Consider the following 61136-nt stretch of genomic DNA (forward strand, 5'->3'; position numbering starts at 1 on the left):
GCGCTCGGAACTTTCTGAAGATATTAAACATAGTTATCAAATTTTATGTATATTTTATAAAAAAAGAAGTGTGCTAGTTTTCTTTATATGGCCTATCAAGCTCAGATGGTCAAATTGTGTTCCACGAGACGAAGCGATAATTTTACCGATTTCACGAACCGGAACGGCGCTCCGGTGCGCTCCGGTCCATTTCGAGCCCTGTTTTTGGCGTGTAAAACATAATTTATTTTTTCACACGAAAAAAATCGTACTCGATTGGATTCGAACCACGATTGTTCGGTTATCAGCCGAATGCACTGCCTTTACGCCACAGTATGATAATGCAATCGTGACGATTATACGGTATAATATTATATAGTTTAGAATTGTTCCGTTACCTAGGCAGCAAATTTATTATTATATCTACGAAGAATTGTTCCGTTGCCTAGGAAACGAATTTATTATTGTTGGCAAAAATAAAATAAAAAAAACGAGAAATAATTAAATAATTTATTTAGTGATATAAGTTAAAGTGTATAAATAAACCAGCGGCACTCCAATAAGCAGCCCTCCTTTATTCTAGTTTTTATTGATATGGGGTTATTAAAAAGTCTATTCTATCTTATAGCATACTTTATTATTTGATAGATCTGAAACATGACGTCTCGCTCATCATCTCGCGATCATAGCCGACCATAGTGACCATAGAATAAGGAGTAGGTATAGATTACTTTGCTTGGTGAAAAATATTCTTTCGCGTTGTGAATTGTACATACCTACTCCTTTTTATATGTGATTAGCTGTCAAAACTAAGGTTAATATTTTAAGTGTGATAGGTACGTTACTTTTGTTTGGTATTACATATTTAGTTTATCGTCGTTGCACAAAATAAACCTCCAATGTGCCATTTTTACGAAAATTGGTTTTTGATGCAAAAATATTTTACGATTTTTTCTGCATCGTTGACAAACCTCCAATGTGCTATCACTTTTTGGTTTAAAGTTATTTTCGAAAAACTAAACCTCTAATGTGATATTGTGTCTCGTATTTAAAAGTGCTAAAATCTCCGATGTGTTGACTCGTCACATCGGAGGTATTATTTGTGCACGCACTCGGCACATCGGAGCTAATGAGTTATACGCTAACAATGCGCCGGTAAACTATCAGTTGCTAAATCGTCGCTGTAGGATTGGTTCCCGAATAGACCAAATGTTCAGGAGACGAAAAACAAATTTCATAATCCTATATTTAAATACATGGAGATATTTAAATTTTTATTTTTGCAGCATATGAATGATGTATTCATTACCATTACAATGTAATTTAAAGAAAGGGATGGTTCTAGTCCAATTAGATACAAAAAAACATTCTCCATTAAAAGGTCGATTTCGACAAAAACGGATATACGGGAAACCAATCCTATAGCGACGAAATGTGTGTTTTTCGTTATATAAATAAGCTGTTATTCTAGATTATTAATAAAAAAATACTTTGGAGTAAGTTATTTTTATGATATACCTACATGTACTCATCAATTTCGTCGTCTTTCTTTTTGTTTTAATACATATTTAATTTGGACATTAAATGTAAAGAATCGTGCATAATGTCTACATACTGGACTTAAAATTGTTGAAGTGGAAAAGACAGAAGATATACCGAAGGAACGAAGAACGCTTATGCCGTTGTGGTCATTTTATGACCATACCTCAAAGTAATTAATATTCTTTACGTTGCGGAAATATTTCTGACGAATAGCGTAAAAGAAAGATTTGAATTCTTTAGGGCTATTAAATCATGGCCCGAGAAAAAGTCGTATGTCCAAGGTCTTGTATGCACTGTAACTATAAGAAAACGAAGGGTTACATCATCCTTGTGTAAGAAAAATAGGATGGGCACGACAATTACGTCCCAAACGAAAAGGGAGAAAAATACAAAGTATGTCAGATTCAAAATCACTATATAGAAAACAATACTCCAACAGTGTACATGAAGTACTTATCATTTTCCAAAAGACATCGACACGATAAATCTTTTTTTCGGTTTTTTTTAAATTTCCCGATATCTCGAGAATTCTCTTTTCGAAATCCCGAATCTCGAGATTGAGATTTTCTCGGGAAATACCCAACTTTACCTGTGACCTGTCGCAGCGATAAGAGGTTGTCGTTTGCGGCCAGCCATAAATCATTATACTTTACTTACACTAAGTAGACGTATGTGAGTCAAACCCTACCGCGACTAATAATTTTATTTTAAGATAAGTCGGATGTTCTAATTATTGTGAATTCTCTCAATGTGAAATTTAACAGACTTTATCACATATTATAATCATGACAATTCTAGGGATTAAGATTAAAAAATATTTTATGATGTTACGAAAAAATACGTAGGTAGCCATGATTGGTACATACTAATTAGGTATCAATATGTATCTATAGTCTAAGGTATCAATGTATTTATTATCTCAGTAATGCGGGATCGGCAATATTTTTTTATAAGCACAACAAAAATAAAAATAAAACTGTAAGTAGGTACATACCTAATATGAAAAAAATCACGGTTTTATATCTCTAATTGTGTCGCATTATCTAATCAGTGTAATCACTGTTTGGCGGTGGCCCTTTCGAGGGAAAGGCCCGTTTCAGACGGGACACCGGTGTCGCGCTCAATATAATATAGGAGGCCTTTGTATTCGAATAAAGGGGCCTTTGTATTATGTTTATGAACGCCGCAGAGCTAATGAGTCAACGCGTGTCCGGTACAATTTTCCGTTGGCCGCCACATTCTCAAGCCACCGATACACTTGTTTTTATTACCGCAGCCAGTTTTATGTTCTAATTTATAACGCGACAATATGCGTTGACACATTAGCTCTGGGGCGTCCATAAACATAATACAAAGCCCCCTTTATTCGAATACGAAGACCTCCTGTATTATATCGAGCGCGACACCGGTGTCCCGTCTGAAACGGGCCAACGTGACGTGTGAAAGCTTAACCTTGGACAGTCATCGAGTACATGAGTATCAAAGTGGGACCTAAACCATTTATGAAAATTTACAGAAGATTCGTGAACATGGTTGTAAGCTGTAAAGTGTCCGTTGTTCATATTACATACCTACTAACTTTAAACTCAAAAATCTACATGAAAACGACCGTTTTTGAAACTTTTGCATTTGCACTACCATAATCAATTAAAACATGAATTTAATGGGATTTGGCGTTTGTCCGCCTTTGATACCAAGCTATTCCTTATTTGATATATGTACATAACACATAAAATAATCGTAAATGTATATTTATTATATTTATTTATCGCTAAGGGGTTTTGGAGAACCACGAACATCAAGCGTAAACGCCAGTTTTGTCTATTTTCTGACACTTTCACTACGGTTTATAAACATTCACGAAATTTACCGGTTGAGTTGGCCATATTTATAAAGAACTCGACACTTCAGGATATCGAATGAATGTTAAAATTCGACATTAATTCATTACCACTCCCTTTTTTAAATAGCTTACTATCGATATATTTTGTGTCTTCATTGCTTACTACGAGTGACGTTCTTAGTAAGGATTGCAATACCGGTATTGCAAAATCGGTATTCCAGTATTTATCAAAACCAAAATAGCGGTTTTAAAAATCCAAAATACCGGAATTCTCGGTATTAAGAAAGCACACTCGTTTACGTTTTTTGAAAATGAATTATAAGTTATGTGCTGCTAAAATGCAAATATATTGAGTGCATCCATCCAACAGAGGTGAAAAAATAATAAAACAAAATATTTCATCACATATTATATTTATATTAGTAATTGTCGCGATGAATTATAATAATATTATTTCAAAAAAGAAAACATCCGTCACAAAAATGTTCAATTATTATTCTATAATTATTGATGACTGATAGGTTACGTTCTCACGTGGTTACGTACTCAAACCGTAAGCAGTGACGTCCCGTGAGTGTAGGCAGATCATGCATTTCATAGGAGCGGTATATTATAAAGGATGGCGAATGAAGGAACGAAAACAAATAATACAACTTTTGAGAGCAGTGGCGGTTTTCCGTGAAGCGGACGATGATTATCTTCATTAGAAAGTGTCAATATCTTAGTTTAAAAAAATAACCGAAATATAACAAATCCTAGACGAAATAACCATTTTTCTATTGTAACACCTACTTTACTGTAAATATTTTTACAAGGATGTCTCTATACCTGTCAGCGCCATTTACCTACATGTACCCATAACCACCATTGTTTGAGAGTGGGTTTTGTAGAAATTCTCAAAGTCTCATTAGTTGGTGTGTATGTCAAATAAATGAAATATTTTTGTTGTAAATATTTGTCTATTTATGGCTATAGGGGATGGCATTCTAAGTCTGCTTAATGACGATACTTTGCCCAGGGACTTCACTGATATTGCAATAATACTTAGTTTGCTTTATGGGTATAATGTTTCGAAATAACGGAAAATCACAACGAACAAATCACGTTGTTTCGTTACAAAGTTTTTAGGCGATCTTAATATAACATAAATTATGGATAATCAGAGTTTTGTACAATTCAATATGATCAGTGACACCTCTAGACAAAATGCCGCCCCATTTTTTATACCGTATTTATTATAACCCGTGCATGTGTCGTTACTGGTCACTATGGACGTCGAAATGCAACGTAAGTAAACTAGACATCGCGAACTTCACAAAAAATTACAGTCCTGTTAAACCTTTTATGTTACTAAATATACCTACAGTGACCTGAATTTTTTAACGGAAAGATATTTTCGTTATTACTAAGTTTAGGTAGCTATTTCTATATATACGAAACGGTTCCCCTCGATTTGCTGCCCTTCAAGTAACTGCCGCCTCCAAGCGACGGTCAATCTGCCTACCCCCACGGGACGTCACTGAATAGGATTCGGGTTTAGTATTTTAGGTTTCGATTTCCGACATATTCGATGTCTGTGGATATTGTTTGATATTACTAATACTATAATTAAACTATTGTAAATAATGCATTATATTTATAAGTACAAAGCAGTGATATCCTGAGGGGGTACAAAAACCATGCACTGCGTGTATGCGGGAAATAAAGGAAGTACAATTATATCATGTTTGACAGCATATTTCGAATAAATTAGTTTTTTTCGCTTGAGGTGCTAAAAAACGTAACCTACCTAAATCTTTAGTAATAGTGCGTATCAGATGCTTAAATACTGTTATTGTATTTATCTATTGAAGGTAGGTACGTAGGTATAAAAGGTATATAAAAAAACCTCGCACACTTAATTATCAAGCGCTCCGGTTCATAAACCTTTCTCTTTCGAGCACTGTAACCTACCTCATACTCACCACTATGTTGAATCTATTTGCTCATCAAATGAATACGTGTATTAATTAAGGCGCTAAATACCAAAAAAATAAAAAATTACATTTTTATAGAAAAATGTTCTACATACCAACGCCTTCAACTATAGTCTAAGTGCCTCAAGCAAGTCAAAACAGTAAAATAATTAAACCTGTCGACGTTGTATGTCCGTTGGCGTGTTTTATTTATAATGGTGTAAGTAGCACTGCAGTGGTCAACGGCATTCAATATAAAATAGCTGACAATGGAGTGTTGACACTTGCGAGTTCTTAATACTTAAAATTATAGAAGCTGCATGATTGCTTCACACTGTAAAATTACATTTCTCAAAAGGTCTGCTTCATGAAATTTTACTGCAATGACTCGGTATTTTGTAACTACAGGCAATACCTACTTCTTCTTGGTACTTAGAGCCTTATTTAATACACGTATTCAAATTTTCATTTGCTTCACCGGTTGGTTACCACTAATATTAGGTATCTATTATTGTGTTTTTAAGAATTCAATACAGTATTCGTTTTGCTTTAATCGGTTGTGGCCGCATGCGCGACAGTCTCGAAATAAATTTATTTATTTAATACATGAGCTACCTATATACTTTGTAACAATATTTATTAGGTTTTTGCAAACAAGTTCTAATCTACTTACCTACCTAATTTTCACGCATTTTAAAAATGATTTTAGACGAGGAAAAATCGATCGTATAACTAAGTGAAAAACTAATCTTGTTACTACGGATTTAACGATTTAGGAGGTGAGAAGTTTTACAACTATTTATTAATACACAAATTATATACTTAATATATTTAATACATTACATAAATTAATACCATTGGTTACCTTTTTATTTATATTTCCATACTCACATATTATTTTATTTGTGACAGAAGAGTACCGTATTTGTATTTAAGCTAAATAATGGTATAGCTACAAGGGTGTACCAAATGATTAAAACAAATCTTAATATATGGCTGTTTTGGTTATTAAACAATATTGAATATACTCAAGCTTTTGGCAAGTAGGTAAATATTTTTTATTGTTTTTTTGAAGGTGTGTACCTATATTATTGCAAAGAAGAAAATATGTAATAAACAATTCGCAACTCCAGTTAAATACTGTATTAATACATGCAATGTCATTTGGCAGGAAAGCCATTAATCATAATTAGTATACATAAAAGTAGTATAAGAAAAAGTCTGGATGTATAAATTAGTAGGTGCATAATTATTTTTATAGAAAGAAAACATGAATTCTTTTCAACTACATTTTCCACTGTCCTTTAAAACATAAACAAACGGGGATAGTTTAATATTTCTATTTTATTATGATATTATTTGACAATTAATACATATTTTTGGTTGTTTAGGCTTAGATGGCTTCTGGTGTCGTAACCTAGTTACAAGTATGTTATTATCGATTGAACAGTGTTCGAAAAGTACCTAATAAATAATAATACTGTATTAAGACTATTAAGTGAATTTTCGCGGAGAGTACTTGGGTTTAGAGTTCATAATAATTATAATCGTAGAAAGACGATTTCCGACTTATGACAGTATTTTACAGTGAGTTCGGTGTGTATACAGTGACGTTCCTAGGTATAGTGCCGTCCTTACTCATTAGAATACCATTCCCTTTCATTTTGAGTTTGAAATTGCCTCTAAAAAAGTACCTAGGTACTACCTTTACAATATGTATTTCAATGAGCTATAGAATACAATAACAGTTATGTTAACATTTAGGAATTTTAAGCTTCGATTATTTTTGAAAAACTAATGTGTAGATACTTTATAATGAAGTGACTTCAACGTTTTCCTGATGGAAAACCGTCACTGCTAGTATTTGTATTCGGTCCTTCGTTTGCCGCCCGTTATAATATGACGCCCCTATGCAACGTATGGCATGCCTACACCCGCGGGACGTCACTGCATATATTGCATGATGAGAGAGATTATTTTATACTTTATAGCCTGGATTACTGTTTTACAGTATGGATTTTGGACTAAATGGAAGTAAATACTACCTCAAATTAATAATGATAGAATGAGTAGATAACTGATAAGACCTATATTATACTGAACTAAAGTTTGCTATCCCACTCGCTTGAATTATTGACACAGAAATCCCGGGATTGAAAGCTTTGGAAACCTGGGATTTTAGAATAGTTTTTATATGAATTGTGGAAAAAATATCAATATTCTTCTTACATTCATAAAAAATAAGCATAGTTATTGAAAACCTTCGTATATGTAAAGATCTACCATCGTAAGTTGGCAGCCGGTCGAATTTGAAACTAAAATTGTCTATCGAGGTTAAATTTGTTACAAATACCATTTAATTTTACAACATGTTTCTCGAATTATGGATTGCATAATATTTGTAGAGAAATCTACTACCAATAAAAAAATATAAATTACCATTTTTTTGTTAGTTATGGTAATATTCTCAATGTCATACTAGCGCCCTCGCTGAAATGCCAATTTATGATGGTAGATCTATACCTACCACAGAACAGATTAATGAATAGAATTCCGATAAGCTATACTTATCCCAGTACACTACATTTTGACGCAGGGTTTTGAATGTGTGAGTGTTCTACGAAAATGAACCACACATTATTTACGTGCAGCAGTCAACCTACAATTACACCAATATTGAATGAGCGTCAGTGCATAAACTGAGAGCAGTTGGCAGAACGACGGACAAGTTTAGAATAGTATTTAAGTTTATCCCGTATTCTCCCACACTCGAGATCGGTTGCCTGTTATTCCACACTGGGGAATCCAATCCCGAGCTAAATTTTTGATTCCGGGATTTCGGGATTACAATTTGACGAACCCGGGATTGGCATTTTTTCGATAGTTAATATAATTTTTTTATATACACAAAAAACATTGATAAAATCGGTCAAAAATAAATGTAGTATAATTAAATTTATACTATTTAAGACATGTATTGTTAATATTGTGTACGTTCAATCTTGGAAACACATAGCTTTAATGGAATAAGTAAATAATATTTTAATATAAATAATAATTTGAGAGTAAAACAGTTTTATTTATTCACGAAAAGATAACAAATACAAGTTCAACTAAAATAAAAAATAACATATTGTGTTGGCATATAATATAAAAAAAATAAAGATTTAAATAATTAAAACATTATTCTAAATAATATGCCCGAAGTAATACCGAAGCATGAAGTGTTAGTTTTTTTAGTTTTTTCTGATGTTGTTACGATTGTGTAAAGCAGCAAAAAATGGCTATTTATTATCCGGCGATTCCGCCTGTGATCAGAGGGTCTCCAGAATAGCATTTTCTGGTAGAAACGTCCAACTAAATGTTTCTTGATTTATTTATTCTATTTCTCAAATTCGTATCACGGATGTTACCAGAATCGTACATATTATGTGGAATTAATTTGTGTTAAAGTATTTACAAATCTAAACGATTTTTATTTTTATAATATTTCGTCGAATCAATATTGTGTTTAGTGTTTACATTATATGAGGCTGCTGTTTCTGATAGTAAAGACTTAATGAATGGGTTAGCGAGATTAAAAATAGTAAAGTAAATCACGGTTTATGGCCTTTCCGCTTCAGTCAGCCAAAAATGAAACTGTCGTAAAATGTATGAGATCTCATGGTGGAATCACTTTGTTAATAGTGCGAAGCATTGTTTTTTCCCCATTTTTTCTGATTTTTATTAATGTGAAAATATAAAATGAATTGTGCAACGCATGGGTAATCAATCAAAATTCATTCAAACTCAGTTTATTTCTAATGTAGTTATATGTTATTAAAAGTATTTTTCTGTTATATTTTCTTTTTTATTTTATTTTCCATAAAATTTGATAAATGAAATCAATCCCGGTTTCGGGATTATGTTTACCAATCCCGGGATTCATAGGTATCGAAAATAGTTCGGGATCCCGGGATTGGAATCCCTACTCCACACCCGTTGGGTATTTCAGTTTCCATTATTTCTGAGTTCCCTGGTACCTACACACAGGTGCGGTAAGCATTGGTTTATTAATACCAGGGAACTACCATAGAGAGGCAACTACACAATAATGAATGATCAATCAAAAAGTACTACGAATTCTGACAATTCCTGTATATATTTTTTATATAAATTCACATGCGATTTCGGTACCGGACACTCTAGACCAGCGATTTCCAAGCTGGGAGGCGCGCCTCCCTGGGGAGCCGCAGACTAGGGCAAAAGCAGGCGCCATCAATACGATGAATTTGGAATGACTACTATTGTAAAGTAAATATATGGTAGAATTATCATTCGATAATTCATTGAAACCAAAAATTCAGAGTGAAACCCTTGTTCAATTTTAGTTGAATCGAAGTCAAGAATGTAATACTCTGTCAAACAAAGCAATGCAAGTAATGTTGCCATTCGTAACATCATTTTTTTGCGAAACGGGATAAACTGAATTATCTGCAATATAATAAACAAACATCCATCATATAACAAAGGAATAATATATAATAATTATATACCTACTTATAGAAATTTTTTTATTATTATTCTGTCAATTACGTTTTTTTTGTAATACATGTTTTATCATTTAAAAATGTGTGTATTATTTTATGAAATAAGAAGGGAGGTGGCAAAATAAGATTTTTTTAAAGGGGGACGTAGTAACATAAAGTTTGGGAAACCACTGCGTAGACAGTAAAAGAAAACGACAAAAATTACATTATTTAAATTTAAAAAAAAATACGAATCTGGTAATCTCGGGATAACAATCCGTAATAAAGGAAGGTAGGTAGTTATCTTGCCTATAATTATTATACTCCATAATAAATATACTCTCATTACTAAAATAAGGTTGGTACTATGTTTATCATTTACATTGGTAAATAATATCTTTTAACTGCATTCGTATGGGTAATATCTGCCAGATGCGGTCAACCTTAGAATAGTCCATGCACCTTTGCCGGATGTAAATTATATTTGCGGCACCTAATCAAAAGCGAATGTTTATAAAGTGATTTTCTCAATTTAAATCAAATTTCTCGATTTTGTATAAAATGACATAGTTTATAAAATTAACTTGTACTTACATAATATGTAATAATATTATTATATAATAACATGGCCCCCGCATTCTAACGGGCGTCTAGGCCAATTAAGGGCAGTGTGATGTTCTACAATAGTATTCCCCAAACGGTGTTCCGCGGAACCCCACGTTTCCACTTGGTAAAATGAAGAGTTTTTTTTTGTATTTTAAAATAAATTCACTTTAATTATTGAGTGGTCGGCACTCGTCATCATATTATGTGGCAGTGATTGCGACCCTCTTTTGTGGTAGTCAAGTAACATGCGACCCTTCGCCATATTGGATAAATAGCTATTTTTATTAGTCAGGAAACACATTAAAACAATAATTATTAAAAACATAAAATTCTACACGTGAATATCAATCATCACATCACATCAAGTTGCATCGCATAGCAACATATTTCAACGAATAATTCACAAGATTTTGAGAATGTAACATTCCATTGTCGTAATTAGATAGGAGGTTCGTAGCATAATTGGTTAATGTACAGTTTGCGCGATACTAGTATACGGGTTCAAATCCCGCCAAGAATCGTTTCAAAAATGATTTTCTCTAGTGGGTACCTATATATCTGAGAGGTTTTCAAGTTATGCATGTTCGATATTTTAAAATGTTAATATTTTACAAGCAAAATAGCGCCGCCTAATAGAACAAATTCGTGGTGTGTGTTTATCTCACTTAACTGCTCGACCTGCAATGACCGGGCCCCAAGGCTAGAGCCCTGTCAGCTCCCTCTTGCGGGGGCCATGCATACCACCCATAATTTTATATTCCGACATAGCGTCTTACTATCCTGTGTGGAGATATGGGGTAAATATAGCTCATAGAATATAGATAATATTTATATGGACGTTTCAATAACAATTTATTGACCCAGTACGTAACATGATAACAGCGCATGGTTCATTCATCTTACTATATATAAGGTTATTCTGGAAGGCGCATTTTATCTACTACATTATAATTTATTTTATAAATAAAGCTGGGAAATGAGAGCAATCGATATATTTGATAGTTTAGTTCAGTGGCGCACCCAGAGGGGGCCAAGGGGCCCTGGCACCCCCCAAACATAAAAATTATGAGAATGATTTTAAACATTGAAACTGAAAGCCAATAAACTATAAAAAATTATTACAAAAAAATGATTTGTAATTCTCCAGAACCCTTTTTAGAAAAAAATCTTAGATTTAAATTTCGAAACACTAATGTCGGGTTTTTTTAGAAACCCAATCTCTAATGGAACTGTCAAAAAATTCTCGGTGTCCACCCGAATTCCGGAGTGTTGTAGGTCATGGCTGGGGAGAGCTGACAGCAGTGATGCCAACCGTACCATAATTATAGTACAATACTATAATTTTAATTAAGTGAAAAATATAAAATACTATAATTTTACGCCAAATATACCAAAATACTATAATTTTAAAGGATTCAAGACGAAAAATGTTCCTGTACTATATATTTTTCAGAAATACTATAGTTTTTACGCCTTTGTACTATAATCAGCATAGAAAAATGTGGCAACACTGGCTGACAGGGCTCTAGCCTGGGGGCCCGGCATGTCGGGTTGACCAGATAAGTGAGATAAACACACATCATAAATTAGCTTTAATAGTAAAAAAAAAGTCCCCTGAAGCGCTATTATACTTCATGGCCATGAACATTTAAAATTATATAATTGTGCATTATATTTTCGATGTGTCGATACTCGACAGCTCCATTATTAAAGTAGATGTATTAAAAATCGCTAATAATTCGTATAAATATATATATAAGGGTTATATTATATATATTATTAAGAATTAAGGTTTATACATAACTGTAACCCTTAATTTGAACTAAAACACAATTTGGAAAAACGTTAATTTAGAGTTTCACACTACCTTTAAACTTATCGGTAGGTAGGGGACTGGCAGCACGAACATACACGAATTTGAGCGATTTTCGCCGTATTGCGAATTGGAGATAGTTGCCGATAACTGCTTTGTGTATGGAATACATTCCGTTAAATTTAGACCAATGGAAATAACAGAAATGTGCTAAGGTGATAATTGTTAAGAATAGACCCGGTGTCATAAAACCTAACTCGACACTACCCTGCCAGTTTTTTGACATGCATGACTCGTCAATCCTGTGTACATGGCCTTGCCATTTAAGGCAACCAATTTTGATGGACGGTAAGCTGTCCGGGCCACACGACTTACTGAACATTTGTCTCAAAGAAAGGAAAAAGAAAAACAAATATTAAATTCAAAAATATGGGTACTTAGGTACTTTCAATTAAAAACACTATTATAAGATTAGTAATCGTCGAATGATTTCAGTTTATTTCCTAGGTATTATTTATGTAAATTTATTATTATTTTTATCATTGAAATGTAGTTTGATAACTTCTCTTAAAGGTTAGATGCTTAGACTATAGAGACTATAGATGGTATTTTGAACATTTTTATTATATGCAATAATTTTAACGTAGACTTCATAACTTTGCACTCCGGCTCTAGGGTAAAAATGATTTACTTATATTCTAAAAATATTGTTTTTACATATATTATCTATTTATTTATTTTTTACTACATATATTGTTACAAGTAAATATCATTTGATCTAATTTTATCCGAAGTAATCGGGCAGAGGCGTATTAGTAGATATAGTAAAAAGTACAAACTTATAAAGCGTATACTTTATTTATTTATTTCTTATATATTCTTTATTTAACATATTGATTTTTCCGAAAAAAATACTATGTTTTAACATGTTATTCATATCTAATCAAGATTCACTTTAATTTAACAATACATACTGGATCATGGTGCAATGAACCGTGTAGGTACTTTTCATATACTTAGGTACCCACTTAATTTATAATCTGTGATTAAATGTGTGTCATGTTAAGTTAGATGTTACATTATATTATATGAATCAGTAATGGACACAATATGTATCTCCACACTTTTACACATTTTTACCTTGGAATGAATTGTATACCATTTATATTTATGAGAATGGTCCAGAATATTTTTTAGTCATCAGTGCAAAAAAAAAACGATACATACCTACATTGAATAAAACAGTGTCCGGAAACATGTACGTATGCAGTGCACCGTATCACACTTCACCGTGAAATGTTGTATCGGAAATATATGGCCGTATATTAAAGACTGTCCAACCTCTTTGGATCGTAAATACTGACATAAAATTCATGTCTAAATAAAACACGTTTATTGTCGGTTTACACTTTACAGAAAGCCAGCAGCAAACAATTTTTGAAAATAACCGACATACTGCACTATTTGTTAGGTTAGGTTAGTTTTTCATTCTTGAAATCATGAATTTTACCATAAACAGCTATGAAAATTGAATTAATGTTCATTTTAGATCTATTAAAATTGGAGACCGTATAGTATACGCCATACGGTCATCTCTTTCCAATAAGAAAGCTCACAGCGAACTGTGCCACGGTGAAATGTTTTACGTACAATTTACATGTAACGGAATAAAACATCTAATTTGCAATAAAAATATTTTTAGTGGTTTTACTATTCTTATATCATAGTCAGTTAAATTAATTAAACTGAATTAAAAAAAAAACTTGTATTTTATTATACTCAATATCAACTCTTATACATAACGAACTTTGACCAGTAATTAAAAACTAGATAATTTAATAAAATAGACCAGTTTCCTGTTCAAGTTTCAAATACTTAATTTGTTATGTTGATATTAATGCATATTTTATTAGGAAGGTAGGTACATATTTTTTTGGTAAACATGGTCATTCACTAGTGTTGTTAAAACATGTGTTGGCAAAAAATAACATTTCGTAATATTCATGGTCAGTATGTGAAACAAAAATTAAGAATTTATCAATGTGTAGGTAAATATAGTAGATACGCTGTTTTTTAAACTACAAACACAAATACCTAATACCTGGGAATATGTAGGTACTTATCATATTTTAACTATTGGTCAGTTTTACAAAAAAATATTATTTCTTCATATTTTCCTCATACTTACCACCTTTTGAGACAAATTATTAATTTATTTATTTGAAAAGTTAAAGATACAACCAATTGTTTTATACTTAAAGCAAAAATAAAATTAGTTGAATTTGAAGAATGATTTAATATGTTAAATCGATATCATCGATTTTAATTACAGTTTTTGGATGGCCTCAGATTTTATTTACATAGGTAATAAATTAAGTAAATAAACTTATTAACAAAAAAGTGTCCAATTAGTGAAAGTGTCGGATTATAGTGCATACATAGAAAATATGGTAAAAATTTAAACAGGTAGGTAGGTATTTCGTAAAAATAGTTTTTTTTGAGAAATTTGTACTAGTAAATTACGGTATATAATCAAAATCAAGTATTTACTGAATTGTACATAATATTATTAATAAACTAAGTTTATTAACTAAATATCAAACAGTAAAATCACTTGACACAACCAGGTGTTCAGTGAGGCAGATATTCCTGAATGGCTTCGGATTCCGGCTTTCCCGATGACCAAAAGCTTCAGTTTGTGTGTCCATTGGAGCACGGCATAATTGTGATGCGGCCTTGGGCACCTTCCTACCTAGTATATTAATTTCTTCGCGATGAACGTACGTTTTACGAAGAAGAAGTTTCCAAAATAAACCCGTCTCATCTGCGTTGTATACTTGTACGCGGCGAACTACTGAATTTGACAATCGAATACCGGCGAATTATAGAGCTTGATTTTGTGCTTTCAACCAGTAAAAATTTTTAAATTTTCTGTTGCATTATTATGCTCAATATGCTTAAGCTTGTATTTGATATGAAGTAAATACAAAACAAACATATATAGAATACCTATTGAAATGTCATTTTGACAATTAATTTTGATTTCCATAGTAACGCACGTATATATTAATAATTTAGTTGCTTCACCTTCTTACCAACCAATAATAGTCTTTTACTTACGAATTTTTCTGAAATAACTTTCCATATAAAACAGAATTAACTGAAAATGAATTCAATTATACTTAAAGATGGCTAAAAGTATTAAGAGAATGCATTGACATCGTGTTCTGATATATTCTAAAAGTTTCAAATGTCCAGCTAGTCGGGAAGTTAGGTAAAAACCGATTGCAAGATATGTACTGGACAAACAACCACCGGACAAACAAGAATACGAGCTAATAAAAACGTTGTAATAACGGCGGATTATAGTAATTGTCGGATAATCGAGCGGCGGATTACCGAGAGTGTACTGTACTTACATACTTTCAGTATAATAATTTATTTATTAATATAACAAAATTCAAAAACGTTGTATATAAAAAGTTCTTTTGATCTTGTAATTATTTCAGTTAAATCCAGTGATGAGTGAATAGACGAAAATAATAACGTTGCCGGAAAATCTCATTCATATCGCCGCACGTTGGAATAAGCCTAGTGCGTACCTGTTGGATCTCAGACTTTTATTTTCTTCCTTTTTTGAGTATGTCTCTTGAACCGTGACTTCTATATACATATTATGAATGTGTTTATATATATGCCTGAACGCGTGACAGGATATGTATAGTTAGCGACGGTAATCAACTTGTGAGGAGAATGTTGCTTGAAATGAATGCAAGGTATGCGTTCTCAATGTTACTACAGTCTGTTAATAAATACTCAGTACCTACGTACAGAGTTGTATCCAGGGCACGAAATAGACAATTTTCCCAATCGGAGTGCTTGATAAGTTGTTAAACAAAATATTATCAAAATGTGTTTATCAAAAATTTATATAGCTTAGACCAGCAGTAGAGAGCACATGGCTCTGGCCTGGGAGCCCGGCGTGATGGGTTAACCAGATAAGTGAGATAAAACATATGGTTATGCGATATAATTTTTGATTATTGTGTGTCAATACTCGACAACTCCATAATTCAAGTAGATGTTTTCAAAAATAAAAAAAATCGCTAAATAATTTTACCTCGAACACCATTTGGAAAATGCTTGCATAGTGTCACATTGCCTTTAACCTTAGCGATAGGTAGGGGGGGGGGGCACCAAAGACTCTAGTCTGGGGGCCTGTTTTAGGATGTGGGGGTCATGAGAGAGCATATGACACGCAGAAAAAAAATGTGCCATCTGTAAGCAGTGTTCAGTAATAACCTGTTTACAATAAGGAGATATTCTCAAAGAATTTACGAATCGGTGCGCCTAGTCCATTTCGAGCTCTGATTTAACAACTTATCAATGCCTACAAAGATATTAAAATATGTTGTTTATCCGAAGGGCATCTTGAAGTGTTTTTTTATGAAAATAATTGGCAAATTCCAACTTTATTATATAATTTGAATGTAAGTGGATGTGTCGGTTGTCTAACAGTATTGTGAAATCTCATAATTGTAATAATTTGGTAGTATTTAAAAAAAATGATATATGTAAGTAAACATAGTAAAAAAAGTCGCATGTGTAGCAATCTGATTTATTAAGTATGTATTTATTCAGTAACCTTTAATTTGTGCATGTGCAATAGGTATTACATACATTTATTTTTCTTATACATACATACATTGGAAGATGTAAAATATTTAGTTCTTGAAAAATATTATAATGTGATTTTACCGAGGCTTTGACTGCGACTCGCTGTCATATCGCTGAAATATAATATAATTATAATCTGTTTTAAAATTTTTATTACTCGTATTTTATCGTGTCCATTTTTTTTCGTTTGTATAGAATATTAGTTATTCTATGGCTACCTATTTAGTATTTTAATACAAACAGTGCAAATGAATCCCTCTAGTTATGGTCTCTAATCTCTATGCCCTATGGTGATGATCTCTAGTATTGGATTATTTTCACCATTATGTGAATTTTACAATGATTTTGCATACCTATATAAGTTTGAGGCTTCTTTCATACCCTTAACAAAATAACTGAAACAGATGTCAGTTTGTCATATTTCCCAGTTATGCAACAAACAAACCATGATATTATGACATTTGAAAATACTCTATGAAAGTTATTGTCAGGAGCGAATTCATATCAAACGTTTCGATGCGCCCTAATTATTTTAGAATTTATTAATTAAATACAGCAATATTTGATTTTAATTAATTTCGGACATTTTTAAGTGCCAATAAGTACCTAGGCAAAATTATCGGCACAATATACATAATATTACCTATATTTAGGATATTTTTACTAAGATCCCAGAATCTTCATACGTCATTCCAAGTCATGTCAGAATCCCGTAGCTCCACATTTGTAGATAGGCATTGCTTGGATCGATCTCTTATTTCCTCATTATACATAAAGTCAGGGCTTTTTTTTGAAAAATAAAGGTGGCGGAACGCACTTATTGTCAAACTTCTTAACTACTAAAGAAAATTATGTTCAAATATCCTTTATAAATATGTTATCCTTTATAAATATGTATAAATCATAATATTTTAGAACTGCTGATTTTTATAAATACTATAAGTCTAGAGTCTAGGTCCAGAAAAATCTCTCTCAAATTTGAAATTATTTTGTTGGATGTAGGTACAATCAACGTTGGATCAATAGTTATAGAATAATTGGAAATATTAATTCATCAAGACAATTCGATCTTGTTTTATTATTATTTAACTTTTGTTGGTTTCAGTCAATATAATATTTGCTTTTTGGCAGCATTAACCTTTTACACTAAATGTAATATACAATATACAATACAGTAGTAAGTAATGAAAAAATAACATAGTACATTAATTTTCAAAAAACATAAACGTGTATGCTTTGTTAATACTGGTATTTTGGATTTTTGAAACCGGTATTTCGGTATCGATAAATAATTGAATATCGGTATTGCAATCTCTACTAGATGCTCACCAAAAAAGCGTTCGGTGCGCTCACTACTGAGTAGGCCTCCTCCCACCCGCGCATTACCCTTCACATATGTAATAAGGGGCGCAAGGAGCACAAAATAATTATTATTATCAGCGTCTCTCATAACAAAGCAATAAAAATAATATTAAATTTCACGGGGCTTGTAATTAATATCGGACACGCAATAACTATACAAATAGTTCACTGTTCTTAAATAATGGCTTCTCGCCCGTCTATCGACGACGCTTCGAGGAGCGTGATTTTGATTTTGCTTGCCGTGTTCAATGAATGGACTACGTTGTATTTTCGTTAATTTGTATCGTTGAGAAGCCAAAAAACGGTGACTCATGGGGCAGGCGGGCACAATGCGTCGTCAAATCCAGTGTGCGCTGGCGTATTTGATCACGTTGTATTTTCGATGATTCACATAGAAAATGCGCGAGCGCCCTGCAAGCCTGCTTTAGTGGACTTTATGCCTAAGAGGTATATTCAACATTTTCGGTCAATAATTTCTGCAGAAAATCTTCGACACTAAACATTATACGCAACATAGTACAATTGATTGACCTTCAGTTCATTACCTTTTCAAGTTTAACTGAAGCTGTATTGAGCTAAATGAAAGTAACCTGAGCATGGTAATTAAAAAAACAAGTGCGCATTAACTTTTTATATTCTCAATCTTTATGACGTAATGTTCTGATGCTTCCGGTACTTATATTTTAATAATAATACTTAATCTTAATTAACAGTCGCGCTATTAATTGTTATCTGAAATAAAGCTACTACAACATAATGTTTACCTATATCCACTAACACTCTTGACTCTCATAGCATAGATATAGGGATTGCAATATCGGTATTTCAAAACCGGTATCCCAATATTTTTTGATACCAAAATACCGATTTTAAAAATCAGACAATATCTATATATTCGGTATTGAAAGTGGCAACAAAATCTATCAATTGTAATTTTTTGTTGGGTTAAAAGTAAAGAAATTGCCAAGTGTAAAAAGTGTAATAAACTAATAATTGCAATTTTTACAGGAGAGACAAAAAACCATTTTTTTGTAGAAAAATGGAAACTAAGATAATAATAATAATTGTCAAAATATATGTATTTTTTTTTATTGCATTTTCTTTTATAAAAAGTAGTATTGTTTGCTTTCGAGTTGGTAGTTGTTGAGAATTATTACTGTTTGTATTTTTTTTATTTTTCGGGATTTCGGCTTTCGGGATTTAGGTTTTCGGGATTTCGGCCATTCGGGATTTTGTCCCTGATTGTATATATATATATATATATATATAGCAAATTTAAACCGACTGATGTATCTATACGAATTTGTACAAATTACTACGTTTCGTGCAAGTTACCGGATACGTTTTGCGCGGACATGCTTACGGACATTAAATTATGTACCTATTCGTTCTAATAATGTTATACATCATTGATTTGTCCACAGTATGGTACCTTCCTATCTAGTTTTTTTTTATAAGTGTACATAAACTATTTTTTATAACTAGTTTGTCTTTATGACTAAGTATATAAAATGCAGTTTAATTACCACATCGGTATAATTTAAATAAATATTACCTGATCGGGAAATATTGTTAATAGTTTAGTATCTAAAAGTATGTTTTAAGTTACAATTTATATTGAATATCAACCTTGTATAGATTTTCTAGTATATATTATATATTATAATAATAGCGATTTGTATACTGTTATTTATATTACTGTAGAATCGCTGTACATTTTAGGACATGTCAGAAAGAAATTGACAGTGAAATTAGATAGTTTATTATTTCTATTGGAGTATCGCAGATAACATTTAAAGATCTTCCTGAACAAAGACGATTGAAAATATTTTACATACGTACCTAGGAGCTGAGTAGGTAACTTATTTTTTTGAATCAGTAATGTTTTCTGTTGTTCTGTAAACATGAAAGCTTCGGGTCATAAAAATAATATAAAAAATTACATAAAATAGTATATAGCTCTGTAATAAAGTATAGAATATATTTAATTATATAACTTTAACAACTAATTATACTCAGGGCTCGAAATGGACCGGAACGCACCGGAGCGCCGTTCCGGTTTATAAAATCTCCAAAATCATCGCTCCGTCTCGTGGAAATATTAATTTGACCTACTGAGCTAAATATGTTATATAATAAAAAATCTAACAGACTTATTTTTATAAAATACATATACAATTAGATAACAACGTTATTATTTTCATAAAATTATCGAGCGCTCCGGTTCGTAAAATTTTCCATTTCGAGCGCTGATTATACTATTATTAATTTAATTTAATAAAACGCGAAATTCTTGTAGTACTTTTACACTTTTAATAAACAAATCTGAACCAGTTTCGTCCGCCTCAGAGGGACATTTCCAACTAAATAATCTTTATACCTACAACAGGTATTTATTAAAACAAATTCAAAGGGTGACACAAATAATCTACAAATACGTTGAATTATCCACCCAATAATATTTTATCGATATCTTTTAAAGTAAAATTAATGAAATTGGATATTATTATTTCAGAATCATTATGAAGCCAAAGCGGTATTTATCTATTAAATTGTAACTCTTGTGATGTCAAATATGTTGGAAAAACAGGACGATCTTTTAATATTAGAATCAAAGAGCATTTATTCTGTGCCAAAAATGGTAATGTGTCTTCTTCTTTTGGAAATCATTTATTTTTAAATAATCATTCTTTTAATATCATTAAAAATTTAGGTGGGAAGAAATAATTATTCATCGATACAGCGAACAAATCGAGTGCATTTTGTGAATATATATATATATCCATAACAAGCAACTTATATACCTTTATATAGGTACATTTAAGTATTAATGTATTAAATTTATTTCAGTAAAATGATTTTTCCGCTGAAGATTTTTCAAAATGACAATGATATGTCACAGAAGGACGCTTATGGGTATGAGAAAAATTTTCGCACGGCACTGCCGCAAATTCTCGCTGTCAGTGTTAAGAACCTCATTTTACTAGGTAAGTTTATATTATAATCACGACTAATCGGTAATTAATATCTAACGATATTTACGTTCATATTGTCAGCGTTTGAATCATGCGTATATAAACATGTAAACAAACACATAATGGACTTAATCTTGCGAAGGTAGGTATATTGTGGTGAATCCAAGGCCGCCTTTAGTGAGGTCGCGGCATATTTCGCAGGGATAATAATATACTGAATGCAATAATACGGATGATAATACTCGCGGGTAATGATGTTCCTACTGGTGAGATCGGTGTGATCCAGAGATTGATTATATTCTCATTGGGCGCTAACGATGCGCCTAGCGCGTAATGATCAGGTGGCCAGTAGATGTAATTAGCCTGCTATTTAAATGTGGTAATTAATTACTAATTATCTAGTCACCAGTCAATGTATTTGAACTGAGAGTCTTAATTTGAGTGGAGTGATGGTTAACTATGACGAGTGAAGAACCCGTGACAATAGTAGTGCGTTTCATGACGGACTCGATGGGTTGAGTGAGGATACTTCCAATTTATACAAATTCAGTACATATTATATTACAAGAGATATTGTCGCAATTACAAATCATAACAGACCATACTGATCTAGTTTTGATGAATATTATTGCTCTATTGTTTTGTTTCGATAACAAAATATACTTAGTGGTATGATTGCTACATATACTATGTATATTAGTTAATAAATGGAAATAGTCAATCAGTGTCCGACCCTAATAGATTCGTATGGGCCTCCACAGAGTGGAGATTTGTATTGTATTAACAGATTTTTGCTTTACGAGGAAGGGTGTTAGCCACTTGCTCAAGATAATAATATGGCCATACTCTGACTCCAAATACAAATTTAAAAAATATATGTGTATTTGCCAGACCCAGGATTGGAACCTGGGACCCACGACATTATAAGCTGACGCGTAAGCCACTCGGCCATCGTGCGGCTGTCAGTTGAATAAAATAGTAAAACGTTAATTAGTATGAACGAAATATGCAATCGAAAGTCAACCGCTGACAATATGTTACTGCATTGAATTTGAAGTAGGTATATGCAATAACTACCTCGCCATTCACAATCACTAGCACTACGATTAGAACTCGAAATGTCATGCCGCTGCCTAACCATCATAGATGTTAGGATTATATCAGTACCTACGCATCAAACCGATTTGTCATCTGTCACTTTGGAATGTCTGAATAATATAAAAGTTTATTAATAAACCTAAGCGCAATATAACGCAATATTAAGTAAGAGTTTTTTCCTAGGTTACCGTTGGTTGTATCGGGGTTTCGTTTGATTTTATATCCTAAATCAGTGATTCCCAAACGTTTTCATATCATGGCCTCTAAAATTTGAAAAAAAAATACTGTTCATGGGATAGATTGTAAGAAAAATGCATGTAATTAATTTGTAAATAGACAAAACAAAAGCAGATGTTTTATGAAGTCGCTTTTAACTTTTGTTCATCTCATTTAACTTGCACGATTCATCACGTTGGTAGCCATATTAATTCAAAAATAAACATATGCCAATGCGAATTCTTCTACTGCGTAGGAATTAAGTAGGGCGAATGTGATTATTTATTTAAACTCTAAACTAATTAAAACTAAAGAAGTAATAATAACAGACGAACAATACGTCGCACAGAATGTAGGTTACTGAACGTAAAATGAAAATAATCTGCGCGCGTAAGTAATCGGGGCGGGCTGCGCGTCTATAGTTATTCTACGTCTATTTTTCGTAACGCTTTTGCGTCGGAGATCATGAGTAAAACATGTTACATGTTAAAATAATATAATATTATGAATTTAGCTTATTAGTCGTTCCACAATATTTTGTATATTATTGGGTTTGATTCTAGCATTCGGAACAACCCTCGGATTCCCAACAATTCTCCTCCCGGCACTGCAGACGCGCGATTCCTTTGTGCTAACCCCGGACGAACTGTCATGGATAAGTAAGTAACTTAGATTCTACCACCTATATGAATCAATAAATCTTTCAAACCTTATAATATTATCCTCCTTTACTCTCAAATACCGTTAGTTATGATGAAAAATCTAAAAAATAATAATTAATATAAGCTTTTATAATTTAAATTTAAAAGAAAAAAAAAACCACAGGAATTTGGAATACTTTATTTTAAGGGGGATGCTTATACTATCAGAGGCGAAAAGAGGCACCTAACGGAAAAATACGAAGCTTGCAATTTGAGATTTTTTTTTGATAATTTACAATTTAAACTGTAGTAATTAATAAATATGTACTTATCTGAAAACACTAAAAAGATTTTTTATTTTTTTTTTAAATTTAAAGATAAACTGGTAATTGTAAAAAAATGTAATAAAATGTGAATTCGTTGCAGGGTCAAATCTTATTATTACATTATATTTTATGACCATATTTATTATTAAAATTTAATTTATTAAGTGTTAGATTTTCTGTCGTTTAGATTTTTGACTAATTCATCGTTTTAATATTTTTTATATATATTTTAAAAAACATCGATTTTTATAAAAATATAAATGTGTATAACTTGAAATCCTTATTATTTATATCAAATTTTATTTTAGGCATGGTCCCAATATTGAAGCTCGATTTGATATAAATAATAAAATTTGAAACTAAAGATGCACCCCCTCGTACAAGGCGTCCCACCTACTTTACTGCTCCTGGTTCACGATTTTAGTCTGTATCGAATATTATCGATTTAATAATGCCTAAATCTTTGCGATATCAGGCTGAAAATATCATTACAAATGTTGCCAAGTTTTGTGAGGAATTAAAGCGACACGGATCGCCCATAATTCCTCAAGACAGAACAAAGGCAGGGGAAAAATATGTATGAACTTAATTTTGTATATTTTAGTTGTATACTTAAATATTTTGTTAGTAATGTATCCATACAACACATTTCTTAGATATTGGAGTCATGAAAGGATGATAAAAAAAATACTTTATAAAAAAAACGGGGCGATATTTTGGCGCTGCCTAGGGGCATCATTTTGTCTAGGGACGTCATTGGATTGATCCTGTTGGTTGACCTAAATAAATAGAAAAAAAATTCTTAGCTCTGGGAAATGTGCATAGGGTAATGAACGCCAGAAATTAATTATGTCAGAAGCATTTTGATCTGGAAAAAGCTCACCAAATTTCATATTTAATAATGAATTTATTTTTAAATCAATCAGTTCCATTTGTATGTTACTAGGCATCTAGGCACTAGGATTTAGTTATGGCGCCTACTTCAAAAGAATAAGTAGGCGCAAAGATGAAATGCGCCGCTTGTAATCAATCATCCAATGCGCCACGTTTGGTGCATGCGCCATGGTTAGGCCGACTAGGTGACCGAGGCTAGGTGACATACTAGGCCAGGTCTGGGAAAACTATGGCCTGCGAGCTTTTATCGTATTTTTGAAAAAAGTTTCCTTTTTTATATCATAATATACCTGATATAAGAATTAATAAACTCACTATAAATATGCAAATTTTACAACACTCTTTATTCGGACAACTTCGAACAGCATAAAGATTCTGCTCGAAAAATGTTCGTTATTTTTGGATCAACCTACATAATAAATGTGGACAAACATTTTCAATAATGAATATCAATAAAACAATCTTTACGAACAAGCAGCATCACCGATGAACATTTACAAGCAGTTTTAAGAATCTCAACTACAAAACTAACACATGAAATTTAAAAAATGTAAAACAGTTTCATTCTTATCATTAAATTATATGTTGAAATTTCTCTTTCATGATAATAAATAATGTAGGTATGCCTAAAAATAGTATTTTATTTTCGGCCTGCCGTTCATTTTAATTCCTAATTTGGGCCTTCACCCAAAAAGTTTTCCCAGGCCTAAACTAGGTATTTACTCTCTTAGGTATTCGATAAGGTTCAGAGTGTGACTACAACAGTCGAACTTGGTTATTACGAGGAAGATGGGACCGACTGAATTTGCTCGTTATAAGCGTTACTCGTTATATAAGAGAATAGGTATCTTTAAATGAGTGGTCATATAACACAAAAAGTCGCAATTCAAACAAATATACACAATTAGAATTTTTCCCCGAAACAAGCATGCCATTCATAAACTAGAAAAGAAGTTGTTTATTGTATTGACCTTGGATTTTTTTCAACCATATGCGTGGATACTTTTTCAATCTTGTCGGCAAAGACACCAATTATGTAGGTACTTATACACTTAAACGTAAATAAACGTAATCCGAACCCGGCGGCATCCTGTCCGGTCGGATTTTATTGCTTAGGGTCGAATGTTTTTAAACAATCGACATATTTACAGTTTTGAGAAAAATTTTGACGATATTTTAGCTCGGTATATCCGATAAGGAGCTCGTTATAAAAGTGAATAAATATGGAGAAAATCATAAACTAAAATGTCAACGAATGTTTCCTCATTACAATCGAGATCTCGCTATATCCGTGATCGTAATAAGCTCGACTGTATTTTGTTTCCGAACAAATTGAGAGAATTATGTTGCAACTTGACTATATTAATTGTAATATTTCCAGGCTCAATAAACTTAATATGCGTTCCTGTGGGCTGCTTGTTCTCGGGAGTGATGACCACTACCATCGGACGGAAGCGAGCGATGCAGCTGATAAACCTCCCCATTATTGTGTCCTGGATCGTGCTGCACTTTTCTTCGTCAGTGTCAGCCTTGTACGCTGCCCTAGCGCTGTCAGGAATCGCCGGTGGCCTGCTCGAGGCTCCTGTAGGTACCAATCATAACTTGTGATCAAATTGAGACGCATGTCACGCCACTGTCACGCTGTCACGGCGATAAATTTAGTCTATGGTTTCGTCATTTTGCATAGAATAAATTCAATCATAGAGTGCCAACTCTAATGAATTATTAAATATTTATTATTCATGGTATTTTCAATTAATTTCAACAGTTTATATGTGTGCGTATTATATACATAGATAATATTTTGAACATAACCCAACCTGCAGACCATAGATAATAGAAAATATTCTTATAGAAAATACATAGTGCCGTATGTGCCACATATGCCACATATGTGCTACGGGATGGGACCATCAGTCTGATAACATTTTAAACACCAAGAAAAATGACATTACACACTTTTTTCATGTAGCGGCAGCTTACTGTGGCGTCACGTTATAGTCTGCAACATGCACCATATTATATTTCGCGCTTTATTTACTTACGTCCATGGACTTTTCGTATGTAATAGATTTTTGGGTTGTCATCGCGTATCTTCCCATTTCTCTCCTTACCGTTTCAGGTTTATGCCATTCTCATCTTTTGATAATGGCATCTGCAACGTGCCCTAAATACGAAAAACATGCAGTGACAATCTAAAATTCTATTGCTACTCAAAACAACCGCGAAAGTCTCATATATTATAATATCCATTCGCTCTATAGTTGCACAGATTATATGACCTTCGTTCACCAGCCGCATAGTTATGTTAAAAAATGTACGTATAACGAAATATGTGACAGGTAATGAGCAGGTAAATGTTGCACTCTCTAGGACAGGGGTGGCCAATATTTTCATGCTAGAGTACAAAAATAATCGGTGTGTGTACTTAAAACAAAAACAAAACTTGTGATAACCTAGATTCTTCGACTAGCTCTCGTGTGGTGATTTAGTATCAGGTTCACAAAATAAATAAAAGTGTTTCTTTGGTTCATCGAACTATCCAAATTATTTGTTTTTCTTATTGGTAGGAAGTTGAAATGGAGTGCCGTTGGTTTAAAATTATCTTGTTGCTTCATTCTGTAATTATTAATATTATTTAATATTACTATTTTAATTATCTTGTCAAATTACACACTTAGAAAAATGGTTGCTTATTGGAGCGCCGCTGGTTTAACATAACCCTTGAGACTGAAATGAATATAATCATAATAATAATTATTTACCAACTCAACATTCCCAAAATTTATTTATTTATTTATATTAAATAATTTTACTCATAAATAATATTTAAGTACATAAATATAGCTATACACAATCTTTACAATGAAAAATAAATATACACTCCAATATAAATAAAGTTTTATGAATAACGTTAGGAAAGTTAACACAAACTAATTTGAATCCGCCTAACACAACGATAAATATTTAATTAATTAATATAAGTATTATGCAACCCGAATGCAATATAAATTATTAAAATGATGTGTAATATCGCGGCCGGTCACACGTGAAAAATACACTCTGATCTGTTTTCCCAAACGCGCCAAAAGAAGTATAATAATTTTATATTTATATTTTATATAAGTTTTCAAAGTTTTATAAATTTATCATAACTTTCAAATCTTTCTTATTCGGTAAAGACAAAGTACAATAATTTATGTTTCATTTTTTTTAAGTTATCCGTTCCAACATGTATCTATAGTCTAAGGTTACAACGGTTTTCACCCAAACAAATGAAAATTTCCAGACAGAAACGAGTTTATCGAATCCCGTTCAGAATCAGATGCATTTATATTTTTTGCATACCTTGTTATTTGAAATATTAAATAACTCATACTTGATTTAAGGTGTTAACATACGTGGCTGAGATAACGCAGCCGCACTTGCGCGGTATGTTATCGTCGACGAGCACACTCTGCATTATCGTGGGCATCTTCACACAGTTCCTGATGGGCACCCTGTTTCCCTGGAGGATTATCGCGCTCACCAATATTTCTATTCCGGTGAGATAACAATAATAAATTATTATTCACAATAGTGACAAACAGTAACTTTTCACTTCATGAAGGCAGGTCATGCACTTCATAGGCGTGGAAAATACAGAAAGAAAAGAAAATAATTCTTAGTATACTAGAACCATCACAATATCGAAGCCCCAGTATTAACCCAGATTATCAACTAAAAAAACGTAGTTTTGAGATAATCATGTTTTAATATCTGAATATTTTACAATACACACGATTTGACAAATTTTAAAAGGAGTCAGAATGCATCTATTCTAAATTGAAACATATTTAAATGGAAAAAAAATCGAAATGGACCTGTACAAAAATGGTTTCTTTGAAAGTTTGTAAAATTCCATATGGCTTTTTTGGCTCTCAATGTAGGTATCTCAATTATTTTTTTCGAATTGTTTCTCTGCAAAACTGGCAAGAGCTCATTTTTATAAACATTTTGATACCAATATCGCGAAATGTCGATTTTTTCACTTGTTACCGTTCAATACTGGGCCATCGAATCTTGGCTACGATTTTATGGTGATGTATGTTATATAGTATAACAAGGGTTGCGGGCGTCGATTTATGCCTGAAAGTGCGGAGGTTCTGTAATTCCCGATATCAACATTATGACGTCCGTAGTGAAGGTATAATATGGTAAGGCTATATATAATCGAGAGTAAATTTTGTAGAGAGTTTTGCAGTGTAGACCTGCGGTTATGACAACATTATAACCACTCTAGCATTCGTGGGTATGTGTATCACAAGTTTATTTTTATTGTATATGTCCATGTAAGATATACAAGAATAAGTGTCACTAGATTTCAAAATCAGTCAAGACCATAATATATGAATAGGAGAAAAACAGCTTTTTGTTTTCTCAAGTACACAGTCACAAGGGTGAAAGTTTATATTATTTCGAGTATAGAATATTTAAAATTAATAAGTTCCACATTTTGATAATGCAGAAATGTTAGAAAGCAGTAGTTCTTCAGAAATTCACAAAATAGTCAAAAATACCTAAAGGTGGCTGATTTTGAAATCTAGCGATACAATAATGCAATATAGTAATTCAGAGGTTACTAAAGTATGCGCCGCAGCAACCTGGAACAGCGGAATATTACATAATTATTTTCGCGGATATTATAGAAAAAACAGCTAAAAAATGAGTCAATTTTGTTTTTGGATGGCAAAAAATAGTGAAAATGTACAAAACGTGAATCGACTTCGGTTTAGGCGCGGTTGTGGAAAAATCTCACCAAAAATGTGTAGTTATCTAACATCTGCAATAGGTACCTATGTACCACTTTGCCACTTTGTGGGAAAACCGCCTGTTGGAAGAAGGTCAACGATTATAGCAAACTTTATACTTATAGTTATACTATTACAGTGATACAATATGTGTTATAAAGTTATGATATACTTACAATCTTACACAACACCTTCGGTAATAGTAACGAAATCTATCCTCTCATGAAATATGTTCAGTTTATTTTAAATATTATTATTTTTTTTATAGAAAAGCATTTCTCACATTTCTTCAAACTGCTATGCTATTAATTTATTATTACACTAGCTGAGCCAGCTGGCTCTCGCCAGTCTGTCTCGCTAGGTCTTGCAGACAGCTTTTCGTCATAGTGACTTGGTGTTGGATTTTAATATAAAAATTGTAAAGCGTATATAGACGGCGCCATAGTTTTCCCTTCGGGATGGATTTTCATTCACGTCAGATAATTGAAAATTTAGCTGATTTGTCAGTTTTACGGTCTGCATGTCGTCACTGCCAATACAAATTTGGAGTCATGTGCGTAGTCTATTCTGGAGTCTGGCCTTCTCAATATCGTCTGACACCATTTCAGGCTGCTAGGCCTAGCAGAACAGCTGGCAATCGCCGATTGCTACCACTGTCTTTTTAATTTTAATACAATATATGTATAGGTATGTGCATTTAAATATGATAAATAATTATACATCTCAATCGTGATTATCATAAATAGCGATCCAATATAACGCGAATATTAATCACTTTCGGGTCCCATTTACATAATAGAAAAAGGTTAGCAGCATAAAAAATAAATTTAAACATTATTTTGTTTCATTGTATATAAAAAATAAATGCTCGGAGCCATAGAATAATATTTTAAAAATCATATTTTGATTTAAAAATTAACCTTAAACAATATAGTTTCCCGGTGCGGGACATTCATATCGAGACAAATGTTGATAAATAATGAAGCAAAACATATTATATCTGATAAAAATAGGAATTTATAAGACCTAAAGATGTGGAATCAGCTTAAAGAGGCCTTCATACAGCAGTGGATTGATACAGGTTGATGACGATAATGACGATATAAATGGGTAGGTATATAAAATCACAAATTTAAAAAAATATTGCAGTTTATATGACCAAGAAGAGTAGAATTAGGTTGGGATAACCTTCATCCAGCAGTGGATTAATATTGGTTGATGATGATAATGACGATATTATGAATGGGTAAATATAACATCAGCAATTTTGATAAATATAGCAATTCATATGACCGACAAAAATTCAAAGAACTTAGAGAGGCCTTCATCCACCGGTGGATTGATTCAGGCTCATAATGATAATGGAAATATAAATAGATATAATATAATATCACCGATTTTGATAAATACAGCAATTTAAATGACAGAAAGGAATAGAATCAGGCATGGTAGGCCTTTATCCAGCAGTAGATGGGTTCAGGTAAATGATGATAAGGAAGATAGAAATAGGTATAATATAGTAGTAGAATCAGGTTGCGGAACCCTCCATCCAGCAGTGGATTGATTCTGGTTGATGATGATGACGATATGAATATGTAGTAAAATGTAATATCACCGATTTTGATAAATACAGCAATTCATATGACAGAAAGGAGTAGATTCGGGGTAGGGAGGCCATTATCCAGCAGTGGATTGGTTCAAGTCGATGATGATAAGATGGATAAAAATATGTATAATATCACAAATTCGTTAAACCAATAGTAGTAGAATCAAGTTGCGGAACTCTTCATCCAGCAGTGGATTGATCCTGGTTGATGATGATGATGATTATGATGACGATATGATATGTAGATAAATAGCATTAGAAATTCAATACTGTCAAGAATACAATCAACGTAGAGAGGCCTTCATCCAGCAGTGGATTTATTGAGGCTCGTGATAATAATGGCATTATATATAGATAGGTAGATAATAATATAATATCACTGATTTTGATAAATATAACAATTCATGTGTAAGTAAGGAGTAGAATCAGGCTGAGGAGGCCTTCATCCAGCAATAGATAGGTCAAGATTGATGATGATAGGGACGATAAAAATAGGTAGATATTATACAATATCACACATTTTGATAACTATAACAATTCGTATTAATTTCTTTCATTGTTTGCAATGGCAACTTTTTTAGTATGGAAATTAGTAGCCTAGGTAATTATTCAATAACAAAAATAGTGGGTGAACAGCCACAAAGAAGTATTTAAAAAAATCAAATTTGGAATGTCACGTTATCTATGATATGACGGACAGTGGCGGACACACCTGTCAGATTTTTATTTACGCAGTAAATTGTAGCAAGATTATGGTTTTTTCACCGGAAAAAAGTGCGCCAATGCCTACATTACGATATTTGAATAGAAATAATCGAATCCGTTTGTCAAATAAAGGATTAGAAGGTCTTAAGCGACGAAGACGTCATTCTGCTGTATGTTAAAAGAAGTATGGCGAATTGTATACGCTGTATGAGAAAATATCAGTTATAAACGTCAAGTACCTGTGAAATCATTGAAAATTTGTGAAATGTGGTCAATTCAAACGGTAGATGAATCGGTAGCGCACATTTTGAAGTGAAGATGTAAAAATAACAATAAAATGTCGCTTAAATGAGCCGTTAGTGAATTTTCCAAAATCTCTTAGGATAATAATATATAGGAGACTAGCTGAGCCAGCTGGCTCTCGCCAGTCTGTCTCGCTAGGTCTTGCAGACAGCTTGGCATCCTAATGACATGGTGTTGGATTTGAATACAATTATTGTGAAGAATGCATAGACGACGCCATAGTTTTCCATTGTCACTGCCAATACAAATTTGAGGTCATCCGCGTTGTTTAGTCCGGAGTCTGTCCTTCAGAATGTTGCCTGATACCACCTCAGGCTGCTAGGTCTAGCAAAACAGCTGGCAATCACCGATTGCTACCACTGACATTTTGATATAATATGTGTATAGGTAATATGAATGTTTCGTTAAATCACGTGCATTTAAATATGATAAATTATACATCTGAACCGCTCGAATACAAAGCAATATGTGATTATCATGAAAATAGCGATCCAATATAACGTGAATATTAATCTCCCGCGGGGCCCATTTAGAATAGAAGAAGGTACATAAGCAATGTAAAAAATTAATTTTAACATTATTTTGTTTCAATGTTGGTGCGGGACATTCATATCGAAAGAAATGTTGATAAATAATGAAGCAATGTATACATCTGAAAGGAATAAATCAATTCTGATTAGAATAGTAATTTATAAGACCCAAAGGTATGGAATAAGCTTAGAGGCCTTCATCCAGCAGTGGATTAATCCAGATGATGATGATAATGACGATATTATGAATGGGTAAATATAATATCAGCAATTTTGATAAATATAGCAATTCATATGACCGACAAAAATACAAATAACTTAGAGAGGCCTTCATCCACCAGTGGATTGATTCAGGCTCATGATGATAATGGCATTATAAATATATATAATATAAAATCACCGATTTTGATAAATACAGCCATTCAAATGACAGAAAGGAGTAGAATCAGGCTAAAGATGCCTTTATCCAGCAGTGGATGGGTTCAGGTCGATGATGATAAGGACGATAGAAATAGGTATAATATCAGAAATTCGTTAAACCGATAGTAGTAGAATCAGGTTGCGGAACCCTTCATCCAGCAGTGGATTGATCCTGGTTGATGATGATGATGATGACGATATGAATATGTAGATAAATATAATATAACCGATTTTGATAAATATAGCAATTCAAATGACAGAAAGGAGTAGAATTAGGCTAGGGAGGCCTTTACCCAGCAGTGGATTGGTTCAGGTCGATGATGATAAAGACGGTAGACATAGGTATAATAATATCACAAATTCGTTAAACCGATAGTAGTAGAATAGAGGTTGCGGAACCCTTCATCCAACAGTGGATTGATCCTGGTTGATGATGATGATGATGATGATGATGATGATGATGACGATATGAATATGTATATAAATATAATATCAGCGATTTTGATTAATACAGCAATTCATATGACGGAAAGGAGTAGAATTATAGGCCATCCATGGACTGAAGCCGAATGCGGTTTCAAACCGTCTGCCATACTAAGCTTATCTTTTCTGGTCTTGGAAATTTATTTCCACAAATTATATTATAAGCATCTGATCATATCCGTTTATACCATACACTTACACTTACAAATTTAGTGAAAATATATTTTCATGAACAAAAATCATAAGTTTAGTATGGCACACGGATCTAAACCGCATTCGGTTTCGGTCCATGGATGGCCTCTTAGGCTAGGGAGCCCTTTATCCAGCAGTGGATTGGTTCAGGTCGATGATGATAAAGACGATAGAAATAGGTATAATATCACAAATTCGTTAAACCGATAGTAGTAGAATAGAGGTTGCGGAACCCTTCATCCAGCAGTGGATTGATCCTGGTTGATGATGATGATGACGATATGAATATGTATATTGGTTCAATATAGCCATACTTAAAAAAAAGAACACTATGTGTGTATACATTTTTATGATGACGTTACATTTATTTTGAGGTTATGGGTACCTATTTAATTTTTGAGACGATGTTATGAATTAATTCGCATTTAATATCTCTCGGGAACATGATTAAATCAAATAAAGTATGTGTATCAGTCGATCCGATGTTTGTCAAAAATGAATTTTAATTTTAAATTATATTTATATCCAGGCTTTAAATAATTTTCATTGGTTCAAAAAAATATTATTTATAGCCATACTCTAAAAAACAAAAAAAGAACACTATATTGTGTGTATACATTATGATGACGTTACATTTGTTTTGAGGTTATGGGTACTTATTTAATTTTTGAGTCGATATTGTGAAATAATTCGCATTTAATATCTCTCGGAAACATGATTAAATTAAATAAAGTATGTGTATCACTCGACCGATTAGGAATTGTCTGTCAAAATGCATTTTAATATAAATATCGCACTCAAAAGTATATTAGTACTACATTGTTGCAAACCTGTAAACGTGACAGCCGTAAAATATTATTTAAAAAGAATCAAATTTGGAACACCAGTGGCGGACGTGCCTGTTAGATTTTTATTTACGTAGTAAATTGTACCAAAATTATGGTTTTTTCACCGGAAAAAAGTGCGCCAATGCCTACATTACGATATTTGAATAAAAATAATCGAATCTGTTTGTCAAATAAAGGATTAGAAGGTCTTAAGCGACGTAGACGTCATTCTGCGAGGTGTAAACAGTAAATATGGCGATTGCATACGCTTTATGAGAAAATATCAGTTATAAACGTCACGTACCAGTAAAATCATTGAAAATTTCTGAAATGTGGTCAATTCAAACGGTAGATGAATCGGTAGCGCACATTTTGAAGTGAAGATGTAAAAATAACAATAAAATGTCGCTTAAATGAGCCGTTGGTGTATTTTCCAAAATCTCTTAGGATAATAATATATAGGAGATGATTACAAATAATAGTTATTGTTACTGACTCTATTGACGATAGTTTCTCAAGGTGTAATTTCATTATTTACGGTGAAATATAAAATGCGTCAAAATTATTTTTAAGACTCGTGGTGAAACTTTAAATGGTTTCGCCATTGATTAATACCATTATGTCAAATAATAATCCCGGTTTTATTTTAAACTAGACTTATAGACAAGAAAAATAATTATATTTAATTCAAAATTTGCATCATAAATATTTTACAGGTAGCAGCGATGATTTTACTACAATTTGTACCGGAATCACCATTTTGGCTATTGTCAAAAAATAGATTTGATGACACAAAAAAGGTGAGACATGAAATATTATATCTCCTCACTTAATATCTGACAGCATCACATCATAAATTGTGCCTTTATTTCACCAAACGTCATCCTCTTTTCCATCTACACCTGAAGTAAATCCAACGCACCTCCCTTCGTTTCATGACCCAGCTGGAGCATGTTATTCTCACCCATCTGATGAGGATTATTTTCGGAATCCGTGTATTTGGTTTACAGTAGAATGTCCTATCTGACCCAGGTGACCTCAGTTTACCCTTGATCAAAATTTGTTATTGCCTCCATTTGATGAATTAATAATTCTGTGGTTGCAGGGTAAAAGTTCTCGTCGCATTTTTACGAAATTAAGATTTTTTGTATCATAGATTTTGACACATGTAAGCAAAATAAATAAATATTTTAAATTATAGAAATAGCTTAATCATTGGAGTCATTTTCAGCATTCTTCAACCTTTTACTAAGGTATTTTAATAATGTAGGTAGGTACTATACATTGTTGAGTTACCATTTCATTTGTTTCCTAAAACAAATATGGCGTTTTCGCAATAAATAGCGGCTGTAGTCTAGTACCTATTTATTGCGCCATAATCTTCATATTATAATACTGGTAATCATAAAATAATCAGTTTTATTAACATGGCGCATCAGGTGGACAATTATGTAATATTGACATGTACCTTCCCATTATGCGTTATCTTAAAATAAGAGAATTATATGATTGTAACCAAATGTATACATACTACCTACTTATAGGCCATCCATGGACTGAAACCGTATGCGGTTTAGAACCGTGTGCCATCCTAAGCTTATCTTTTCTGTTTTTGGAAATATATTTTCACAAAGTACCTATATTATAAGCATCTGATCGTATCCGTTTATACCATACACTGACACTTACAAATTTAGTGAAAATATATTTTCATGAACAAAAATCATAAGTTTAGTATGGCACACGGATCTAAACCGCATACGGTTTCAGTCCATGGATGGTTAATCTCAGGTTATAATAATAAAAATATATTTTATTTTATATAGATAATAGTAAATATCTAATACATTGGACTAAGACCCACCTAGCGCGTAACGATTAGGTGGCCATTCGATATAATTCGCATGCTATTTAAATGTGGTAATTAAAAAGTAATTATCTAGTCAGCAGTCAATAATTTGAAAACACTTATGATGAGAAATATATACTTAACCACTTTAAAAAAATACGACACCCAGCAGAATTCGAACCCATGTGCCCTGACCACTAAGCTACACGCGCCCTATATATTACGACAAAGTTAAATAATGCTTTAACAATACTTTCTTCTGAACCGCTTTCTAAATTGCGTTACTAATTGGATTACCTTAATTTTATTACTAACAAATTTTTGTAACATTTTTTCTTTTATATATTTTTTTCAAAAAGATTTTTTCTAGTGGTTTTATATTTCCCAGAAGTGTTTTAAAACTAAAAATATTAAATAATGTTACATTCTTAATCTTGTAAAATTAATAAAAAAAATCGGTGTGTGTACTTATGTACGCGTGTTAGAAGTTTTACTTCTTTGGCGTAACAAAACAAAATAAGCCGTTACCTGAGTCTATTAATATTACATTGGATGAGATTGATGAAAACGTTCGCGATTCATTTGTGTCTCATATAGCACATGATAATTGTAATTTAATTATTGTATTGGACCAAAACTCATCTTTGCTATACAGCTGTTATAATCGATTCAGTAGTGCGCATGATAAATTAATAGAAAATCAAATTTTAATATATTTTTTTAATTATTTACCAACTCAACATTTACAAAATTATTTTTTTATTGATATATACTTTTACTCATAAATAATACTTCCATAAATATAGCCTCAAAATATCTTCATACACAATCTTTACAATGAAACATATATATACACTCCAATATAAATAAAGTTTTATGAATATAAATTAACAGTGTAAAATGTTAGTCTCCAGAATTCTGTTTATAAACATATATACTAATTATTACACAATATTGGTTATGTTTACATGTGCTGCTTATTTGGTTGTATTGAATGACCAACTAAGTGACACTATGCGCATGCGCATGTACCTCTGAGACCAAAATGAATATAATCATAATAACAAATTATGTGTTGTATCGGCGCGCGCAACTTCATCACACGCCAAAAATATACTCTGATCTGTTTTCCCAAACGCGCCAAAAGAAGTATAACTTCAAAAAGTTTAGTTAAGTTCAAATTTATTAGTTGTCATTGTTGTAACAACGAATGTGATTTTGCAGAGTTTACAATGGCTTCGCGGGTGGACGTCGGTTGAAAGCGTCGAGTTGGAATTTCAGGATATTTACGAATTGGTTAAAAAAAACTCAGGAAATCCAGAAGGCTCAAAACTTGGTAAGATTTCACATTTTTCTTTGGAAGAAAAAGGTAAAAACGCTGTGCTATAACACTGTCGCAGGGTCGAACTATTTGTGACAGAACTTGCCGACAATTTTCTGCCCAATTAAATTGCAGGCTCTTAGCTAATTTATTTCTATCTTTTTGCGTTTATTACAGCCGTAAGTGTCTACTGGTATTAAAGGAGAAGTACATATTATACTACATCTTCTATAAATGTTCTAAATCCCTTGCTTGCAGGCCAGCGAGTATTATTTATGTCTCACGGATAATCTGATTTATTTTTTTATAAATAAATGTGAACTATATATTAATGTTTGTTCAACGCGTGCATCGTACCTGTGCTCCTGTATGGATGTGAGACATGGCATCTTACTAAGCTTTAAAGGTCTTGGCTTTTGAGGCTTGGTACATTGATAAAACCGCGTTACAAACACTCGAGTTCGTTAGCGGACACAACAGTCCTTAGTGATTGAGGCAATCACGAAGAGATGCTTTACGTGGTTGGGACATGTGTTCAGGATGCCGCCAGAGAGTGCGATACTTCGTAACCTTGTAGCACAGCCTCAAGGGTTCTGTCGCCGTGGCCGGACCTCCCTCACCCTGCAGTTATGCTACAAAAGAGATCTACGCGCTGCAGGTCTGGCATGGCGGAAGGCGCAAAAGTTGGGGTTGGACAGTTGGCGCGAACTTGTACTTGCCCTATGCCCCAAAGCTGGGGCGTGACAGGGTGAAAGAAGAAGAAGTTTTTTTGTATTACATCATTTAACTGCAATTATGTAACATTTATAGCGTGGTTGAATTGGTAGTCATGGAAGAAATATATTTTGTACCATTGCGCTTAAGCTGCTATAATATGCTTATTTTAACGTTTCGTTGTATTATAATTCCGTGTATGGCGTGAATGACGTGTTGATATTATGTCTAAAAACGTCAATTTTCAGAGTAGTTATTTGCAAAGGTGGTATTCTATGGTAAATCGGGAACATTTTTAAATGTGAGCTTGTTGAGAATTTACTAACATTTTAGTAAAATTTAAACTCATCCAAAAACATAATATATTCTAATTTACCACATAAAGTCAAACCCACAAATAATTGCCCCGAGAATTGATGTTTTTAGACTTATTAACATATTCACGCCATACATGAAATTATATCTACCTACTGTTATTTATGATTGTTGTAAGTATTTCTTTAAATATTTAAAATAATAGTACACCATCCATTCATTACCATTTTCAGTTTATCTTGGCGATATCTGCGAACTTAATAAATAATTATGGAATTGACTGAATGTTGAAATGCTTGCGATTTATGGACAGTAGCAATGTAAAGTTAGCTACAAATGAATTTGCAAAGCGAAATGATTTAATCATTAGTGTTAGTAATCAGTTTTTCAGATTTACTGTAATCTATTTAGAGCCCGTCTATAAAGATATTTCTTCTTCTTTAGAATTTATCAACTTATTCATACAAACTATGTTTTGTGCAACATAAATAGATGTTCTGAGAATTTATTAGAACAATACCCAAGTGTGTCAAAACAAGCTCGACTCAGACTTGACGCCACACCAGATATTAGAATTCAACTCTATAATATTATGCCTGATATCAAGAAGATTTGCAATTCAATGACGCAAAACATCGAAGTCATTAAAAACTTAGTGCTGTGTTGTAAAAATAATTACTAAATAAATAATTGTTTTCTCTCTTTTCTATTGGTTAAGTATGTATTTATTTTCCTACATTACAAAAACAAGGTATTCCAGTAAAATTCGTGAATTGTTCCATCGCAGGAAAAAATTGGGAAATACTCGGAGTCTATAGTTATATAATTATTAATTATATTAACCAGAATGCATATATATTTTAATAACCATTATTATTTTTCTAATTTGTTTGTTCCAGATTCCTCTTTCATGCAAATGTGGAAAAATGTTTATAAAAATTTATTTCATTACGGAAAGCGAACGTTTTGGTTACCATTCTTCATTGTATCACTTTCCTTCTTTTTGTGTCATTTCGGCGGTATGACGACTCTCCAGGTAAACTAACATTTTATTTAGAATAAATATGGTATAATTAGTAATAATAAGATACTTGCTCATAATATTATTTATACTTACTAGGGATAAGTATACCTAGTACACTGATCTAGGCATCCAGGGATCAGGGAAAATTAAATTTTGCACATTTTATTCAGTACGTACAGTAAGTAGATATCGAAGTTTTCTTACATCATTTAAAGATATTGCGCCTGTACACAACACATGCATGGATTTACTTGCACCCATAGTGTGTATTTTAAACTATGGCGATAATAACTTACTGTTGACACGTAAAAGTTCTGACTGTCTCGCCAATCTCATTCTTTAAAAGAAAGCGAGACGCGATGTTGTCATTTTATGGTACTATTTGACAGTAGTGAAAATCGGTTAACCTCAAAATGAGTCTCTGCGCGGTGTAGTTCATTTTTTTTCGACAGCTTCGCCACTATCGTTATTCTGCGCAGTTGCAGATATCGAACAAATCCGAACTGTCGTCCCAATCTTGCAACTTGCAGGATAATACATGTTGACGCGTGCATTTTCTTGTTATGGCCGCGATAATACGTACTGTCAGCAGTAAATTCATGCACCCACGTGTAAATGGAGTAAATTGAAAAAATCAGTATAGTAACTTATTAAATTAGCTGTTTAGTTGATTTATTGTGAATTATTAAGGCCGTGCATTAGTTGAGGCACGGTCTAAAATGATCGTTGCTAGGCGATGCGCGGATTGCGGGTCGCGGGTGCAAATGACGCCTGTCAAACGAAATATTATTTGTCATATAAATTCAACATACGTCCATTTTATGTTCTGTTTATTGTTCTATTAGTAACAATAATAATATATCCATTGACATGTTTTCTTTTTAAAGTAAATGGGTAACGTTTTTAGTCATCTTTACACGATTTTAGAATTAATTGGCCCGTCGCCATCACGCAGCAAAGTGACGTGTCTCTGGCTCGACGTTCTCTCAATGAATGCGAAGCGAGTACAAAATTTCGTCGCGCCTACAGTTGAAAATTATTTGGCGTTTCACTGATACGTCACCTTAAGGAAACACTCGAATTCATATTCTTAAACGTCATTCGTGGCCAATCAAAGTGGTCAATAAGTAGGTACTTACGCAATCATTGTTTTGCAATGCCGAAGTGATTATTAATTTTCATCAATATTACAGTGGGTGCGTAATATTTTTTTGAATAAGCTTATAAATATATCTATTCTAGAATTGTTCATCGCAGTCAATATAATAAAAATCGTACAGAAACTTTCATACAAAAAACAGTACTTTACTTTTCCCTACTTCACCCGCTATGTCTCCACACCCGTTGTGCATTCGTATACCCTGGTGTAACAAATGGTAGGCATCCTTCAATGAGAAGACTTGCCTTTCAATCGACATATGGGGACACTCACAGAAGATGTTATCCGTATCCTGCAATACGTAATCATACCAGCTTTATGAATGAAAACAGTAATATTCATTAAAAAATCTATGCGGCGAAGATTTGTGTACCGGACAGGTTGTTCGTTTAGTTGTTGTAGGCAAAAAATTATCCTAAGTTTAATACCTAGCGGCTGAGCATGCTCGAAATTGTGTGCAAAAAAACCTGTGGGATCCTCAATGACCTAGAAATACGGGTAAAGATTGGTTTGAATTATTATAATAGACGCCACATGTTGTGTAGACTAGAATGTGCTTTACCTAGAGAAGGGCGGGGGGCAAACTGCGGCCCGCCGGGTATTTTTTTGCGGCCCGCCATCATTAATTGTACGTCTGATTACTAATAACTTTTTTTATATTTTTTAAAAAAATATTGACAATAGATTAAAATTTGTTTAGCAATAGTACGCGATCAATTTTTAATAGATATTGATAGTGTACCGACAGAGCTACAACTTGAGATTATTGATCTACAGTGTGACACTGATTTAAGAGAATTGCATCGTCGTGAAGAAATCTATAATTTTACAATGCCCTTAATTCAGACAAATTCGACCAACTTAAAGATTAAGCAAGAAAAATGTTCGTTATATTTGGATCAACCTATATAATATGTGAACAAACATTTTCGATCATGAACCTCAATAAAAATTCTTTACGATAAAATATCTCCGATGCCCACTTACAAGCAGTTTTGAGAATAACAACTACAAAATTAACACCTGAAATAAAAAAAAAATCAAAAATGTACAACAGTTTCATTCTTCTCATTAATTTTTTTTGTAATGTTTATTTTTCGTGATAATAGTGTATATCTAAAAATGGTATTTTACTTGCGGCCCGCCACTCATTTTGAATTCTTGAATTTGGCCCTCCATCCAAAAAGTTTGCCCCCCCCCTGACCTAGAGTAAGGTATTTTACGAACATGATCTAAGAAGAGAAGCAAAATTAATTTTATTATTACTTTATTGTTAACTGAAAACCAAACAAAGTAGAAGGAGAAGATTAATTTAGAAACCTACTTGAGTATTAATACGTTTTAAATTTCTATTTCAGACATATTCTGTTTTAATTTTTGGCACCCTGGAAGCACCCATAGATAAATACTACGCCACGTTAATCTTAGGGTTGGTCCAGACACTGGGGTGCTTATTTTGTGTGACTGTCATTCACTTCACGGGGAAACGAATATTGGTCTTCTCATCCACTTTGGGGGTCACTGTGTGCTTCGCGGTGGTCGGGTGCTACGCCTATTATCTACAAATTGTAAGTCACTAATATAATTGGCTATCAATCTTTATTCCATACTACTATGAGATATTATGATAATTCTTAAAGTTTTATAGGAGCGTCGAAATAAATATATTTTTTTTAAATATTTTTCAGCGAAATGGACATGTGATCACAGAATTAGTTCCACAAAATACTTTAAATTCAACAATCGGAATAGAAGCGGAAGAGGTTAGTGGGACAATTTTATTTAAATATCTACCTTGCGTCATACGAGCGAATAAATGATTTATAATTAATTGTTACTGTGCAATTCGTATCTACATATTATTAATGTATTATAAGCCTAAAATATAAGCATCGCCATCGCAAAGGAAGAAATGACAGGCTTGAATAAATATGACAAGTAGTGCCAAATGAATGACGAAACTTGTCTGGTTTTCTCAATTATAATTTATAGGGCTGTGAATCGAACCACAAAGGAAATAATTACAAGATAAAAAGAACTTTTTACATACTACGTTTTTAAATTTTCTGTTGAATCATATAAACTTGACAATTCTATGTATTAATAAATACTTTTTTTTGTACTTGATAGAAATACTGAATACATATTATAAAATACTGTAATGTCATTTTGACATTTCATATTGATTTCCATAGTAACGCACGTATATATTAATAATTTAGTTGGTAGGACCCCCTTAGCAACCCATAATAGTGAGTAGTAAATATTACTTTCAACGATTTTTTTTCCGAAACATACAAAACAGAATTAACTGAAAATGAATTCAATTCTGCTTAAAGATGGCCAAAAGTATTAAAATAATGCATTGTCGTTGTGTTCTGATATATTCTAAAACTTTCAAATGTCCAGCTAGTCGGGAAGTTAGTTAAAAAATCTTCAATCGTCCAATACAAATCTTGGACAAACAAGAAAAATTTTGTACTGGACAAACAAGAATACGAGCTAATAAAAACGTGGTAAACATAGGTAATATTGATCGATGCCTTTGAAATATTTAATAATAGAAAGATGTTTAAAACTCATATTGAGGATATCGTGAACAGTCAAAAAGAGTAAAATGTCTGGCTAGACTCTAAACGCAGGCCTGGGCAAACTACGACCCGCCAAGTATTTCTGTAGGGCCTGCGAGCTTTAATCGTATTTCTGGAAAAGTCTTATTTTTTCCACATTTCAACGCCTTTTTAAAAATAAAATTTGAATATACTTACATGAATTGCACAGTCGAGAAGAAATCTGCAATTTTTACAACACCCTTAATTCGGACAAATTCGAACAACCTGAAGATTTTGTTTTTTTTAATCAACTTACATTTATGTGAACAAACATTTCAATTATGAATAATAATAAAAACTCTTTACAATTAAGCATCACCGATGAACATTTGCAAGCATTTTTTAGAATGTCAAGTACAAAATTAACACCTGAAATTTAAAAAAATGTTTAAAAATGTAAAACAGTTTCATTCTTTTCATCAAATTGTTAACTATAGAGAATTTTTTATATTGAAATTCATTTTTCATGATAATAAATAATGTATGTCTCCGTTTATGTGCCAACGAGAATAATAATATATTGTCATACCGTATATTGATGTTTTTTTCACATTACAGGCTAATAATTATTCCTGGATCCCTCTGACTTTTTTGATTGGTAGCGCCTTCATCTCCCACATCGGTATTCGACTTTTGGCATGGATTCTTATTGGAGAGGTAAACCAAGTGATCATTAAAATAGAATATAATTAATAAAACTTGGCTTAAAATAACCATAGTGACGTACATATTATGTATAGTTTACAACCAGGATTATCGAAGTGACTCAAAAATATTTATACATATAAGTAGGTAATTTTTTTCTTTATTTTTATTACACTTAAATAACACGGATATCACTCGGAGAAATTCCATAAATAAAACCGTTATCTACAATAATTAATTGTTAAAATACATCACTGGATCTTACTTGATTCCAAATGTGTCCGATTAGAATCAAGTATGAAGTGCTAAATGTTAAATAATGTGCTATTCAACGACATTTGACAGCTTGTTGTTAAAATGCGGTCATGACCGGTCGTATTAAAAAATATTAGGCCTGACCAATGACATATTAACGTCATTGGGCCTGACAGTTAAGTTCCCGGGATAATTAACTGCCTGAATACGACATATCATTTATTACATATATATTATTTTTTTAATGATTTTGGAGTTAGGTGATAATATGTTAGAATAGCCCTGGATGCACTTGCAGGTTATACTAACGTCAACAATCATGTGGCGAAGGTCACTCAAAGCTTCTCGACGTGTTTTATTTCTTCGATTCGAGATTCGAAAATTCGAAGTTGGTTGTTTGATTACTTCTTGATAATATATCGAAATTAAAACAAAATTACCTTTTTCTGTTGATTTAAAAAAATTGAGCTCTTCCAGCAAAAAAAATGAATCAGGAAATTTCGAGGCTTATTTTACAGAGAAATCAAATTTTCTTGTGATTCACTTATTTTAACTTCCTGATGCGGTTAGTGGCTTAGCATAGTACCTAAGTGATAATTTCACGATTCCTGGAGAAGTGAGAATTCTCTGAATTTCAGAAAATTAGCACCTCGGGATTAAAATTTTTCAGATTATTTTTCAAGAATTCTCGAGACGAGATTTCTGCCCCTAATCACACTGACTACAAAAATTTGAAAAATCACAACATGGCCAACTCCACGAGCGATTTTTTCGAGAAAATTACTGTTATATTGAAAAAGAATATGTATACCTAATTAAATTTGTGTGACGGTGTATAAGTATTTTTAAGAAAGTAAATAGGATTATATTTTTTAAGTTTTCCAAACAAAAGGTAATTATTTGTTCACCAATAAAATTTACTCTGAATAAATATTGTAATTTTGTTACAAAACTACCGTTTTATTCTATATTCGAGAATAATTTTTAAGGATTAATCCTAGCATGCTCGTCGTCAAAATAAACTAGTTGGACAATAATGTTTATTTATATTTTGCTTTAATCCTTAATATTATATATGTAATATTGGGCATAATCTAAACTGAAATAGTCGTTCTTATAAAATTGATCTCCCTGGGTATACGTTCGAGGAAATACAATCCTTTTTGTTTAATTAATTTATGAAATTATTACGAATTTATGAAAATGCTTGCAGGTGTATTCTCTGGAGACAAGATCAACAGCGTCTGCGCTATCTGGTGGCGTGGGCTACATTATGGGATTCTTCTCTAACAAATCTTTCTTTGGCCTCATCTCTCGTCTCACACTTCCAGGAACTTTTTGGTTGTACAGTAGCATCAGGTTAAATCTTGGTTTTTGTATTTATCATGATTGTAAACCATAGATATTATAATTACCCTTAAATCTGTTCGATAACACACTAATTTCTTATTTAAACGCCATTTTAACATGTCCACTTCAATTTTTGCACATTTCGGGAGATTCCAATTTGAATCGAGCATATTATTAAAGAAATTGATATTTTCACAGATAAGTCACTTTTAAAATCGGGTTTTTATACTTTTCAGTGGTTTTATCGACATTTATATTCGCGTTGTCCAAATACATTGTTACAGCCCTTATAACGTTGTATTTAATTTCACATTCGATGAGTATATATTTAAATATATTGTCACACTGGCATTTAACGATTATTATAGACAGGAAACGTTGAAAATTTTATATAATACTGCATTTATTAATCAAATGTATCACCCTAAAATGATATTTCACAGGATGCATTATTTGACACGTTACTACACCGATTTCGTTTGTTTCAGACCAGACGTAATATTTTTACTTTCAAATATCGAATTTATCTGAGCTGTCAGAATAATTCATAGATAATGTAAACATTTAGGGAGATAGGTAGGTAAATAAAATTTGTACAACGTTTTGTATACGTAATTAATTCATGATGGTAATATGTAGATATTAATAATAATTATTGGTAAGTACTTATATAAAATTACAATAATATTTCTTCTTTTCTTATATTGTGAGTAAACATGTGTAGGAATCATTGTGTACACGTGTTTTTTGGTATTTCATCAGATTATTTTATTACCTCACTATAAAATGCACGTATGAAGGCAAATGAAACAGGTAGTCGATTATACAGTGTTGCCATAATTATAATGAGTTAGTACCTACCTACATAATATGATATTTTTAGAGTACATTTTCTAGACTTTCGTGTGAAGTCATATGTGAGAATATTTTGTGTCACTATACTTATTAGGCTTGCCTACTATTTTTAAAACAATACCGGAATAATCAATGTTATATGCTGAATTATTTGAAGCCGGACTCTCCGAGGTAACGTCGTTATTAATTAATAAAAACAATTTGATTTTACGCTTCCGATGCCAATAATTTAATTTTCCTAATTTTTGAACCTGATAAAAATAGTAACATTTTTCACACCTATGTAGTTGGTTAAATAATAAATAAGCATGTTGTTATTTATTCAGTACCTAATGTATTTTAATATTTACTAATTTTAAAATAAAATAGAATTTTTGTTCCTAATCCGAATATATGAACCCCGATAATGGAATATTATCTTAAAAACCCTTTTATAAAAATAGTTTTTAGTTATTTATTTTGTCCAATCTAATGGGTTCTTGTTATATTGAAGAAACAAAACGTATTATTATATTATTAAATATATTAAACGTACCTACTGCAATAATATAAACGTACAAAAAAATAGCGCTTGAAATAAATATTTTTACGAACCGGAGTGCTCGATAAGTTTCTGAAAATATTAACATAGTTATCTAATTTTATAAAAATAAGTGTTAGATTTTTTGTTATATGGCCTATCTACCTCAGACGTTCAAATTCCACGAGACGGAACGATAATTTTGCCGACTACATGAACCGGAGCGGCGCTCCAGTGCGCTGAGATCCATTGTCATGTTGTGAACGTCTTAAACTTATAATTTGTAATGTCCACAATATGTTAAAAAAATAAATGAATTGAATTGAATTTCGAGCCCTGCCTCATGCAAAATTAATAACATCATCTTTACAAAAAAATAATTAAAAACATGATGCCATCTAAACTACCTACTACATAAAGATCCCCAAGAATATGCTTTTCATGATTATTAGACTTATTTCCTAATTTTATTATAATCTACTACTATTTAATTTAGAACGCCAAGCTGGACTGCAACATCTAGCTATGCTTCTAGTCAATAGAAATTTTTCTAATAAACTTAGAGAGTTTCTCAAAATGTTATATAATCTATTAAAAAAAACAATATGTACTTTTCCCTCTACCTTCCGTCACGTTTCCAAATGGAATATGCCGTAGCTTATTTAAATTAAAGCGTTCGGGAAACTACACTGCAGCGGAACAAATCCGGCCTCACGCATATTTTTGTGCGGGCCAGAAGCTAAAAATGGGTTTTACATTTTTGAATATTATTTAAAATGTTGAAGTATCAAAAGTATGACATCAGAAATTAAAATAAGTGAAATCTCCATTCCCACACAAAATTCTACTAGATCAATACATACCTATATCAAATATAGTAAATTAGTAAATAAACTCCTGCCATAGCATAAAGAATGCTAGGTTCCCGAATTCAAAGTTCTGTAATAGCTTCCCTGGAACAACCCTAACTAAAGACCAGGGCTCAAAATGGACCGTAACGCACCGGAGTGTAGTTCCGGTTCGTTAATTTCTTAGAGATTATCGCTCCGTCTCGTGGAAAATTATTTTGACCATCTGAGCTAGTTTGGCCATATTATAGCACAAAATCAAACACATTTATTTTTATAAAATATACATAAAATTATATAAATATGTTTATATTTTCGGACATTTATCGAGCGCTTCGGTTCGTAAAATATTCCATTTCGAGCGCTGCTAAAGACTATTTGTGTTTTATGATTGAATTTAACATTTTTTCCAGTTTTGTGGGCACTATTATACTGTACTTCATATTACCGGAGACGGAAGGCCATACGTTGAGCGCAATCTCACAACACTTTTCTGGAGAAAAAAAACTACCTAATGAGGTCTGCAGGAACCAGGTCAATACAACTCTAATTTTGATAATTTATTCGAGCACATTTTAAATTCAATGAAATATATTATTTTAGTCATAAATTACATAATATAATATATTTAATCATCTACCTAAGCTATTACAATACATATTATATATATCAAGAGGGTAAGTGACAATTTTCAACTATACATGAAAGCAATAATTTGAAGTAGGAATGTCATTGGTTTTATTATACATAAATTAATAATAATTATATTTTCCACTAATTTATTATCATACCAAAAAATAGTCACGGAATAAAAGTTGCTGTCTCACTTTGGGTTGCTGAAAATAACATTTTAATACAAATTTAGCCTAGCCCCACAACTAACTCATTTAATGATAAAGACATACAGTTGCATTGTAGGTAGTTACTTCCTTAATTTTAACCTTATCATAATGTTTAGCCAGTCGCAGGTTTTTAGCCAGTCATGTGTATTATTAAAATGTGTAAGTACCTGTTCGCCTAAATAATGTTACCTGCAATATACGTCGTTTATTGAATGAATATCGTGTCCAGAAACGTGTATGTCGTATACAGTGCGCCGTATCACACTTGTGTTGGTCATTTATATTTATGAGAATGGTCCAGAATATTTTTTAATCAATCAGTGCAAAAAATAAAACCGTACATACCTACATAGAATAGAACAGTGTCCGTAAACATGTACGTATGCAGTGCACCGTATCACACTTCACCGTGAAATGTTGTATCGGAAATATATGGCTGTATATTAAAGACTGTCCGACCTTTTTGGGTCACATAGTATTGACATAAAATGTCTAAATAAAACACGGTTCTTGTCAGTTTATACTTTACAGGAAGCCAGCAGCAAACAAATTTTGAAAATAGCCAATATACTGGATTGTTTTTTAGGTTAGGTTAGGTTTTCATTCTGGAATTCATGAATTTTGCCAAAATCAGCTATGGAAATTGAATTAAGGCTCATATTGAATCTAATAAAATTGGAGACCATATAGTATACGGTCATCTCTTTCCGATAAAAAAGCTCACGGCGATCTGTGCCATGGTTCAATGTTTTACGTACAATTTACACGTAACCTTTGAATATAATTAAGAAAATAATACAACTTGCGTAGGTACCTATTTCGAATTCGCGTTTATGTAATGTAAGATCTATTCTGCTAACTTGTGTATTGAGATATCCTATGCAATAGTGTGTCCTGTGTAAGTGAATGATTGCGCCTATAATATACGATATTTATGGTGAATACAGCTTGATAATGTTGTCATTATTTATTTCAGGGTAAACAGGACAAAAATACGATCCCAGCCGTTTGACCATCTCGTCTTAACATTAATTAGGTAATCCAAGGAGGATTCGGTATTGATACTTCTCTGTTTATTATACTTATTAAGCTAATCACTAATCACTATGGTAATATTATGACAGTTTCTACTTTGAAATAATATAATACTGTAAATGTCAAAATTGTTTTTAAATTTTGAACTTTTTTCTCTTGTGTATTTAAAACAGCAGATATGTACTAGGTGCTGTTGATAAATTTCTAAACTTATAATATATCATTATAGCAGATTAGTAGACATACATTATATCCTAATATTATATGTGTACCAGGGACTTGCCAATGAAAGTTTACATGAATCAAATCTCATATTACCTACGTGTAATATTGTTGTTGTTGATATTTATGGTAATTACTGTAATTTTTTATATACCTTTTTAAGTATTTAATAATATCACACTATGTTCCACAATATAGTACTTATTGTATATTTTTTATTATTGAAAAATACATAAAGCTAAAAAAAGCCAAATAATAAAATTATGATTGTTTCATTGATCTGAAATATTACAAATTCATTATTTTAAAATTGATATTAAAAAAATCGGTGTGTCTACTTATTTATGTAGGCACGTTAGAAGTATACTTCTTTGGCGTAACAAAACAAAAACAAAACTTGACTAAACTAAAACTCATAATTATCTCGTTAAATTACACACTCAAGAAAAAGGACCGCTTATTGGAATGCCGTTGGTTTATTTCTATACACTTTAACTTATATTACTAAATTATATAACTATTTATCGTTGTTTTTATTTGTAAAGTAACAACTGCCACTGTGACGTTTAATAGTTTGTTTACGTAAGGAATTGCAAATGGCCGACAATAATAAATTCGCTGCCTAGCAACGGAACAATTCTAAACTATAATATTATACTGTATAATCATCACGATTGCATTTTTATTCTGTAGCGTAATGGTTGTGCGTTCGGCTGATAACCGAACAATCGTTGGTTAGAATCCAATCGAGGTTGTTTTTTTTGTGTGAAAAATAAATTATGTGTTTCATGTCACACGCCAAAAACACACTCTGATCTGATTTTCCAAACGCGCCTAAAGAAGTATAACTTCAAAAGTTAATGACAATCAAAAATAAAACTGAAATAGAACTTCTCTGTAAGACCTTCAAGCTCCCCATGCAGCAGCCGATCAATCCAAGCAAGTTAAGCCTTGAAAAGGTGAGTTACGATGATGTAGCTGTGCGGTACTCTTCCTGTCTATACAGCTGGTGTGTAATAACTCTAATTGGTTTTCAAATCTCTTTAATACGGCATCGTTTGTTACCTTGAATTTTTATTACTTACTGCATTTTAAGCAGTCCTTTTTCATGATATTTCGTCCATAGTTTATCATGTAGGAAGACGAGTAAAACATAAATTCATTTTTTTGTTACATAGCAGCTTCTTTGTTTTAAGGAATATCGTTTTTTTTTTACATACGGTGAACATCACAAATTATAATTTTTAGACGTTCACAAAATGACATTTAAAAACAAATAAATAGTATTAAAATAATGTAAAGAAAAGAGAAATATATTATGCAGTATCACAAAAACAGTATACATGTACAAAAATTATAAAAAAATAACAATTATAAAGAATGGAAGCACACCGAATGAGCTAAGTGGACCCTATTTAAGGAATTTATAAAAAAAATCCCACCTATAAATACTCATCCTGAAGTAGGTGGAATATATCAACATCCGAAGTGATTTGGTTGAACAGAGTTATTGGCCTTCCAATTGACATCACCATTGGCAGGTTAGTTCTGCACCTTGGGAAAACAAACAACTGATGCTCCCAATTTCTAAGATAGTTATCAGGGACACACAATTGAATACTACCAAGAATGGCAGAGTTCTCATTTCCACCACGTACAAGTCAAAAACAATACGTGGCAAAATATTGATATCCTTTAGCATTTAAACTATGTATAGTATGTAAGCATACCTAAGAGAAAACCAGTTGGATAAAGCCATGGATAGTATCCATATATAAGGTCGTATTTCAAGTGATGCGGGGCCCAAACAATCGACACACTGTCAAGCCGGCTTCTAACTAACGAATTATGAAGATTTTTTAATACAGTAACACCTGAAAAGGTCCGGGTATACATATGTAGCGTCTTTTTACAAATGATAACCATATGGGCACTAAATGACAGCTTACTGTCAAACGTAATGCCAAGATCCCTTACAGATGGTATTCGCGAAAAAACTCTGCCATGCATCGAATATTGGAAAAATAATACTCGCGAGGCTCTGGTAAACGATAAAATATTACATTTTTCAATATCGAAGTTCAGTTTGTTACGCCTGCCCCAATCTAATATAGTATCTATCTATTTATATTATTTGTACCTTCTGCATAGTAAAGTTATTGTTCTTAACCATTTACAGATTACGGACAGTTTAAGCATTGCTCTCATCGATTATTTTCTATTTATCTTATTGGTTTATTGTATTGGAATATTAAATATTAAAACAAGTCAGACAAGGTTGAATATTGTCTGCAATTCTATTAAATATACCTACTGCTTAATAATGCTTAAAACCATTTTATGATTTCTCTAATAAGAGTTAAATTTATTGTCATGCCAATAAATAATTTTCGATATGCAGACGACACACTAGAGACATCTGGTGACAGTATTATACAAACCATATAATAATTTCAAACAAGTTACTGATAATTTTACATTTCTAAGTGATTTAACTAACCAACAATTCGTATATAAAACACCAAAAAGAGAGAATTTTTTTTAAATTTCAAACAATAAATAAAATATATCATACAATGTGCGTTATTCAAAACTTTCACCTTATTTAATGCCCATTTTTATGATTTGTATGTAAGTAGTATAAAGTAACATATTTTTTCTTTAATAATTCATACTTTTAATGAAATTTTCTTTAATTAAAAATAAACCAATACATTGTTTTGGGTCCGTATCTTGTCATCGATTGTGTGTGCGTTTATTGTCCCATATCAATATAATCAAGCTTCAGTTTTGTGAGAATTTCATTCCGATTTATTAGATAGTTATCAAGGACACGCTTATCAACACTTAGAAAGAATTATAGAATTCTCAATCTCGAGTAGGTATGGTATATGTCGGAGGAAATAAAGATACTTACTTAGGTAACCAAATAATAATATTTTCTAACTTTCCATCTGTAGCAGAATTAGTTAGTAGGTATTCCAAAGTGAGAGTCAGTCAAGTAAAGAGACTAGCATCTATCCATTTATAGTCTCAAGTATAGAACTCACAAATGTGCATGTTCTCAAAATTCCTTGGGACATCGGAACTGCCAATTTACGAACATGCAATTAAATGTTATGTTCTATAATGTTGCAGTGTGATTATTACGAAAACCACGTAAACAGAATTAAATTGCAAGAATCATAATATCCGTGAATCGGAGAAAGTAATAAATTGCTGCAGTGAGTCTTGGTGTACCTAGCCGATAACAGGTTTTCGTAGTTACCATAAAGTAATACATGAATAAGTACATACCAAGATCACTCATGTAGTATTATATTATGATCTAATATTAAATTTAATTATTAATGCAGTATAATGTGGCTTTTAAAATAAAATTTCAGACTCCTATTCCCCGAAAACTAGACAATTCCCGAATGAAAATTTTGTAATTTCAAATATTTTCGTTTCACCAGTTTTTTTCACAGTGGTTTAAAAATACAGTAAATAATTGAAAATCATCCCTTCAGAATCAGATTCGTGGAATATTTTTTAGCATTTCTGAGCTGATAATTGAATTTTATTCGACATATTTTTTAGCTTTTCTGTAAGGTGTCGATAGATAATTGGCCATTTCCCTGCCTGCGTAGCCACTTGAAATCGTTTGCGACACCCTAGGGACATCGCACGCTTTAAATACCGATGTTCTAATTTGGTATTTAAAAGATGATTCTTATTGTCAGCTAAGCACCTATTATTTCAATTTTCTAAAAAAATATCGATGTTTTGAGACAGACAGGTAGCTATTTAAATATTTCAACGATATTTTTTATATAATATTTTTTGAAGTTATACTTCTTTAGACGCGTTTGGAAAATCAGATCAGAGTGTATTGTTGGCGAGTGACATGTAACACAAAATTTATTTTTTCACACAAAAAACACACTTGATTGGATTCAAACCAACGATTTTTCGGTTATCAGCCGAACGCACAACTATTACGCCACAGAATGATACTGCAATAGTGACGATTATACAGTATAATAAAAGTTAAAAAATTTTCCGTTGCTAGGCAGTGAATTTATTATTGTCGGCCATTTGCAATTCTTTACGTAAACAAACTATTAAACGTCACAGTGGCAGTTGTTACTTTAAAAATAAAAACAACGATAAATAATTATATAATTTAGTAATATAAGTTAAAGTGTATAGAAATAAACCAACGACGCTCCAATAAGCGGTCCTTTTTCTTGAGTGTGTAATTTAACAAGATAATTAAAAGCTAGACGAAAAATCTAGTTTACACAAGTTTTGATTTTGTTTTGTTACGCCAAAGAAGTATAACTTCTAACGCGCCTATATATCATGTACACACCGATTTTTTTTTATTAGCTGGTACTTACATCATTTTTTTCTAATAAATGAAAGCAATAATAATAATAACCAATATAATATTCAGATGAACAACTATTAGCAATAACCCATTTTTTTGCCATTTATGATACCAGGATTTAATATGTAAACTATAAACACATAATTACAAGATAAAAAGAACTTTTTATACACCACGTTTTAAATTTTTTGTTGAATCGTATAAATTTGATAATTCTATGTATTTTTTTGTACTTGATAGAAATACTGCATACTGAAATGTCATTTTCACATTTCATATTGATTTCCATAGTAACGCACGCGTACTTATTTTAATAATTTACTTGCTAGGACCCCCTTAGCAACCAATAATAGTGGTTTACTTTTTACGATTTTTTTCCGAAATAACTTTTCATATATAAAACAGAATTAACTGAAAAGGCTAAAAGTATTAAACTAGTGCATTATCATCGTGTTCTGATATATTCTAAAAGTTTCAAATGTCTAGCTAGTCGGGAATAGTTAAAAATCTTTAATCGTCCAATACAAATCTTGGACAAACAAAAAAAAATTGTACTGGACAAACAAGAATACGAGCTAATAAAAACGTGGTAAAAAATCAGGTATTCACAATTCACCAAATATCATAAAAATTGTTTGTTTACCTACGACATTAGTGACATTATAATGAAGGCGTCAAATACAAACTATCATTTAGATTTAGAACGTCATTTTAATAAAGTCATTCTTACAGCCATGGGCGCACATAAATTAAAACTACCTAATACAAAACCTGGATAACTTTATGTATAATTTGTGTAATTTATCATGTTATCAAAAAGAACTTCTTTCAAGTAATATTTTATAAAATTTATTATTTATTATTTATGATATACCTACATAATAAAATTTTCATATAACTTACGCAATTATTATTGTTTCTAAAGTAAATCAGTAAATGGGTATATAATTGGGATCATTTTAAAAAGTAAAGAAAAAAAAAGAAAATTAAAAAAAAAAAATTGTGGCTCTTTTATGATATCATCATAAATATAGGTATAATCTGTGCTGGATCCTTTGAGCCTCTGTGCTTCTTCATTTTCTATTTTCAATAATCATTAAATTAGTTTGGTTTTAATTTTATTAAATATTGTAAAATAATTAATATGTATTTAATAATTGTGGACACCACTGGCGTACCTATATCATCTCATCAGCATCACATTCATCACTCATCAGGTGTTTGTTGAGTTTATGAGTTGTCAATGTATACGTATTTCTTAATCTCAGGCTTAATTGATAATCTCAGCTAACATCATCCATCACATTACGGCATTATGGTGTGATGACACTAGGACATTACTTCATTTCATGTGTGAGAGTGTTGGTTATATAATATGCTTATTGTGCATGGAAGCTATTATGGAGGAAGACGCTTTTCATAGTATAAGTGCATTGTGAGGTATATTGCGAAACCTAGTATGTTGTATAGTAGCAGTTGTATCGCAGGAAAAACCCAAAAAGATTACACAAGAATAACGCATCCGAAAATCTTATGAAGGTGAGGATGTAAGATAAGGAATACAATGAAGAGAGTTCTGGGATGTACACAATGAAAGGATGAATCAAATAATTAGGGTCCCACATATCGTAATGCACGGAAAATCTTCTGGGCGTCATCCTCCCGACAGGCTTTACAAAAGAGGGAATGATTTCTGGAACCAACATCTGTATAGAGGAAAAATAGATAATAAATTCGAGTAGGTATATATTAAAAGCCATTAATTAAAATTTGTCACAATTAAGTATGACTCCTTTATCATAGTTGTTATATGTGCATGGGCGCGATACCCGGGAAGTGCAGGTTCGATTCCAGTCTCTTACTTTTTTCAAAAAGATTTTTTTCTATTGGTTATAATTAGGCTTAGGATTCTTAAGTATTTAAATATTTTATTGAGCAGCCCCACAACCAAATATCAAAAATATCTATCTGTTTCAGACAATTTTGAAACATTTAAGCCCTATTTGCTAGCAACTATTTAAAAATATTTTTGGATAAATACATATTTTTACATATTCTAGGTTTAAGCACATATTTTCACATAAACACAAAATTTCAATGTTCCTGGACCAATTAAATAGTGTTTTAAATAAAAATATTGGACTTCAAACGCTGCAGAATATTAAAGCTGTTTTGGAAAATCCATCAGATTCCTCAGATGTTTCAATTTTGTCTACTTCAGAAATAGTTTTATTTACATACGCAATAATAACATCTATAGAAGTGGAATGAAGTTTTTCCATCTACTTATTCCGTTTCCGTTTGCTAATATCAAATCGTTAAAGGTTCACTTTCAAAAATTTGAAGCATTATTTTATCATTTATTGTAATAAAGCGTTTTCTGTTTGCGAATAAATAAAAAATAAACTGTTGAAATAATATATATTATTTATTGTAATAGGTACTTATTAAAATCTTTAGCACCTATTTTTGTTTTTTAGCACATTTTTATGGCATTTTAATAACACATTTTCCAATTATATCTACATATTATTCATTTTTAACACCTAAAAATCCAAAGCCTAGTAAGTTATAATAAATATTTCCTCAGAAATGTTTTCAAAATGATGTTTGTTCAATAATAAGAATGTTGCATTCTTAAATCTTGTGAAGTATTCATTGAATAAAAATAGTTAATTATATTTATAAATTTATAGCACATTTGCTGCATCAACAAATCTACTAAATTATGATAATAATATCTACACATTTATTTATATAAATGATAAATATTTGAAGTAGGTTGTTTCACAGAAGTCACTTCTAAAAAAATCAAATGCGAGTTAGAATAGTTCTGCATTTAGCTAACAAAATACATTGCCACCACAGTGAAACCTATTAGATACCTGCATTCAAACATGTACTCTTAAGTATAGGCAAATAATGAAAATTGTACAATTTAATGTCATTCTCCCCCAATCCAAAAGTCGTCTTCACGTGTATTAGCTTGACATGAGAATTGAGCAGTCATGTAAGATCGTGAGATTTTCACAATTTTTGAAGTTATACTTTGGCGCGTTTGGGAAAACAGATCAGAGTGTATATTTGGCGTGTGACGAAGTTGCGCGCGTCGATGTAACACCTTTGACGTGTGACGGAAGTTGCGCGCGTTGATGCAACACATACTTCATTATTATGATTATATTCATTTCGGTCTCAAAGGTACATTCGCATAGTGTCATTTAGTTAGTCGTTCAATACAACGCACTCGTTGTAAATATAACCAATATTGTGTCATAAAAAATATATATGTTTATACACAAATTTCTGGAGACTATCATTCTACACTGTTAATTTATATTCATAAGACTTTACTTATATTGGAGTGTACATTTATTTTTCATTATAAATATTGTAAATCAAGATTTGAGGCTATATTTATGTAAGTATTATTTATGATTAAATTTATATGTCAATAAATAAATAAATTTTGTGAATGTTGAGTTAGTAAATAATTCAAAAAATATATTAAAATTTGATTTTTTTTTAAATCATCATGGGTACTACTGAATCGATTATAACCGATGTATGGCAAATATGAGTTTTGGTTCGATAAAACAATTAAATTAGAATAATTATCATGTGCTATATGAGACACACATGAATCGCGTGCGTTTTCATCAACCTAATTCACTGTAATATTAAGAGACTAAAGACAACGGCTTATTTTGTTTTGTTACGCCAAAGCTGTATGACTTCTAACGCGCGTACATAATAAGTACACAAACCAATTTTGTGTTAGAAATTTCAATATCTAATGATCAAACCAAGGAAAAACGAAGTATTCAAAAATGCAATTTTGTTTTACGTTAAGGGGGGACATGCTCGTCGAAGGTCAAAATTGAGTTTTTATTGTATATTCAAACCATGATCCTGGACACTCCTTAAACGTTGTAGATGATCTATTTATATAATTTTGAAGCCTTATTATCCTTTATAGTTATTTTAAACATTTGATGACTGCATGAAGTATTTTTGTTACATAAAATAGTATTCTTTTAAACCTCTCGCTCTAATGTTTTAGAATATAGTCATATTTCGGTACATAACTGTGCAGTGGTGTTAAGATTTTTTACATTTATTAATTTTTAAACGCATTTATAAAACCATTAGTATAATTTATTACGAGATAATTTTTGTAAAATATTCACGATAAAAAATTATTTTGATAATCTCTGTGATCCCAAATTTGACAAGAATTAGGCATTTTATTATTCAAAAAATCGGCAAGATTAACACATTTCAAGACAATTCTAAAGATACTTATTATAAGCTATGTCTTTGACCATTCAAGTGTGATAAAAATCTTATGAATAATGATTGCTTTATAATAATTATTGACCTAAGAATAAGGTAGTGTTTTTTTGAAATACGCCATTTCTTTTGTCATTCCCCAGTGGTTAAGCTACAACATACGGCCGTAGCCATAAATTGACAGACTATAATTGAAGTAGGGAGTAAAATGATATTAACGCGCGTGTTTGAACATGTACCGTTTAAAAAAAAATAAAAAAAAAATCGGTTAGGTACATGTTCAAACACGCGCGTTAACATAATTTTACTCCCTACTTTAATTATAGTTTTTCATTTTATGGCTACGGCCGTATGTTGTAGCTTAACCACTAGGGAATGACAAAAGAAATGGCGTATTTCAAAAAAACACTACCTTATTCTTAGGTCAATAACTATTATAAAGCAATCATTATTCATAAGATTTTTATCACACTTGAATGGTCAAAGACATAGCTTATAATAAGTATCTTTAGAATTGTCTTGAAATGTGTTAATCTTGCCGATTTTTTGAATAATAAAATGCCTAATTCTTGTCAAATTTGGGATCACAGAGATTATCAAAATAATTTTTTATCGTGAATATTTTACAAAAATTATCTCGTAATAAATTATACTAATGCTTTTATAAATGCGTTTAAAAATTAATAAATGTAAAAAATCTTAACACCACTGCACAGTTATGTACCGAAATATGACTATATTCTAAAACATTAGAGCGAGAGGTTTAAAAGAATACTATTTTATGTAACAAAAATACTTCATGCAGTCATCAAATGTTTAAAATAACTATAAAGGATAATAAGGCTTCAAAATTATGTAAATAGATCATCTACAACGTTTAAGGAGTGTCCAGGATCATGGTTTGAAAATACAATAAAAACTCAATTTTGACCTTCGACGAGCATGTCCCCCCTTAAGGGGGGACATGCTCGTCGAAGGTCAAAATTGAGTTTTTATTGTATTTTCAAACCATGATCCTGGACACTCCTTAAACGTTGTAGATAATCTATTTATATAATTTTTAAGCCTTATTATCCTTTATAGTTATTTTAAACATTTGATGACTGCATAAAGTATTTTTGTTACATAAAATAGTATTCTTTTAAAACCTCTCGCTCTAATGTTTTAGAATATGGTCATATTTCGGTATTATAATTATAGTTTGTCAATTTATGGCTACGGCCGTATATTGTAGCTTAACCACTGGGGAATGACAAAAGAAATGGCGTATTTCAAAAAAACACTACCTTATTCTTAGGCCAATAATTATTATAAAGCAATCATTATTCATAAGCTGTTTATCACACGTAAATGGTCAAAGACGTCGCTTATAATAAGTATTTTTAGAATCATCTTCAAATGTGTTAATCTTGCCGATTTTTTGAATAATAAAATGCATAATTCTTGTAAAATTTGGGATCACAGAGATTATCAATATATATTTTTATCGTGAATATTTTACAAAAATTATGTCGTAATAAATTATACTAATGGTTTTATAAATTCGTTTAAAAATTAATAAATGTAAAAAATCTTAACACCACTGCACAGTTATGTACCGAAATATGACTATATTCTAAAACATTAGAGCGAGAGGTTTAAAAGAATACTATTTTATGTAACAAAAATACTTTATGCAGTCATCAAATGTTTAAAATAACTATAAAGGATAATAAAGCTTCAAAATTATATAAAAAGATTATCTATAACGTTTAAGGAGTGTCCAGGATCATGGTTTGAAAATACAATAAAAACTCAATTTTGACCTACGACGAGCACGTGGGCCGTTAATATAAGTAATTTTCAATCTTGAAAATGTTCTATGTTCCGTACTTATATTTTTTTTCATTAGCTAGGTAGATACACCCACAGAACATATTTTTGTGTTCCCCGGGGGCAACAGTAACAAGCGCTTATTTTTTGTTTTGTTTCATAAGTCTCTAGATCTAGATAATATATATTTGTTTATAAATCATATAAATCTTCTTTTAATAATTTCTAATTGTATCACCTGCTAGGTGTTGTGAACTTTTGTTCAAACGATATTGTATTAGTGAACAGTAAAAACAAAAAAGGGAAACCTCAGTTCTCGAATAACTATGTGAATTTTTAACCTACTACTTACTATCGATATACCATCATACATTGTCAGGTGTTCGAATTTAGAACTAACAGTATTAAAACTATTGAGTGATATGTCAAATATTAGCATACTATATACATAATTTGAAAACATCTCATGCATAGACACACAAGAAAAAATTGTTTTGTAAAAAAAATACGACGCCTGACGGGACTTGAACCTGTATCTGATGGATTCGCGCCAGTATGTTTTACCAATAATAATTACGAAGGTTTTAACTAGTAGTTGTTACATGAAATGCTTATCGAATTGCGTTGTTTTCAGTTTTTTCTCTCCTGTTACGATTATTATAATATTTAAGTAAGTAAATAATTTTCCTGTCTTCAATAAATAATAATTATTGCCATTTAAAATTTTAGCAGGTAAATATAATTAATAATAGATGCTCTTGAGAATATATTTTTTTGGCTAAGAATGTTCTGTTGGACA

The 61136-nt window shown here is 31.8% G+C and overlaps 1 protein-coding gene across 2 annotated transcripts; it reads left to right on the top strand.

The window, feature by feature from the left end:
• Positions 1-5851: 5851 nt before the first annotated feature.
• LOC147080000 (facilitated trehalose transporter Tret1) lies at positions 5852-50107 on the top strand. Of its 2 annotated transcripts, XM_085955106.1 has the most exons (14): positions 5852-6098; positions 21136-21272; positions 23138-23233; positions 25817-26019; positions 27825-27980; positions 35008-35091; positions 37365-37476; positions 39390-39526; positions 42032-42241; positions 42362-42436; positions 43844-43942; positions 45399-45544; positions 48172-48292; positions 49577-50107. In XM_085955106.1, the coding sequence occupies exons 2-14, from the start codon at positions 21140-21142 to the stop codon at positions 49610-49612; spliced, it is 1608 nt and encodes a 535-aa protein (XP_085811232.1). In that variant the 5' UTR covers positions 5852-6098; positions 21136-21139; the 3' UTR covers positions 49613-50107. The 2 variants fall into 2 exon arrangements, with proteins under 2 accessions (XP_085811232.1, XP_085811280.1); XM_085955154.1 differs by lacking the exon at positions 45399-45544 and having other exon boundaries at positions 49577-50097.
• Positions 50108-61136: the final 11029 nt, after the last annotated feature.

The sequence above is a fragment of the Rhyacophila brunnea genome, unplaced genomic scaffold (assembly GCF_057557595.1).
Source record: "Rhyacophila brunnea isolate RB1 unplaced genomic scaffold, BYU_Rbru_1.0 scaffold_1, whole genome shotgun sequence".
Lineage (NCBI taxonomy): Eukaryota > Metazoa > Arthropoda > Insecta > Trichoptera > Rhyacophilidae > Rhyacophila > Rhyacophila brunnea.

Coding starts and splice junctions, on each gene's coding strand:
- LOC147080000 (XM_085955106.1), top strand. CDS start 21,140: ATGATTTTTCCGCTGAAGATTTTTCAAAATGACAATGATATGTCACAG. Junction 23,234..25,816: donor GGACGAACTGTCATGGATAA/GTAAGTAACTTA, acceptor TAATATTTCCAG/GCTCAATAAACTTAATATGC. Junction 39,527..42,031: donor GCGGTATGACGACTCTCCAG/GTAAACTAACAT, acceptor TTTCTATTTCAG/ACATATTCTGTTTTAATTTT.